Source organism: Aulonocara stuartgranti, assembly GCF_965226115.1.
Source record: "Aulonocara stuartgranti genome assembly, chromosome: 3".
Lineage (NCBI taxonomy): Eukaryota > Metazoa > Chordata > Actinopteri > Cichliformes > Cichlidae > Aulonocara > Aulonocara stuartgranti.
Window position 1 is genome coordinate 17,566,037 of NC_138941.1, and position 58,601 is coordinate 17,624,637.

General features: G+C 42.6%; 2 protein-coding genes across 10 annotated transcripts; both read right to left on the bottom strand.

The window, feature by feature from the left end:
• Positions 1-9,464: 9,464 nt before the first annotated feature.
• On the bottom strand, positions 9,465-22,290 carry LOC309702585 (phosphatidylinositol-3-phosphate phosphatase MTMR1-like). Of its 5 annotated transcripts, XM_082527204.1 has the most exons (20): positions 21,864-22,290; positions 20,452-20,557; positions 20,351-20,374; positions 19,254-19,277; positions 17,310-17,378; positions 15,998-16,085; positions 15,819-15,913; positions 15,637-15,744; positions 15,361-15,459; positions 14,996-15,079; positions 14,642-14,791; positions 14,087-14,275; positions 13,768-13,953; positions 13,511-13,669; positions 13,382-13,429; positions 11,629-11,721; positions 11,407-11,520; positions 11,291-11,334; positions 11,071-11,203; positions 9,465-10,368 (listed from the first exon to the last, which is right to left on the bottom strand). In XM_082527204.1, the coding sequence occupies exons 1-20, from the start codon at positions 21,968-21,970 to the stop codon at positions 10,207-10,209; spliced, it is 2,082 nt and encodes a 693-aa protein (XP_082383330.1). In that variant the 5' UTR covers positions 21,971-22,290; the 3' UTR covers positions 9,465-10,206. The 5 variants fall into 5 exon arrangements, with proteins under 5 accessions (XP_082383330.1, XP_082383327.1, XP_082383326.1 ...); XM_082527201.1 differs by lacking the exon at positions 17,310-17,378; XM_082527200.1 differs by lacking the exons at positions 19,254-19,277; positions 20,351-20,374.
• Positions 22,291-26,083: 3,793 nt separating this feature from the next.
• Positions 26,084-53,604, bottom strand: mtm1 (myotubularin 1). 5 transcript variants are annotated; one of them, XM_082527206.1, is made up of 16 exons: positions 53,405-53,604; positions 45,463-45,538; positions 44,654-44,726; positions 44,480-44,574; positions 41,469-41,579; positions 41,161-41,262; positions 40,283-40,366; positions 39,894-40,043; positions 36,548-36,733; positions 34,054-34,236; positions 33,796-33,951; positions 33,613-33,660; positions 33,389-33,481; positions 31,653-31,766; positions 30,409-30,585; positions 26,084-29,858 (listed from the first exon to the last, which is right to left on the bottom strand). In XM_082527206.1, exons 2-16 carry the CDS (start codon positions 45,511-45,513, stop codon positions 29,664-29,666), a joined length of 1,818 nt encoding a protein of 605 aa, XP_082383332.1. In that variant the 5' UTR covers positions 45,514-45,538; positions 53,405-53,604; the 3' UTR covers positions 26,084-29,663. The 5 variants fall into 5 exon arrangements, with proteins under 5 accessions (XP_082383332.1, XP_082383333.1, XP_082383331.1 ...); XM_082527207.1 differs by lacking the exon at positions 53,405-53,604 and adding an exon at positions 52,842-52,947 and having other exon boundaries at positions 26,084-29,855; XM_082527205.1 differs by lacking the exon at positions 53,405-53,604 and adding an exon at positions 52,842-52,947.
• Positions 53,605-58,601: the final 4,997 nt, after the last annotated feature.

Sequence of the window (58,601 nt, forward strand, 5' to 3'; positions counted from 1 at the left end):
TTCGAAGTGGACTCCGTTGTTAACCCCGTTTCTGTGCGTCTCAAGCTTCCCAGGCCCATGCGTATCCACAATGTGTTTCATGTTTCCCCACTCAAACCCCACTGTTCCAGTCCTCTGTGCCCTCCTTCCGGACCCCTTCCACCCGCCCGGGTCATCGCTGGCCGTCCGGCCTTCTCCGTGACTCGGATTATGGACGTCAGGCGCCGGGGCCGTGGCCTGCAGTATCTTGTGAACTGGGAGGGCTATGGCATCGAGGAGCGTTCCTGGGTCCCGCGGGCGGCTCTGCTGGACCGGGCCACGGTTCGGCGGTTCCATGAGGTTCACCCTGAGAAGCCTGGGGGTCGCCGGGAGGCTCCTGTTGGGGGGGGGGGTTACTGTCACGACCTGCGGGATCTGCAAGGCGCAGATCAGCATCTCTCCACTCCTAGCCCCCCTTCTCTTCTCTTTTTCCTCTCTCTCTCCCTCTCCCCTGTTTTGCCGTTTTGCCGTGTTTCCCCGTGTGGAGTGTGGAAGGAGTGACAGGTCGCTAGCGGAGTGGAGAGAGGCTGTTCTGAGCGCATGTGTGATTTCCCCGTTTTCCCTGGAGCCCTGGACCCCTGCCCCTCACGTCTTGTATATAGCACTAACCTCGCACTGTCTGTACATACACTTGGTGAAGATCTGTAATAAACTATCTCTGTTTGAACGCTACCCAGGAGTCCTGCGAGTGGATCCTCTAAGCAACTCATGACAGGCTGTTCCCGTATGGGATTAGAACGATGCCACCTTATCCCATAGTCCACCCAATAATGCGATTCACATTCGTATATACGCAGCTAATCAACGTGGTTGACAGGCTATGACAGCGTCTTTATGTGCCGACACCGATGTTTTGGCTAGCAAAGCGGCGTGGCTGCTGTGGAGTGAAGCCACGTTAATGACAACATGTACAACCATTGGTAAATGGTAAATGGCCTGCATTTGTATAGCGCTTTTCTAGTCATTAAGGACCCCAAAGCGCTTTACACTACATTCAGTCATTCACCCATTCACACACACATTCACACACTGGCAATAGCAAGCTACATTGTAGCCACAGCTGCCCTGGGGCGCACTGACAGAGGCGAGGCTGCCGGACACTGGCGCCACCGGGCCCTCTGACCACCTCCTTTATACCAGTTTTTAAATTGTGTTGATAGGCCACGTAAAACCAGAGTTATGATAAAAATATCTGCAATGTTTGGTTTTCTTCCTGAATACTGTTGTTGTTTATATTTACTGCGGGAAGAAACGGTAAAAACTGCATTTTATAAGGAAAGCGCTCAAAAGCACTCTCCGCCTGTGAGCAAAAACAAAACCAAAAAACCCCCAGCCTTTCCTATTGGTGGAAAAATGTACCGTGTCGACCAATCAAAAAATGATATGGCAACGTGGCATTTACTGGTTTAGGAAGGGGGAAGTTTTAGGAGTGACTGCGGTGTTTTGAGATGTGAGAGATTTGTGTAGTTAGTGTGTAGTGTAGTCAATAGTTTTGTTGTGTGTGTCAGAACAATGAGGCGACTGCTGAATGTTTCAGGAGTGATACATGTCCTGTTGTCAGGCCTGCAGGTATCAGGCTGTTGTTCTCCTTTATCTCATAGTGGACAGAAATTATTTTTTGCAGTGGCACAAATAATTTGTGTGGCATCAGATTTGATGCAGAACATCTGATTGTTCTGTAAATAGTTTGAAATGCTTCTTTTTAAAAAAAAAAAAAAAAAAAAACGCCTTGGCTGCATTTTTAGGTAAACAGCTGCAACTTTGTTTGCATAACTTGGTTACTTTTTTGAAGAAGTAACTATATAATTCAATTGCCCAACATTGGTCATTATATACTGTATTTTGCAGACAGAGTTACATTTATTTATTTTATTTTTATTTATTTTACTTCCAATAGTGTTAACATACTACACAGGTCATGAACAAGATTTTTTACAATTTTCATTCTAAATACATGCACTGAAATACACAAATGAAATTGCCATAACTTGACCTCATGTTGCCTGCTTCTTGTGTGTCTGTGGATGTAAAACAGTAACACACTTTCTGCTCTGTGTGTAAATAAATGCAATATGTTTTCATTTGAAAATGCAGTGCAAAAAATTTCTGCTCTAAATCTTTTTTTTTTTTTTGCAAAAAGCTTTTTTTTTTTGCCTGTTGTGGAAGTTTTCCATTTAAATAAAGCCTGCAGACGAGCGGTGAGCGGTAGCTAACATTCTTTAATCAAAACACACAAAGAACAGACAAGCAAGCTTGATGAAGTCCCTGCATGACCGCGGTCACAGACGGTCAGCAGAGTCTCCCTGAGCCCAGCATGGCTCTCAGTTAAATACCTTCTCCAGGAACAAAAGGCAGTACACAGCTGTTTCACACCTTAAGGTTCACACTCCCTTGCTACCTACCAGAGTCCTCGAAGAGACAAAAGACTCTTCCTGTGGAGTTGTCTGCTTCCCCCAACTTCCTTACTACACCCCCACCATTTGTCTTACTGTATGAGTGTGAGAAATGTTAAAATCCAGTGGCACCAAGGTGTCATACAATAAAATAATGTGATTAATGCATAAGTAAAAGAAATTCCTATACATGCCCCTTCCTGTTTTCTTATGTTTTAACATGTTTGTTACACTTACATGTTTCCAATTTCAAATGTTAACACAGATGTTCAGAGTAAATACAGATTGTAGTTTTTTAAATGATGATTTCATTTAGTTTGGGGAAACAGCTCTCCAACTTTATCTCATGTAGAAAAAGTAATTTCCTTCTAAACCTAATAAGTGGTTTTGTCATCTAGCAAGAACTGCAATCAAGCATTTGCAATAACTGGTGATGAGTGTGTTACAGCGCTGTGGAGGAAATTTGGTCCACTCTTCTTTGCAGAATTGTTTTCATTCGGCCACTTTGGAGGGTTTTCCAGCATAGGCTGAGTTTTTAAGGTCATGCTAAACCATCTCAATCTGATTGCAGTCTGCACTTTGACCAGGTCCATGTTGTTTTTTGAGCCATTCAGAGATGATCTTGCTGCTGTGTTTTGCATTACTGTCCTGGTGCACTTGAGCTTCAGGGCACATTAAATGAGACAAGTGAGGTCTTCAGGTTTTCCACATTTTCTGGATTAAGGCCCTCATCGTGGTTCGATTCCCAAAGCGCTTGAAATGCCTTTGTAACCCTTTCCAGACTGATAGAGTTCAGTGTTTCTTAGCTGTTTCTTTAGACGTCCACGATGTTGCTTTCTGAGATCATTTAGTCAACTTCACATTTTTTATTTTTTATTTTTGCCTGTCCCATTTGGTTCTTCAGCCCTCAGAATTGTTGTCTGAAGACCAACAAGGAGACCCAATGGATTTACTTTCCCAAATGGATCATCACGGCCTTGCCGTATTGGTCCATTTGATCAACCTTTGTTGTTATTATTTATTTTATTTTATTTTCAGTTGTTACAGACAGGACAGACATGACTGAGGGATAGGAAAGGGAGAGCGAAAGATGAAGGAAAAGAAAAACAGAAGGGAAGAGGGACAGTGAGAAAGGGCACTTAAAAAGAGAAAGAAGAGGAAAAAAAATCTCCTGGATCACCTGTTGAGAGAAAAAGAAGAGAGCAACATATTAAACACAACTCCATCACCAGTAGCGGTTTTTGATACGGGCGTCACGGGCGGTTGCCCGGGGCGGCATCATGGGCATCGGCAAAAAAAAAAAAAAAAAATGCTTGTACTCAGGGGCGGAGCGTGGGGGTGGCTTACTGGGCTTAAGCCCGGGTTGTTTTGTCAGAAGCCCGGGGTCTTTTGGAGTGTAATTTTTTCATAGTTAGATGCCTGGCTGACAACTGTATAAAACAAAAAGTACACATAATATTCGAAGCACATAGTGCACATTGTGGGAATTTACGACTGTGCGTGAATCCCCCCTGATATTGGTATGATCCGAGCTCAGGCACTAAGCGACTGAGCGAGGGGGCGGGGCAGCTGCTACCTGTCAGTGCGCTGTTGGAGAAACAGAGCCAGCCATACTAAGGAGAGCTTAAGTTTGACCAGGTACCAAAGAAAATCATTCGTACCGTACAAATAATGTAAATATGACGGTGCATCACGAAAGATTGATATCAAACTGATCACTTGACCAATATTACGTTACTCGCTCTTCAAGTGAATCAACAAATGGCAAAATGAAAAGCCGAACAAATGCTATTTTTTTTAGAGTCTTAGCTTACGTGTGTTTATTTCATATTTTCAGTTCTTACCCTCCCCGACTAATTCGGTTTCAGTTATGTACTGAAATATAAGAATGGATGTCAGAAGTAAACAGTTATCAAACACTCAGGTGAAGAAATGACACTCAGACACTTAGAGCAGTTTTAACGTGCACGGGTGAGAGCTCAAGAGAGACTCACACCCCCTGCAGCAGTTCTCTGCTTTGTGTTCCCATACAAGGTCGTTTCTTGGGTGGCGATTTCCTGTAGCTTGACAGATAATATGAAGGCAAACAGTTTCCGTTGTAGAGCAGAGAGCCAGCAATTAAAAAGTGCAGCTGGTTGAGTACAAGTTGAGTACAAACAGAAATATAAACACTCTTAGCTGATTATTATATAAAAGTAAAAGTAAAAATCCTCTGACAATGGACATTAGAGGGTTCTTTCAAAGAGAAAACTCTGGTAGATGTTATTTTATATATTATGCTTTGTATGTTGTTCAGTATATTTCTATGCAAAACAAGAGGGATTTCAGTACACAGCAGGATATTCACATTTGTAACCAGATATTTACACTTTAGGGAGAAAACATAAAACATTTTTACTGTACAACAACAATTTAGAGTAAACTGTTTGTTTTAGATAAATATTGAAATATATTTTTGAATTAGTTAAATGTCAGAATAAAGAGAGACAGAGCTTCTATTTTTTATCACTTTCATTAAATTTAGGAGTACATATACACTAAGTTTGTTAATTAATAAGAAACTCCAGACGATTCCATTCTGAGCTGAAGAAGCTTCTGATAGGTTAGTAGAGTCCATGTGAGTAAATTGGTGGCACAGCTGTGGATGCATATAAGGCAAAATACAGAGCCTGTTTCTGTGACATGGGAACATCAAAAGATGTCAACCAAAACACCAGGAAAAGAACTGTGGAGCTCCATGAGTGTGGCTCAGTTTGAATACAATTTGGTGCCATTTACAATTAAGAAATACAGATAGTTTCTCTCTTTACTCTTAAAGTTAACAAATATGTTTTTTATATTTATCAATCTAAAAAAAATAAACATTTAGTCTGATTTGATGTTACAATTAAAAAAGTGTTTGTGTTTTGATCTGAAGAGTTTGTAAATATCTGGTTTCAACTGTATATTTGATGATTGTCAGCACAAAGAGGGAGAGAGAGGAACAGAGAGGGAGGGAGAGAGAGGGAGATGCAGAATGAGGACAGAACAGAGATGGAACAAGAGCAGGTGAGACACACATGTTAGTCAAATGGTCGTTTGCCAAAAGTATCACCGTATCATAGGTACTCATGTATCTCGTACCTAGTGTTTCTTTTTAGGTTTGCTATTTTTCAAATTCTATATTTATTAAGTTATGCAGGCTTGTTTGCACAACAAGGCTAAATAATTATATAAACCTTTCTCAATCTAAATAGTGGACTTTGGTAGAATTAAAAAATAAGTGTAGTGCAGGTCTATGATGATTTTTAGTGCTACTATCATCTAGTTCTGATTGTGGTTATGTCTTGGTTAAGTCCTCAGTAATCCTGCTTTTGAACTGTTGTAGTCCTGTTTTAATTCTGGATCAGTTCTGGGTCTGGTTGAATTGGGGTTTAGTCCGCGTGTCTTGATACAGCCCCGACTTTGTTCTGCCTTGCTGCTTAATTAAAAAACTAGTTTAAGGTGTCCTGCATGTGTGATATATATTTTTCCCTATATGAAGTCATTCTTTTTTGAACAAAACTCAAAACAGAGCCAATTAATCTTTCAGTCATTTCTAAGCCCCCCCCCCCCAAAAAAAAAAAATCCCACATGCATACTACCCTTTAGGGCTAAGCCCCGGGTGTTTCAAATGTCTGGCTCCGCCTCTGCTTGTACTCATGCTGCCCCGACGTCAGCCAGCGCATATTGGGAATGGTACAGGCACCGATCGGTTTTCTATAAAATAAAATATAAAATAAAAAATAAAACAAACTAACAAACACGAAAACACCAGACATTATAATAAGACTTATCATTTGCACCTGGTGAATTTCGACAACAGTTTTATGTTAACGCACAATCCTTAATATGTTTTATGTGTGTGTGTGTGTGTGTGTGTGTGTGTGTGTGTGCGGGGGGGCAGAGAGAGTGTTCGCCCGGGGCACCAAACAGGCTAGGACCGCCACGTTAATCTAGCTAAGTGTAAACAGCAGTAAATACTGAATATTGAATGTTGTTGTGTAGCAAGCAGGACCGACAGCGCACAATGTGCTTGGAAATAGCACTGTTAAGAGATATATTCTAAAACACTTCTTCAGCAGAGAATCAGAGAGGAGAAACACACAGATTTTCTTGCTAGCAAGGGCACCAAGAGTGAAGCTCCAAGATTCACAAATGAGAGACTGCCCCGGTCTTTATTTATACTTCAGTGGGTGCTTGTTCCTTACATTGGAATGTGGAGGTGTGTGTGTGTGTGTGTGTGTGTGTGTGTGCGTGTGTGCGTGCGTGCGTGCATGCGTGTGTGTGTGTGTGTGTGTGTCAGAGTGTGACCCCATAAACGACTTCCCTTAACCTGCTGGTCTGGAAAATCCAACACTTCATCTATATGTAAAAAAGGCACTTAGACTAAAACTGACATAGCTACGTTAATCTTACCGTAAAACAATAACACAAGGAACAACCTTTCCCATGCTCCTAGGATGTGGGGGTGAACGCCAGAACACCCTGGAATGTTACAGACCTCCTAGGATGAGACATTCTTTCAATATGCCACCAGTTATATACTTCTAACACAAATGATTACATGCAGTATTCTACCATATGCAAACTTATATCATTAAAAGACTATACTGACTACTAAGTACAATTTTCCATTGACATGGTCTTAAACCTTTGATCAGCTGTAAAACAGCCGTTTTCAGTTTAAGCGTTGTTTTCAATAAATTGCATGCTCAACAAAATGTTTTGTCTCACTCTCATTTCTTCTTGTTGCATGTTAAAGCTCTACGTGGAACCTTATTGAGATCCAACCATCTTTTGCCATTTTTCAAGTGGTTTAAACTTTTATCGGGACTGTAGTGATGGAAAAAAATCAAATGTGGTTTGTTTGTTTTCTTAAGGATTTTTAACAGCAGTCTCAGTTCAGGTGTCGCACAGCCTCTACTTAAAAAACCTAATCTTGGTTCCTCTGTCCTCTCAAAGTTCAGGACTATTTTAAGCTTTCTTTCTGTCGAAAATCTTGGAAGATATTGTATTTGCTCAGCTGCAATCTTTTGTAAATGGACACAATGTTCTTGAGAGGTTTCAGTCTGGTTTTAAAGCACTTTTAAAAGTTTTTAACGATCTTTTATTAGCCACTGACTCAGAAGACTCGGCTGTGCTTTTGCTTTTGGACCTGACCGCTGCCTTTGATACTGTTGGCCAAAGCATCTTGATCTCGCGATTGGAGCATTAGATTGGTTCAGGTCATTCCTGCTTGACAGGACTTTCTCTGTGAGCTTCTGAGATTTTATGTTTCCCTTTAGCTCCCCTTACTTGTGGTGTTCCTCGGGGATCTATGCTGGGGCCAATTTTATTCTCTATTTATATGCTGCCTCTAGGTCTAATGTTTAGGAAATATAACATTTGTTTCCATTCATACACCGATTACACTCAGATCTACTGTCAAGTGAAGCGAGGCTGTCCTGCTCCACTAGAACCCTCACTTCAATGTCTCCGTGAAGTTAACGCCTGGATGTCTTGATGCGTTCTCAATCATCCAGGTAAGTAAATCTCCAAAAGTTGATTCTGTTCATCTGGACGTTTTCAGTGGGAGAAACGTTTCCCCAACTCTCTGTCAATGGTACTCATGGCCATTGATCAGGGGTCTTTGATCAGTGGTTGTTGATCAATGGTCATGAGAATTTGCATAATTATGATGAAGGTGACCTCCCAGCCCATTGTTCCTTCAGTGGGCTGGTTTCAGTCATTATGCAAATGTCCTGTTTATAAGATTTGGGGAAACCTGCAGACAGCTGAGACTGAAGAAGTCACCTGGATGATGAGGAAACGTTTCTGAAAACGTCCAGATGAACAGAATCAACTTTTGGAGACTAACATCTGGATTTCCTCTAACTTCCTCAACTTTAATGAGAACAAAACTGAAATGTTTGGACCAAGTGGCAGCACTTATCATTTTAACCTGCACAGTCTTGAACCTTTTATGAAGTCGAACGTTAAATATTTGGGGGTTATAGTTGACAAAAATTGAAAAACAGATTAGCTCAGTTGTACAGCGGGTTTTTTTTTTTTTCAAACTGAGGCTTATATCTAAGGCGAGTTCATTTTTGTCTTTTAAAGTCTTTGAACGGGCAATCCAAGCTTTTATTACATCCCAGCTGAACTATTATAACTCCTTATATGTTGGAGTTAGTCGGACCTGCCTCGCAGGACTCCAATTGGTCGAAAATGCTGCAGCTCGTCTTCTGACACGAACTAAAAGACGTGAACATATTTCCCCGATGCTCGCCGTTCACTTCAGAATTGATTTTAAAATACTATTGTTGACTTACAAAGCACTGAATGGACACGCTCCTGGGTATTTGTCTGACCTCTTGCAGCCTTATGCGCCCTCTAGATCTCTTAGATCAAATGATTTGTTGCTTTTAGCCGCACCAAGGTCGAGGCTGGTTCACAGAGGCCATCAAGGGTTCGTAGCCCCTAAATGTACCCCTACACATCAGACAGGCTCCTACTGTCAGTCTTCAAATCTCATCTAAACACACATTTGTATTCACTGGCTTTTCATACAGTACGAGTTATTTGATACTATTTTGTATTTCTGTACAGGACTTTGGTCAGCGTTGCTGTTGTATTTAAATGTGTAAATAAGAACGATAATGATACAAAAGCAATCAATTATGATCCAATTAACAGCTGCTGTCTGTCGTGTTTTGTTTTATTCTTAAGCTGCTGTGTGTAATGTTTCTGCAACATCAGTTTGTCAGGAGTGTGTGAAGCTACACAGGGTGGCAGACCCACTGCACCCTGTGCATTTAAGGCCTTCATAATGACACATATTGTGTTCCATATAAGAATGAAATATGAATAAAAATTCTTATTTGCCAGGTTCTAACACTGATTCTGAAGCAAACTGAGAAAACAGAGCAGCATGAACATGCATACAGTCGTACATGAGGGGCATGCATTGCAAACAGTTTTATACAGTGGAAAAAAAACACGTTTTGAAGGATGTGACCAGGGACGTGTTGTTTCACAGAGACGCAACAGAAACACAGAAGTCAAAAATAGTTTATTTAAGACAAAGAAGAAGTTGGTGTTTGTAAAAAATAAAAAGGAAACACACAGCAGTCTCTGCATGCAGACGTTGGTCCCTGTGTTTGTAAGCAGAGAATAGTTGGTTGTGCCATGAACTGTGTGGTAGAGCTGGAAAATAAAACAGCTGTAGCTGTTGTCTTCTTTAGAGTTCAATAATTTTACAGTTTCCGTTCATAACTGTCTTCATTACAAATCAATAAACATTACCAGCTGGAGCGTGTTCAGCAGTGCATGTGACTCGTCAGAGCAGCAGAGCCATAAAACAACAACACATCATATAAAAATCTGCACATAGAGCCTTAAACCACAAACTCTGAATAAGAATAACTTTTTATTTTTCATGCTTTGCATTCACATAATTAGTTTTAAGGTTGAACTGGTGCAACATCCACAGAGTGCAACAAGAAAATGAACCCAAATCACTTTATATTAACATGTTTTCTAACATGCTTTGGTTGAACAGTAGAAAAAATCCATGCTCTTGTGAAGTGCAATAAAAATAATATAAATATAGTTAACAGGACGCTTCAGTTAGGTCTAGTTTAAAACATTTTCTAAATGCTTTTTAATTTTACAAATATCTCGAGGAGTTATTTTATTTTTCTCAAATGGAAATGTTGATAAAAATATCAGTCAATTAGTATTTTGGTGTAACTTTGTTAAAACACATAAAAGCAGTCATGTGTGGCCGTCCCTGTCAGACAGCCGTGTGCAGCGGGGTTCCTGTGGTGTGTGTCGGGGAGTGGTCCGAGGAGGACGACAGGGAGTGGGATGAAGCCTCTCTTTGCAGCTCCTCCACCCTCCTCTGGAGCTCTGCTCTCAGGATCAGCAGATCCTTCAGAGTCTGGTGCACTGGTACCTGAAACACAATCACAGCGTGAGGAGCTACAGTCTTTCTCCAGCAGTCCTCAGTAGACTCAGCTCGGCACAGCTGAGACTCTTACTGTGAGCTCTGTCTGAGTGTCTGCTGTTTGTGAGTGAACTCCAACACCATCAGGAGATAAGCAGCCAGAACTGAATAGAAAAGAAGATGTTTTCTTCTCTGTATTATAAAAAATAAGCTCCTTCGTCTGGGATTATTTGATCAAAATTTTATCTTCCCTTCTCTCATCAGGTCCCGTGTCCCGGCATGACCAGGTGACTGAGAGCAGCTGTGTGGCTCAGCGTCCCGTGAACCCACTGCTCCACCCTCCCCTGCAGCTGAGCCACAAAAATAACATCCACAACTGCACCAAAGAGTAAAACAGTGAAATATAGAACTTAGACATTAGTTCTCTATCATCTCGAGACTCCACTCTCCAGAGATTCTTACTCAGAGAACCAAGGTCACAATGTAACCGTACGGTCTCTGTTGCTCGGTTCCTGTTAGTACATGAATCAATAATTGATCAGCCCGCGACCCTGACAAGGAGAAGCAGAAGCGGGTGGATGGATGACTAAATCCATCACGAGAGCTTTCTTGTAGATCTTGTTTCTGTTACCTGTTGTTTTCTGGTAACATTTATCTGTGGTGAACATCTCAGCCCTAACCAGACTCCTTCACCAGCTACCACCAGCGTACCTGTGGCCTCATGCGTGGGTTCCAGCGGGCATAGTAACTGGTCCAAAGCTCCAGGTGTCTGGGCGAAACCATCGGGTAGAGAACGTGGTTCTCATAGTCCACATAGAAGGGGTTGGTGAAGTCCTCGGGCTGGCTGTCAGGTAACAGCATCAACCAGTCAAAACCTTTCAGTAATCTTGTCCACTCACGCTTAACATAACCAGCGAGGTCATTAACGTACCTGTTGATGTACGACCAGAGAGACACAGTCTTGGCTGGAACCTCCTGCACAAAACAAAGTTAGACTTTCAGCTGAAACAGCTTCTATGACCCTGTTGCATCAGGACACGAACATACCTGGTTGGCCCGCTCCTGTTCACTGCTGTAGAGGAATGTACCAAACAGACAGCTGTACAGATGGTCCAGCACGGTGATCAGGAAGAGCTCATTGAACTCAAAGGCTGCTGGGAACTGCGTTCAGAACGAGTCAGAGAAATGATGTAAATACGTACACACAAAGACATACTGGAATCAAGAAATGAACACGATGTGCTGTTGAAGCTGGAGTCCAGGACCGACCTGTCGAGTCATCTGCCAGACGCAGTCGATAAACTGGACGAACAGAGGCGAGCGCTCTGAGTTAGCATGGTTCTCATCACCGTGGCCCACGCGCTTTAACACAGGGGGGAAAAGTAGTTATAAGCATTTGTTGAGCCTGCCTGACGTCGTTTCAAATCTTCATATTTCTTACATCTGATATGTTTAATATGAAACTAGACTCCTGCATCATTTCTGAGCTTTTACACAGAAATATACAACCAGTCAAAAGTATGGATGTTGTTCCTTTATTTTCACGAGTGTTTACACTGTAGATTCTCACTGAAGGCATCAGAACTATGAATGAACACATGAAATTCTGTAATAACAAAAAAGTGTGAAATAACTCAGAACATGTTTGATATTTCAGATTCTTCCAACATGTTTGATATTTCAGATTCTTCCAAACAGCCTTTGCTTTGAGTCCTGCTTTGCTCCCTCTTGGCGTTCTCTCCATGAGCTTCATGAGGTCGTCTCCTGAAACGGTTTCCAACAGTCTTGAAGGAGTTCCCAGAGATGCTGAGCACTTGTTGGTCCTTTTGCCTTCACTTCTCCGTCACACAAAGACATGGCAGGTGGAACCAAAGATCTCAAATGTGGACAGACCAAAGCACAGATGTCCTCTGGTCTAATGTCCACTCCTTGTGTTTCTCAGCAGCTGTTTGACCATAAAGGCCTGATTCACACAGTCTCCTCTGAACATGTAGAGATGTGTCTGCTACTGGAGCTCTGTGTGCATCTATCTGGGCTCTGATCTGAGCTGCTGTTAACTTGTGATTTCTGAGGCTGGTGACTCGGATGAATGTCTCCTCAGCAGCAGAGGGGACTCCTGCTCTTCCTTTCCTGGGGCGTCCTCATGTCAGACAGTTCCATCGTGGTCTTGATGGTTTTTGTGACAGCACTTGGGGACACATTCAAAGTTTTAGCAGTTTTACAGCCTGACTGAGCTTCAGTTCTTAAAGTAATGATGGGCTGTTGTTTCTCTCAGCTGATTGGTTCTTGCCATAATATGAATTATAATAGTTCTCTAATATGGCTGTCAGCTGTGCACCAACCTGACTGCTGCACAACACACCTGATGGTCCCAACCTCATTAAGAAGGCAAGAAATTCAGCAAATGAGCCCTGACAGGCTCACCTGTGAGGGGAAACACGTCAGGTGACGACAGCATGAAGCTCACTGAGAGAAGGCCGAGGGTTTGCAGCGCTGCCAACAAAGCAAAGGATGGAATCTAAAATATAAAACATATCAATTTTTCCTTTGCTCTGCATTTGCCGTTCAGTTTCCTGCCCTATTTTCAAATTATTAATTAGTATTATTAATTAATTTTGCAAACTATCTGGCAGACTTCTAACTGTGGAGCTGGCGAGGTAAAGAATGCCTGATGTTGAGTCGTATCATTTGCTTTCTCATATACAACTAAAAGCTTCTTCTGGCTGCTTCCTTAATAACAAGGCATGCATATTTAATATGGTGCAGATTTTTATGACAGATCTTCTCGTAAGTATTTCTCCTCCTGGACTCGGAATCTCTGCATGTGAAGCAAATGCATTACAGCACCTCTAACTTGTTTACATATGCAGCGACACTGGAGTGTGTACATGAAAAGCAAAGGCCCGTGAATGTACTTCATTCCAGGTAACTATGTAAATGACTGCATGTTGATGCCAGATTGTTATGTAAAAAATAGGGATATAAAGCAAACCAACAAATATTATATGTAGCAGACTCTTACAGCAGCAAACTTGTGTCCAAAACTAATCCACTCCTTCTCCACTAAAACCTGCAAACACAAGCATATATATGTTTAGTACGTTACTACATGCAAAGATGAGGTCTGGAGTGTGTACTTGGTGTGTGTAACCTGGAAGCCTCTCAGTGTGCGATAGTAACTGTCCAGCATCAGCATGGCCAGAGAGGTAAGCTGGGCTGTCCTGTCCCAGCCGTCGCTGCAGTGAACCACCACCGACGTCTTCCCAGACTCCAGCTTATCAGCTACCTTTGCTGCTCCTGCTAATAACAGCTAAACACAGCAGGGCCGTGTGGTTAAGATCTATTCTTTGCATAAGGAAACAGCTTGTTCCTTCTTTTATGTGGCTGGCGTGCGTTTGTGTAGTTTACCCGTATGTACTCCAGCCAGTGCGTCTGGTCGATAAAGGAGTGCCAGTGGGCTTCGTCTATGGTAGGATAAACGACATCCTTCATCTTCCTGAGAGACTCCCTCATCACATGAATGTTTGGAATTTCCAGGAAGTTTAGCTCTACGTTGGGGTAGAAACTCTCGCTTTCATACCCTCCATCCTTTCCCTGCATGTGATGGAGGCAGCGGAGGAGTCCAAAAGAAAAAGAGAGATTTCCGTGTTAATAAGTGATGTAAGGGTGAGCAGTGATGAAGAAGCATGTCTCTATAGCAGCGTGGTTAAAACGCTCTGTGTTGCACCTTGTTGGTGATGGCCACGCTGCTCTGTCGGGCATCAAAGATGGTGAGCTTGTGGGACTGAGCGTTGGCGTCCATGATGATTTGGAGAAAGCGTTCGTCTTCTTTACAGCGACGGTCTGACGGCCCAACTAGCGGCTGGCTACAGCGCACGATGGTGGCCTGAGACTCCGGGTGGATCCAGGACAAGACCTGCAAGCAGGAAGAGCAAGACCAGTTCAAGCGAGCCAAACACACTGAGCACAGCATGAGGAAACAGCTCGGACACAATCTAAACTAACATTCATTTTGTGTGTTCCCATAAATACTAAAGTTACAAAGCAAGATGTATGGCTAACTGACAAGTCATCAGCCAATGAACCTGCAAACATCGCGGGAAGCTTGCAGCAGCCTATTGCAGCGTAACATCAGGGAGGTTTAGGGTCAGCTAATCCAGCCCTAGCTATATCTTTAATCTTAAAAGTAGAGACGCTGTCTGTCCCTCGAATCCAAACTGGGAGCTGCTCCCGTTCTACTCTGAGATAAAGAGCAAAGCCTCAGATCTGTGCTCAGACTGACCGGTATACGGTGCTTGGCTCTGAACACAGCCACTCGTTTGATGTCTTCATCTGTGATGTTGGTGGGGATGACCAGGACGGAAGGATACGTGTCACATAGCTCATAGGTGCTGTTTATCTTACTGATGGTCCAGCTCTCATTAGGAAGCCCCTGACAAAAGACATGCAAGCAGAGAAAAGAAACAAAGTCTGGATAATGTAGAAAACAAATCTGATACACACGTAACTTGTTCACACATAAAATGTTCAGGATGCTGGAAAAGTGCTATTAAAAAAGAAACAGAGAAACATTTTGCAACAAATGAGGTTAACTGGCAACATGTCAGTCGTAGAGTAACGGCGCCCGTGGAGTTACCTGACGTCTGTATTCTGCTGCTGGGTCATACACCTTCCAGCCGTCCACAGGAAACTGCTCTTTGTACAGGAAGGCAAACAAGGGCTGCCAGAGGAAGTCACAGTTACAGAATTAGTCATGCAGATGTAACAAACAGTAGTTTTTACTATAACCGCCCTCACTCACGACCAGTTTGCCTTATGGGACTAACCAAAAGCCTTCTACAGCTAACTGTCAAACTCCTCACTATCCTCCAACCTTTGCTCCTCTTTATCATTTTGTATGTTGGTGCTTGCGTCTGCTATCTGTCACTGTATGTTGTGAGGCAGATCTGAGTGACACGTCAGTTAAAAGCAGTAAATACAGGACAAGAGAATTAAACTGACCAGACTGTGGGACAGAGGAAAGGCATGTTTGGTCAGCACCTCCACCACGTCTGGCTGGCTCTCCTCCATCTTATAGGCAAACCTGGGACTCCTCATGTCCTGAAGCATGAAGCAGGAAACTGCTCAATCAGCAGACTCGCCAAAATAAGACATTTGCACATTTTCTGGGTTTTTCTTTTATTGCTGTTAACTAAAAATGCCTATAAGATGTTAGATGACGTGTTTTAACACATGTAATCATGCATTTGTGTGACTGCTTGTGTATTAAAGCGGTACCTTGCAGACCAGCTCCAGTCCCTTGTTGTTCTCTCCTTGGTTGGGAACACTGATAGATTCGATCCTGCTGATGACTCCCAGGTTCACATCCAGAATGAAGGGAGAGTCCTGAATGGACACACTAACATGAACACACTGGTACAGATGGAGCGCGCTACAGCACTTCTAATAATCTAGCAGACCTTTTCCACACTGATGAAGTACAGCTTGTAGTCTGTGACGGTCAAAGTCCCAGTAACCAGACCGCTGAATGGACAAATGTACATCACATCCTTGACTGTAGGAAAAGAAAAGCGCTGATTACACAGGTGTATTTGTATGACTGGACAATACACATAGAGACTAGGAAGAATGAAGGTACCTGTAGTTTGGATGGTCTCTCCAGGGAGCAGAGGAACCTGGTTCTGGAACATTTTGACCTGTGCTCCGTATCTCAGACCTGGGAGGGTCTGCAAAGATCACAGATCACTCAGTGGGACCACTACACACCTGTTTTATGCTAGCTAGTACTTGCAGACACATCATTATCAAGCCTGTAATGGAGAGGTATTTTGCTACTGTTGCAAAATAAACTCATCAGTGTTAGAACAATAATCCTTTTTGCTAAAGCATATAGTTAGAGCTGGATCCTCCCTTAGTTATGCTGCAATAGGTGTAGGCTGACGGGGGATTCCCATGATGCACTGGGTGTTCCTTCTTCACTCACTAAAGCTGTGTCCCAAAGTGCTCCAACGTTTTCGGAGACATCTGTTACCCACCAGCTCGATAGCTAGCCGGGGTTCAATGGTCACTCGAGCCAGCGAGAACTGCAAAATCCCCGCACGCTGTTTTCAGACTCCTGCCGTGTTTCGCTACTGAGGTTAAACATGATATATCAGTCACTTAGATAACTTAAAAATGTTAATGTTTGGCTTTTTTCAGTATTTTATTTGTTCGTGAGTAAATCGGTTTGGCTGAGATTAAAGTTATAGTTTTTATACAGCTGGATAAACGTCAAAAGAGACCGTCGAGAGTTTGCTCCAGCGTCCTGTTATATTTTAGATGGCAAGGAGCAGACGGCCGAGTTTATTAAACTCCACCGAGACAGCTAGTGTTGCAAAACTGAAGGCTGGATCGTCCAATTTCAAAGCTCTGCACTTCCGGCCTCCTCGGTCTACTTGGGCCGAGAAGGCCTCCAAAGGAGGCCGGGTCCTCCTTACTGCAAAGGATGCATCCTAGGTTTTGGGACACAGCTTATGTATTAACAGACCTCTCTGCACTGAATCATACTTGTTATTAATCTCTGTCTCTCTTCCACAGCATGTCTTTATCCTGTCTTCCTTCTCTCAACCCAACCGGTCGCAGCAGATGGCCCCGCCCCTCCCTGAGCCTGGTTCTGCCGGAGGTTTTTCCTTCCCACTGTCACCAAAGCGCGTCATATGATTGTTCAACAATACTGGTTTTAATGTTTTGTCTGATTCTTAATCAGGACCTGGCTACCACACACATTCTACATTTCCAAGAATACGAATCAGTAACATCTTTTATAAGACCCTCCCTGACTGTTGTACATATCATTTTGCCAGGATAGCGCAGCAGCACTAAGGGAAAGAAGAGTGAACGGAAAGGATGAAGCAGGCAGACCAACAGAGCGAGGAGCAAGAAAACTGAAGAAAAGTAAGAGACAGACTTGCCAAAGCATTGGAAGGATGCTCAGAGTCAATGTCTCCATGGTAACAAAGCCCTTCATCCTGTGAATCCTGCTGCAGGGAAAAGCCAGCATGAAGACAGTGAGACAAAGAGACAGAGAGAGATTATATAGTAAAAGGACACGCTTATAGACTGAAAGATGTTATGTGTTTGAAGATGTGACGACACAAGTGCATCACTCCCTTTGAGAGGGCAGTACAAAACAAAGTCTAGCTCGTGTGAAACAGATGAGCACAGAATTATTGGGCCGTCTATGAAAAATGTTTAAAGTAGGTTTGTCAAGTTTCCCAAGTGTTGTTAAACAGCAGGGAGTTTTTAACAGGGTTCCCAAACATCTGAGGTTTATATGATGGATGTGCACACTATGTCCCCTTTCACACAGAAACAAATTAATTTCACAAAACCTACCAGAGTCAAAAATATTAGCTCCCCTGATGCTAATGTGGACTCGTTCGTTAGTGCTTTTCTAGTCTACGTGAGCACTCAAAGCATCCCTCGTTCACCAATCACGTTTTACCTCTGACAGATGCAATAAAGAGCAAGTTGGGGTTTAATAACATCGATCATGTTAAGCCGGCCGCCTGGAATCATTTTGCTGTTTCAGCTGTAAAAGTGTCATAAAATCATCTGAGAGTTTTTGTCCCCTTTGTCAGGACGACTATTTCTTTCAACATCTGGTAGTTGTGTTGCTCTACTGTAAACTATAAGAGTGTTATCAGGGATAATAAGAGAAAAACACAAATATTTGACAATTTATATTGAATGAGGCACTCAGAATGTACATGAATAAAAGATTTAGAACAGCCAAAAAGTATGAACTGCTAAACACTGAAAAACAACAAGTATGTGACCTTTGAACCTGTGGTGTGTATTGGGGCATCTCTTTTTTTCTAAATAATTCCAGGCATTTTGGGCCCTGGTAGAGCTCCAGGAAGCACTTCCTGTCAAGCTTGAACCCCAGGCCTAACGACCCCACTCTGCTCCGCCTGTGTGGTGGATGCACTTGGATGCACTTCCACCAGAACTTCCTGACCACAAACCACTTTTAAATCACACCTCAAAACTCATCTATTCAGAATTGCATACACCTGCTCTGTCTTAGTCCATTTTTACTTGCTCAGCTTTTATACTGTCATGCTTGGTTTTTCTTATTTACCTTATGTCTAAATGTTATTTTGCCATGTTTTTTATATTGTATTGTTGCGATTGTTCTTGTGCTATTGTAAGGTGACCTTGAGCCTCTTAAAGGCACCTATAGATAAAATGTATTATTATTGTTATTATAACAATCCAAACCTAGGTTTGCTCAGAAGCTTCACAGATCCATTCAGGATTCCTTCCACCCACTGGCATGATTCCCAGTTCTAGAAACACTGAATTATTCCCACAGCTTGATGCTCCCACCACTGTGATGGCCTTCACATGCAAACACTGTTTGGTAACTTTAATGTCCCCAATGGGAAATTGATTTGCAGCCAGTCCACTCATCAAACAACATCGAGTTACAAAAACCCCACTTTAATTAGATTTTCTTATTGAGGCGCTACAGTTTGTCTGGTTGGTTTCTTTCTCTGTTGCAGTGGAGTCAGTTTCATACTTAATTAAGAATGAAAAAAGAAAGATGAAGAAAAGCAGAGAGGGATAAACAGGAAGTAGAGTGAGCAGAGAGGAGCAGCAGCTCTGGTCTGTCTGCAGCAGGAGGCTGATTTGGTTACACACAGTAACAAACTGCTCAAATTTGCATCACATGCAATATTTATTCAGAGCACGTCCTAAAGCCGTTACAGGTATTCGTCTAATTTGAACATTTGCTGTATCACAAGAATCACAGTCAAGAGGCAGCTGTTGCTTTATCCCAGGCTACAAAACTCCTGTGTGTGTGCAGTACACTTGTGTTGTAAATGTGTTGAAAGGACAACAACTCTTACCCTGCGATTCAGCCTCTTGGACACCTGGAGGTTAAACACACCACATGGACATGAAATGGAAAGCACTAAGGTGACACTCTGGTTCAACCCAAAGGTTATCTTTAATGTGTGGCACATCAGTCTGTGTTTATAACAGAAGGATGCAAATAGACAAGCGCGCAGAAGCAACCTCCAAACAATGAGCCTCAAAATTCAAGCAAAGACAACAAGTGACAAACAGCCGATACAAGTTCAGACAAGCTGCAGGAAAGCTGCGCTTCTAACTTTGTTCTAATGAAGTGAGCCTTAAATCGGAGGGTTTGATCTGACACAGTGGAGGTGAATTCACTACACACATTTCATTAGATGTGCACAGAGTGGTGTCTTTTTACATTCAGGAGCTATTTGTCATTTCACAGACAGTGTACATACCACAGTGGTGACAGTGAAGTCTGTGCTACTCTGGTTACATTTCTCAAGACTGTGATAAGTTCCTGGAAATGCAACTTTTCAAAGAAATAACACAACTAACACTGTTCAGCTCACAGTTCTCAGCAGCTATAAGCACAGAGTTTGGTTCCGATCTGGATTTCGGGAAGGAAAACTCCAGTTCTCTGAATATTGGTCAGCCTTATTGCTCAGGTGCAACGTAATAGCTGTAGAAGATGTAGTGAGGTGTTATCATATTTTATTGTCAGCGTTTGCAAAGATCTAATGTTATACAACCAGGGGCCACAGTTTGGTCTCTCTCTGCAGGTCTAGTGTGATGTGTTAGACTTGCAAACAATACAGCTAAACCCTGCTAAATAACAGATCTATATGAGCAGCATCGTCTAGTTAATAAAGCACATTGCATATAATGTGCAATACATAGAACATTACACCTCTGCCTGATCTGAGGTCTAACAGACAAAACTCAATATGAATGAGCCAAAATGCGCCTCGCTACAGAGCGGTGGTTGCAGAGAGCAGGCCGCTGACAGACAGAAGCAGTCGATAACTTGCTCAGTAGTGTCCCTAAACAATGACAGCAGACTTTATCATTCATATGGACTTAACAGACAAAACTAGGCGCCCACACTCAAAGCAGCTCACATGGAGACGTCTCCGAGACTTACCATGAAGTCTGGTCTTCTCCCAGCCTATTAGTTACAGAATACACACGGATGAGAATCACTGCCAGCAGTGTGTGTGTCTGTGTGTGCTGTGTGTTATCTACCTTGATGTCCCTGCTCCCAATGTCTGGTTGGACTGATCCTGAGATCTGACTGGAGATTGTGGCTGCTATTAGCTGTTTACACCATTCTACGTGAGAACCTGTTGGACTGAACACAGAGTGAAACAGTGAACTGACGTATATTCGGCTATATTCACGTTTAACATCATCACTGTAAGATGCATGTGTTAAACAGATAAACATCCTCTGTCAGTGAGGACAATGTTCAGCTGACCACATGTTACAGATGAGAACGTTCCCCCAGCTCAAAGAGCAGAATCCCTGTGTAGTAACAATGTTATTAATGCATAACTAATATTATTTCAACTGCAAACGATGATTGCTAAGAAAACCAACACTGCCACTAAAAGCTGCCAGAAATGTTGCTGGACTGAGTCTGCCATCAGACTGACACCAGCCTGCAACTACACGGGGTGAAGTTGCCAATTATATGCAATCTGTCTCTGATATAAACTGCATTGTGACTTCAGTCAGTCCAAGTCAGACTTTTGTAGTATTCACAGAGTATTTTCATTTATTTAATAAAATGTTGATTTTTGGATGCAAAATTTGATGATACTTTGCTGTATGGATTTTTCTCCCACTCCTGAGCCAGACAGTACAACATCCTGTCCCTGAGCTTTGACAGCGGTTGTCTGAGTGATGGAGACATACGGTCGGTCTCCATGACAGTCCTGAATATCAAGCCGAGAACAATATATCAGCTCATATGAAGCTTGTCGGTGACAGAAGATAAGCCAGTGCCTCTGACAGACTCAGTCTGGATTGGAGCAGCTTTGTGGTGTGAATGTCTTGGAATGTTGAGGGGGAGGAGTTACGACTGTGTGACGCTTCCTCCAGTTTTAGTACTATAATGGGGGGATGATAAGCAGGCATCAGCATAAAGACTACATAAAGAACATGGTTCCTACCCAGCACAACACAACCCCACGTTTCAGTGTCGGCATTGTTTTAACAGGAGCAACATTGTAACATTTCTGTCACCACGTCATCTCTCCCTCAGGTGGCTGCGCTGCACGTCGCTTCCTCTGAGCGGCAGATACGGATGCGTAACTCGGCGTCTGCAGGCTGGGTGGCCATATTCCGCCTCATTCCTGTGCATTTCCTATATGCTGTGTTAATCACGTGACCGTATTATTTTGTCAGCTACTGTGTTGTATGTTGTGGTTCCAAATAACACTGAGATGAAATGCTAACACACTACATCCGTGATGAGTGTTTTGTCACGTTGGAAAGTTTGACCCAAGCACTGGTCTGTGGATCGATGCCGAGATGAAGGTGTGAAGAAATACTACTAATATTTCATGTTGCTGGTGTTCGGTGGGAAAGCGAGACGAGCATAAGTAACAAGCTGGGCATCGACGTCACGTTTTCTCGTTAGCGAGCCTGCTTACCTGTCCAGGGTATCACCGGCTGCCGCGCCGCAAGTCGGCGAGCCCCACGGCTTTCTGTTCGCCCCTGCACCGTCCCCAGCGCCGGCACCTCCGGCCTGTTTCTCCATCTGTCACACGACTGCTTCGTTTCTGGGTCACCGGGGGGCGCAGATGATGGTTTCCTCTGATACAGACAAGGGATGCGGATGAAACTAAAGCTCGGTGTAATTCCAGTGTCCGCTCCCAGCGGCTGTAATGGATCTTTAAGGACTCCGAACGGTGTAAAGAAACTAATCAGAGGCTCGACAGCGGATCTCACATGCAGTGGTTTCCTCTGCTTTGGTTGTTTGCACTTCCTCTTAGTCGCATCTATACCCGCAGCATTGTTGTTCGCAAACAGTGACGTCGCCACGGCTTCTACCAGTGCTAAGGATGCTGTTGCACGGTCTGGCCGACAGGCGTCGCCATTTAGACAAAACTGCCACATCAGCGCAAGAAGAAGAAGAAGTCAACACGGAACGAAGAAAAATGCCACGAGAGGATGTGGGTGTCAAACATGTTCATCAAATAATAACACAATACAAAAAACACACGAATAATTAAATAACCACATATTCTATCTTAAATTAACCTGTCTGAATTCACCACATTTAGGACTGCTGGTAGAAACGGGGGTAACTGCTTAAAGGATGTTTCATATAATCTTTAAATGCAGAAAAGTTGGAGCAACCGCAAAAAATCTACATCATTAATTAAAATATTACAACAAAATTCTGTCACAGGTATTCTTCAAGACCAATAATAAACATAGGATGCACTGATATAGCATGTATACAGCATACATATATAAAGAAAATATCTTCGAGTTAATTTTTTTTTTTTTTTTTTTTTTTTAACAAAAACTCCAAGCTTTCCTAACATCAACCTGAAAAATTCATCACCCTGATAATTATCAGTAAATGTCTTAAATTAACTTTCTTTATGGGTAATAAATTAAATGACAATTAATTGGTTTTCACTTTTTCTCCACACTTGAAAAATCTATGAAATGATATTTTTTCCTTTTTTTACAGGAAGAGGAAAACATGCTTTTGTAACTGGTAAACTCGCGATTTTTTTTTCTTTTTTTTTTTTTCTTTTTTTTAAAAAAACACCTGTGCAGAGGAACAGGAACATAAGCAATCATAAATCAAAATCAATCATCAGCCTGGGCTGTCCTGGTGCCACGTGCACTTATGGACACCTCTATGTTCAAACATGGTGGTTGTTGCGTTTTACACAGAAGTCTGCTCAACAGAACACTGCTCCGGTTCACATCTGGCAGGCTGTTCACATCACTTCCCTCCAGGTGTCATTGCTGTTGTCCACATGAGTGTTGAAGTCTTCCATTAGGATGAAAGAGTCCCCAGGTGGAGCACTTTCCAGCACCCCACTCAGTGACTCCAAGAAGGCCGGGTACTCTGAACTGTTGTTCGGCACATAGGCGCAGACGACAGTTAGGACCTGTTTCCCGACCCGGAGGCGCAGGGAACAAACAGTTTTGTCCACCAGGAAAAACTCCAATGTACAGGCAGCAAGTCGAGGGGATACTAAACTATCCAGCTGAGCCCGCCACCTCTTACCAAGAGCAAGTCCAGCCCCTCTCCAGGAGACTGGTTCTGGAGCCCAAGGTATACGTTGAGGTAGACCGACTATATATAACCAGTACCTCTCAACCTCACGCACTAACTCAGGCTCCTTTCTCACCAGAGAGGTGACACTCCAATGTTTTACAGAGTATCTGTAGACAATGTAGAGTCTTTATAGACTCCTACAAAGACTTTTTTTTTTTTTTTTTTTTTTTTAAATCCATCAGCCATCATCAAGCTGCTAAATACATTATATTTGGAGTGGCTGTAGAGCAGTAGATAGAGCTAGTAGGTGACCTGCTGCTCTACAGCCACTCCAAATATAATGTATTTAGCAGCTTGATGATGGCTGATGGATTTAAAAAAAAAAAAAAAAAAATCAGAGTGAAGGTTGGTGGTTCAATCTCTGGCAGATTTAATATGCATGCCAAAATCTCCTTGAGCGAGACACTAAGCCCAAGTTGCTCTCTGATGCATCCATCAAAGTGTGAACATTAGATGAAGTTGTGTTTGAGTGCTCAGGTTAGAGAAGCGCTATAAAACAGACCACTGACCTTCCCTCAGTACGCAGTTAGTCAGAGCCTGCTGTGTTGTTGTTCTGACTGACGGTCGTGCAGGGGGCAGTGTTTCCTCCAGTAGGCAACATTCTTTTTGAAATATTCAAGTTACATTAACATTGTGTGACGCTTTGCTGAATTGTTATTTCTTTTTGACACCAATTTGTACAGTCAAGCACATAATTATTCATAGCCCTGGTAAATTTTGACTTAAAGTTATTTTAATTCAACCAGCAAAATGTTGTTTTGTTTTTTGACTGGAAATGACACAGGTGTCTCCCAAAAGATAAGACTATGTACAAGAGGCATCATTGTGGAAAAAAATCTCAGCTTTTACTTACATTTGAACAAAAAGTATCAAGTCCAGAATTATTCATACCCTTCTCAATAATCAATAGAAAAGCCTTTATTGGGTATTACTGCAATCAAGCACTTCCTATAAGTACAGAGCAGTGTTTTGCACGTCTCCACAGCTATTTTTGCTCATGCACCTTTAGCAACGAGCTCCACATCTTTCAGATTGGAGGGTCTTTTTACCATCACCCTGATCTTTCGCTCCCTCCACAGATTCTCAGTTGGATTGAAGTCAGGACTCTGGCTGGGTCACTGCAAAACATTAATGTTGTCTGCTAATCGTTTCTCAAGGCTGTCTGCCTTGAGTAATTGCCACTAGCAGAGCCCAGATTCACCAGAATGGCCTCGGTGGTGATCCTTGGATTCTTTTCACCTCTCTCACTGTCCTCCTGGCCAGCACAGGTGTCACTTTGGGCTTCCGACCTCGTCCTCTGAGATTTTCCAGTGCGGAACATTTTGTACTTTTTAATAATACTTTGCACTAGTGATGTGGCGTTCTGTATCGAGGATTCGGAGCGTGTGTCGAGTAATGGAGGGGGCGTTTCCGCGAAGCGCGTATCGAGGCTTGCTTCATTTATGGGAGGAGCTGAAAATGATGACGTCCGAAGCCTCGCTGCCCGGCTGTACCACGTGACTGGTTCAGGAAGCGGTTTGAACTTTGCCGCAAATAATCATTTTCCATACTGCCAGCATAAATATACACAGTATACTGCCATCACTACAATATACATGTTTTACACACTCCTTTTGTTGTTGATATTTACAGGCTGTGTGCAAAATGCCACACTCTTCAAATTCATGCCAACTAATATTTTTACGTCCAGTAGGTGTCCTAATAGAGCAAATGAAGCTTCAAGAAGCTTCGCGTTGGGGTGAACCAATTGGATGAAAAGCTTCAGTGCTTCATGAGGCTTCATCTGCCCATCACTACTTTGCACTGTAGCCGCTGGTCCTTTAAAACATTGAGATATAATGCTTTGTAGCCCTTTCCTGACTTGTGAGCAGCCACAATGTGCAGCCGCAGGTCCTCACTGAGCTCCTTCTCTTAACCATGACTGTCCACAAACCCACTGCAGAGAGCTGATGTTTTTCACCTGGTGAGTCAAAACAGCTGTTCCCAGTTAATCAGGGTAATTAGGATACTTTAGAACAGCTTGGACTATTTGGACTGGTCCACAACTTTGCATTTTCCCAGAGACTGACAGTTTAATAATTCTGGACGTGACACTTTTTGCTCAAATGTCAATAAAAGCGGAGAAATGTTTTTTTTTTTCCCACAATAATGCCTTTTGTACATCATCTTATTATCTTTTGGGAGACACCTGTGTCATTTCCAGTCAAAGAAGAACTTGCTGGTTAAATAATAGTAACTTTAAGTCAAAATTTGAATAATTATGGGCTTGACTGTGCATCCAAACTTAGCACAGCAAGCTGGAAGAACTTCACAGCATGTCTTTGGTTCAAACTGTAGAAAAAGCCCGTCTGTGATTGTCCAGCTCAGCTGAAACAAACAACCCTACATTTCTTTATTTCTACTCGTAATGCTTTTCTATGCTAGACTGTCACTGACTGTAAACACTGCAGAACAGCCTGAAGGATCTGGATGGCTACAAATCTTTTTCTGTTATAGATAATATTTAGTATTTGTTGATGTAAACTGAACACACTGCAGTCACTGAATGAACACACAGCACTCAGCCAGAACACTTTAAATTAATTTAATCAGAATTATTTACAGAAAATGAGCCTTTCAACAAACCAATTAAAAGAAACACGTGAAATGTTTTCAGATTTCACCTTTTGTTTAGTACACATTTTGTGTGTATTCATTACAAAGCTGGCTATAATATGACACAAGCCCCTCAAACTACAATCCCCTACATAAATGAAAGCGTCTAACTGAAATGAACAATGGCAGAGGACGTCTCACAGACCAGAGTCAAGGATCCACACGGAGCTGGTGGCCTGATGCCGCTCCTCCTCCTCCTCCTCCTCCTGGGTTCGCACGTACAAAGCAAAAAATGCCCTCAGAGATAAAACCAAACACTTTGAACCGATGGAGCAGAAATCCAAAATTTATACCAACAATTTCTGAACCAATATTACTTTCCTTTTTATAAAACTGTAAGGTTTTACACTACATAAAATATTTGTATTTTACAACAATAGAACTTTAGACAGTAAAATAGGTTTTGATTGAGGTAATTACATTACATCATGGTGCTTATACAAAGTAAAAAAAAAAATAGATTCTCATTTGTTTTTCCCAAAATACAACCAAGAGCCCAACACACACACTTCTGTCTCTTTCTGCCTCCGCGGTCAGACCAAATACTTCGGGTCACGTTGCACCTCTCTTTGCACACAGCAATCAGCTTGCACTGCCTCGCTTTTCCAGAAAAGGTTCAACTTTGGAATTTGTCACACATGCAGGTAGTTTATTCTCTTTTATCCTGACAGTTGCTGTATGTTCTCCCTTCTTACGTTAGAGCTACTTTTAGAAAAACAGTAAAACCACAAGACAAGTTCTCCAAGCTTATTACAGGAAACTGATGTGAGAACTCGCCGTGTCCTACAGCTGTTACACAATGTGCATTTACAGGCTGGACACTCTAAAGGTTTATCACCGATTCGCTCCAGGTGCTTTCAGTAACTCTGATTTTTTTGCCATATTTTGGACACGCTGGGGAAACAGAGGGGCTAAATAAAGCTGATGCAGGAAAGTGTTTTGCACTGACAAGCTAAAGGTTGGCTATGAAGTCAAAGCACAAAAGCAGCAGGGTTAGCTGAACACAAAGAGAGTCAGTGAGGTTTGCAGACTTTAGAATAAAACTGTGTGAGTCTTTGTTGGACTGATGATCAGCCTGTTTTGTAGTAAACTGGCATAAACATGTTGTTGTATAAAGCTCAGGTAGAATAAAACAGCATCAGCCCATTTACCTTTTACATGGCTGAAAGATTCCTTAAAATCAAACAAGGAAAACATTTTACACGCTGCAACATGAGCTGGTTAAGCATGAGGGGAAGTTAACTTGGTCAGTTGAGGAAGGGTTGGGGTTAACTAGCAGAGACCCTGTTTGCCTCTAAAAGCATCTCAAATAAGATACAGCGCAGCTAAAGTCTCTCTGTAGAGGTGAAGGTGATCCAAGGCAGAATCTGGACATGAATCGACGCGCGTTAAAAATTACGATCGTAATAGAAATCTGCAGAATGGGCTCAAACTCCAGTTTTGAAGACATCAGACAATCGACTTTAGAGCGTAAAGAAACAAAAAGGAGAACATGACCTGTGCAGGGTTTGTGGGTCTGTGTGACGTGGAAGAAAACAGAGTCAGTTTTTCCATGAATCCATAATTTCATCGATGATGGATGAGCACTGTAGTGAGAATCCTGATAACAGTAACATTTATATGTTTGTGATTGTTAAATGTAACTGTTTGTAGGAAAGAACTTATAGGACTATGTTGCTAAAGGTATCGTCGCGAGGCGTCATCTACTTCTGTTTCCTGCATCCCTCTCAAAGACTTCCACCAGTTTCCCCTCCCACAATGCAACACTGCCAGGCTGAGATCTGCATCCAGTGCTGAGTGAAGTGACTGGTTTCAAACCCCACAGCTGGCACTGCCAAAGTAACACAACGTGATTGACGTGTTACGTTTTCCTGGCAACAAGAATGACAGCGCTCCAGAATCGACGCGTCACCGCGGTTGGATGATTGGAATAAAGTGGAGGAGTCACTGCGATTGTAACAAACTACCATTCATCACAGTTTGTGTTAACTGTGATAAAGACGTCATATCAAATAGTTAGAATCAGTTGGTGCGAATAAGAAAAACATTGCCAACATTCCCACACGTCCGAGTTGGACGCTGACAGCACCTGAACATGCTGCTTGGACAGTTTTCATACGTATCCCAGGTAGAAATTTTAAACCCGCCTGAAACAACGAAAAACGATCATGATGAGCAAAGTAACCTTTTTTTAATCATTCGATGTAATTGGAATGAGTTGATCTTTGTTGGAGAAAAGAAACCAAAACAAAAAATTACAAAGCGGTGAAACAGGCGTCCAAAGGGACAGGTGATCACTCACCCTGCTCTCGAGTTGGTGACCAGCATGTTAGCACGCTGAGACCACGATGGGCCAGGACTGTACTCTGTGTGTGTTTAGTGAAAACGTTTAAATACAGGAAGTGATCCGGATCAGAGGCCAGCACCACGTGACTTTCCTTTACTCTCTCGAGCACCTGAAATATATCCTGTATCAAAGTTGCATTCATACGTGTTGAATGCTAATTAATTCCAACCAAAGTCATTGGCTAGAACTGCATTTGCTTTCAGTGATGTAGCATATAGCAGTGGCAAACATACGTGGCTCCAGATTTCCTCCTTAGCTATTAAAAAACCCCAAATGCCCCAAAACGAGACGCAATATTTACATGTAGCTGGAAATTAAACCGCCGTCCACTTGAGAACTCTAGGTCTGCTGCGCTTCGGATCACCGTACGCCTTCAGGATAGAGAACTCAGCAGCAGGAAGTGTAAAAAGTGTTGTTGTTTGTTGGTACAGGACACAAACAGCTGTGACGCAGGCAGGAGCCAGCTGACAGACAGCAGCTTTCTCACGTCTCTCTGTCAAATGCACATCAGTTTATTTCTGACGCTAAACCCGAATCGAACAAACAGGAAGTCTCCTGATTTTGCTCAACCGACCTTGACTCGTGACAGCTTAGTCTTTGGCTACGCCTGCAACCTGCAACCTGTCTTTACCTTGATTCATTTATTTTGCCCTGCATGCTGACCTCTGTAAACTGGGTGTGGCTGGAGCTCATTAAACTCTCCTAAGAAGACCTGAGGTAAAATTTCTTGTGTAATCACGACAGGATAAAACTGAACTTCAGCTCTGCTCATCTGCCTGAATGAACACAACGGTGTGTGTCCTGTGTGTGTGTGTGTGTGTGTGTGTGTGTGTTCGAGCCCTTGGACTGAAAGCTGCTCAGTGTGTTTAAGGCTTCACTGTCTGAAAAGTGTGTTTAGAAAAGTCTCGAGACAAGGCTGTACTGTGACATATTGCATAAATCACCATCACGTGGTATTAGAGTTAGACAACACTAGCGCCATCAAATCTAAAACCTATTCGCAATTTTCTGTTGTTCAACAGTTAGGGCTGCACAAAACTAATTAATTCCCTGCATGTGCAAGACACAAATCAAACTGAAGAAGGTGTAAGTGCAAGTTAGCAAGTATTTCTGATATCTGTGCATGCGCGAGTGCGTCACCAGCCCTCAGAGAGGAGTCTGTAGGTGTGTGTATTGCTGTGATGGGGTGGAGGTGGAGGAGGAGGTGGTGTTGGGGGTGGGGCTGTTAGCCAGATGAGAGGAAGTGGACGAGTCGGACAGCTGCAGCTGCTCCAGCTTCTTCAAGTATTCGTCTCTGAGGGCCAGCAGCTCCTTGTAGCGCTGCTCCACTGGACTCTGCTGCTGGAACACACACACAGACACACACATGCACGCACACGCACAAACGCACGCACACGCATGCAAAGTCACAGGTTGTACACGGGAAACTCCATATTGCAGCATTTGCTTTGAATATTGATTCTCAGAACAGGAGAGTTTCTATAAAGTCAGTTACAGAGTTACTATAATGAACCACATTTATAAAAGAATCATTCGTCAGGTCTTTCTGTCTGTAAATGTAAACGATGCCTTCTGATGATGCTGTAAACAGAAGTGGTCCTAGCACTGAACCCTGTGGAACTCCATAATTAACCTCAGTGTGTGAAGGAGACTGCGCTGAGGTCTAACACAGAGAGGAGTCCACCGTCAGAGGCCATAAGACAATCATTTGTAACTAAAGCTGTTTCTGTGCTGTGATCTCAGAGTTCTGAGATTGAGATATCCAGATATCCATTATCTGGCAAGTGAATCCAGATAACAGATATACGGCATTTGGAGTCCTGTGCAGCCGGCCACACGTTTATCCAGGCAAGCTTGCAGCATATTATAGCAAACACAAGAGCAGTCCTACCTGCTGTCGTATGCGTGGGTTCCAGCGGATGTAGTACGCTACCCAGAGCTCTAGGTGGCGCATGCTGGCAACAGGGTAGAGAACCCTGCCAGATTCTGGGGTGTAGAAGGGGTTTAAATACATATCCACCTTGCTGTTGACCAGAGACCACAGAGACACCGTCTTGGACCTCACCTCCTGCACCACAGAAGAGTTTCAGTGTCAAACACTTGCAGCTGAAGCACACGACATAAGTATGTGGACAGTGACACAGTTTTGATCATTTTGTCTGTGTAATTTTAACTTTCTTAGGGATTTTGTTTTGTAACACTGTATTTATTTTGTTGCATTGATTTCCATGCTTTGTAGTACACTAACTTCCCAACTTTGAGTATAAATAAAGTATTTCTTATCACATTAACTGCAGGAACTGCAGACATTTTTATACGTAGTTCCTTGATTTCAACTTAACCTTCCAGACAGACAGCAAAACCTCGAGGAGTTGCCAAATCCATGACCTGGACATGGACTACTACTAAATGAACAGCACTGTATATCCTGGAAGACCATGGATGACAGTGAAAGACTGCAGGACCTCTCTATTTCACAACATCTAGCCAGGTCAAGAACACTTCTGAGCTGACACGTGTATCACTGACAGTGTCTACAGTTAAGAGGCACCTTTATAAATATAAACACAGTACAATGTAACAAGAAGACCGGATTAGGCCAGAAAACAACTAAAAGAGTCAGTTGTGGGAAAACATCTTTGAATGAAATGAAACCAAAATAAAGTTGCAGTAGGACGAATGAAAGAGGAAAACAGGAAAAGGAAAGTTCTTGATTTTAAATGCAAACATGGTGATGGCTGGGAAGGTACGGCTGCCAGGAGAACCAAGTCACTGCTGTTAACGGCTGACATGGATGCTGACAGAAGCAACGATGGATTCAGCCAAATACTGAAAACCTGATTGGTGATGCTTCACCATGGAAACGGATAATGAGCCAAAGCATTCTTCAAAGGACACCCGAGAGTTTCACAAGGCAAAGAAATTCTGTATTTTACAACAGCCAAGTCAGTCACCTGACCCGAACACAACGAAACATGTGATTCAGCTGCTGAAGACAAAACTGACGGCAGCATCCAGTCAGCCTTAAAGTCTGAGAGGCAGTAAAAACTCTCATTGGACCAAACTCTGTATTACAAGGACACAATTTTCGCATTTTTGCATGCATGTACATGTTATATGTGCAGGTGTTCTTACATGCTGGTCTCGTACGCTCTCGCAGTTGTACAGGAAGGTCCCGAAGCGACAGCTGTAGAGGTGATCCAGGATCGTCAGCAGGAGATGCTCGTTAAACTCGAAGGCCGTAGGGAACTAAGAGGTGAGAGTGACAATTCAAAGACTGAGTCAGTAATCTGAGACTGTGTCATCCTAACGTTAGTGAACATACAAACATTTAGCAGTGTTCCTGTCTTTTTGTTGGGATGTTTCCTTCTCTCTTTTGTCAAATGCATGAAGTCAAACAGCATTTTGAGTATTTTTGAGCCTAACCAGAGCAGCTCAGAGTGGGGGAGTGTGTGCCTGAACCAGCAGGCGGCTGGTTGGTCTGTGCAGCTGGACTTAGAAGAGTTCACAGTGTGCTGAAATAAAGTGAAATCCAGAGCGTAGCAGCCAAACAGCCGAGGAGGTGAACGTGGGGTTTCACAGTGCTGTTTACCACCTTTGTTGGTTTGATCTATACAGACAGTCCCACTGAGACGTGAGAGGCAGACAAACATTCAACTTACAACAGGAACGAGCTCTCAGTGACGATCGATGATGATTTTAGCTCAACGAAGCCAAAATTCATTTTGAATCTTCTTCTTCTGTAACGAGCTGTTATGTTGTTTGTTGCACTCTTTGTTTATTCTCATTCATATTTGAACTATACAACAATCTGTAATGAAATTCATCCGAAATATTTGTTTTGTCCAAACGTCTTCAAGAAATGCTGCCTCTGCTGCTGATGCAGACGAGCCTCCTGGGGCTCCGGTTTCAAACTAAGCATGAACAGAGTTAACTGACACGCTCTGTTCTCAAGTTATCGGCCCTTCACGAGGTGTCGGGTTCAGGGGTCTGCTCTATATTATTGGAAATATGGTGCCGCTAGCTTCATCGGGTGACAGCTCCAGCTCCAGTATGCAGACTGGGAGTTGGAAATGAGTGGCGTGCCCACGTGAGGAAGGGAATGCATGCCGGCCTAAATGGACGCATTAAAGTATTTGTGGGTCTTGTTCATTAGTGACAAAAGTAGATGAGTGATAGAAGTAGGGAGTGGTAGCTTAACAAAGTGTCTGCTGGGTCTGCAGTAATGGTGATACTCGATACCAGTCTGCAGTGGTGGAAAGAGAAGAGGTCCGTTTAGTGAATTTACTGTCCCGTTCTTGTCAGTGGCCACAGACGATGGGTAGGGGCTGAGATGAGAAGGAGAATGATGAATGAGGCAGATAAGAGTGCCTGAAATGCCCGTCGGAGGGCATCTGGGATCTCTCTCAGCGATATGTTTAGGAGCTCAGTCGGGCTCTGGGTAGAGCCAGGATTCTAAATAAAAAGGCAGAAGATTAGACCGACTCCTGGCTCCTCCTAACTGAGCTATTTTTGGCATGTCCAACTGGGAGGAGGCCCCAAGTTAAACCCCGGTCACACTTGATTATTGACTAGCTTGGAAGACCTGTTATGCCAAAAGAAGAGCTGGAAGAGGAAGCTGTGGCATCTCTGTTCAAGCCCTTCTGCTTTTCCATGAGTACCTACCTACTTTAGTCTATGTTGATTCAGGAGCCTGCTCCTGTGCACGTGTTGACAAACTCAGTGTTGCTACGACTGTCACAGGAAACCAGCCACGGAGGGTGTCAGGTCGAGGGGTTATCTACAAACTGCTAGCTGCTGTTTAACTACAAAGTGCAACATTGTTACGTTCCTACATTCACGCAGTGAGACGACTGAAGCGCTGCACGTACCTGTTTAGTCATCTGCCACACACAGTCGATGAACTGAACAAAGATGGGTGATCGGTCCTGATCGGCATGGTTTTTGTCACCATGTCCTATCCTCTGAACACACACACACACACACACACACACACACACACACACACACACAGATCAGAAACGTTTCCTCCTGATCAGTCGTCTTAACTCATGCGATTGAATATATTTCAGAAACTAGATGGTGAAAAACTTACTGAGGCAAATTTGTGGCCGAAGCTGATCCATTCCTTTTCAATCAAAACCTAAAAAAGACACAGATGAAAAAAATCACAACTTTTAAATATCAAACAGACATCGTGATGAAATTAAAGCCCGCTGTGCTCCTCATATCCTCTGTGAATGTCTAAGCTCATGTTCACGAGGGTGAAACGACTGACCTGGAATCCTCTGAGAGTGCGATAGTGGCTGTCCAGCATCAGCATAGCCAGAGAGGTGAGCTGTGCAGTTCGGTCCCAGCCGTCACTACAGTGAACTACTACTGAGTTCCCACTGGACACTTTGTCTGCAACTTGGATGGCTCCTGACAACACCAGCTGAGTACAAGGATTGGCACAATGCAATAAAAATACATTATTATAACAAGGTAATGTAAATGGACTGAGCGCAGTTATCAAATGCATGTAGAAACCTCTCACCTTGACATGTTCCAACCAGTGTGTAGACTCTAGGCTGGACAGCCAGTGGGATTCCTCCACGTTGGGGTAGACGATATCTTTGAGTTTCTTCTGGGATTCCCTCATGACGTGGATATTCTGGATGTCCAAGAAGATGAGCTCTGCGTTTTGGTACTCATCACCCTCGTAGCCTCCTCCGGTGGCCTGAGGAGGAGGCACAAACAGTGGGCATGCATCTCTACACAGATGTGTATAACAGTATCAGTGGAATTAACTGGGTAAGAGACTTTTGTTAATGTTTGGGACTAATGATGACAGAGCTCTAACTCTTTTAGGGATCATCCTCCAACATAATAAATATTTATTATCCCAATAACCTGTCGCTGGTTATATTAGACTCATTAGCATTGTGTCGCAGCAGGTTCAGGTAGACAAAGGTTAAGAGAGAGTGTGATGGAAGTATCCACAAAAATGGCGTTTTATAGGACGTTTGGTTGTTTTTTAAATGTTTTATTGTTGTTTCATTTTGGCTGAGTGTTTTTTTTGCCCCACTCACAGATCACCCAGCATCATACATACAGTGGCTAATCCCTCTTCTAATACCTGAGCAGGTGGGACTCACAGATATGAGCAGAGCGGAGCTGGTGTGCCATAACAGCATAAAAGTGAGCGTGTCAGCAGTGCAGTGTAGGCCTTCGCTACAACCTCCTCTGTGCAGATCCAGCTGCAGGTTCAAGAGTATTTGAGAGTTTTCTGACTGAATGGCTTACTGGTGTTGGGGCCCTTGGACCTAGGACGCTGGGAGGCAGACACACCCAGGACCAGAAGGCTGGACTAGAGGTGAGGTGGTGGTGTGGGGTCCTCCTCCCTGCAGCTCTGCACTGGCCCAGGTCTCCTGGGTCCACCTGTGGCAGTCTGTTGTTGCAGACCTCTGTTTAATCTTGTAACTGATGTTTGTTTTGTGAGTCTTTTGTTACAGATGCAGCAGATGGAGATTTCTCCACTTTTATCCCCCCAGCCCACCTTTCTCTATTCCTCCACCACTGCTCCACCTTCACAGCGTCTGCTCCAGCATCCACAATAACGGGAATAATAACAGTCTACAGTGCTCAAAGCAAGTATCTTTGGCACAACAAAGCATCCGCCCATCATCACCACCAGACCCTGATTCTGTTGCTAAAACTGTCAGAAAGAACAAGTTAGAAAATCCTACATGTGACTGTGATGACTCAACGAGGAAAACCTGAGTGTCGGCGCCTGCAGCCAGGCTAACGACACCATTAGTAGTTGTCTGTTTTATGTTGTGGTTTGAATCTTATTTGTACTGTGTCACTTTTTAAATATATCACCTTACTGCCATAGACAACCAGTCAAACTGTATGACACACATTTAATGGTTCCTCTTTATTTTCACGAGTGTTTACACTGTAGATTCTCACTGAAGGCATCAGAACTATGAATGAACACATGAAATTATGTAGTAAACAACTCAGAACATGTTTGATATTTCAGGTTCTTCCAAACAGCCTTTGCTTTGAGTCCTGCTTTGCTCCCTCTTGGCGTTCTCTCCATGAGCTTCATGAGGTCGTCTCCTGAAACGGTTTCCAACAGTCTTGAAGGAGTTCCCAGAGATGCTGAGCACTTGTTGGTCCTTTGCCTTCACTCTGAGCTCCATCTCATCCCAAACCATCCACACTGGGTTTAGGTCAGGTGACTGTGGAGGCCAGGACCCATCAGACCAAAGCACAGATGTCCTCTGGTCTAATGTCCACTCCTTGTGTTTCTCAGCAGCTGTTTGACCATAAAGGCCTGATTCACACAGTCTCCTCTGAACATGTAGAGATGTGTCTGCTACTGGAGCTCTGTGTGCATCTATCTGGGCTCTGATCTGAGCTGCTGTTAACTTGTGATTTCTGAGGCTGGTGACTCGGATGAATCCTCAGCAGCAGAGGGGACTCCTGCTCTTCCTTTCCTGGGGCGTCCTCATGTCAGACAGTTTCATCATGGTCTTGATGGTTTTTGTGACAGCACTTGGGGACACATTCAAAGCACAACACACCTGATGGTCCCAACCTCATTAAGAAGGCAAGAAATTCCACAAATGAGCCCTGACAGGCTCACCTGTGAGGGGAAACACGTCAGGTGACGACAGCATGAAGCTCACTGAGAGAAGGCCGAGGGTTTGCAGCGCTGCCAACAAAGCAAAGGCTGGAATCTAAATTATAAGACATATTTATCACTTTTGTCTTTACTACATAATCCCATATATCTTGCTTCATATAGGTGATGTCTTCAGTTTGTATCTACAATGTAGAAAGTAGTAAAAAATAAAGAAAAACCATTAAATGAGAAGGTGTGTCCAAACCTTTGACTGGCAGTGTATATATGGTGTACACAGGTGAAGTGCTATGAATAGTTTTTGGATGTACCGTCTTAAATTTGATTAAATTAGTAGTTCACAGATAAATGTTGCAAATGATGCCCGTGGATTGTGCTGTTTCCTTTTTCTTCTGACCTTGTTGGCAACTGCGTTGACATTGGGACGAGCGTCGTATATGGTGAGCTTGGTGGTATCATTTGCCTCCCTAATCAGCTCCAGGTAGCGTTCATCGTCCTTGTTCCTTTTACCAGACATGCCAACGAGAGGCTGACTGCAGCGGACGATCACTGCTTGGTTCTCTCTGTGGATCCATGACAGGACCTAAGACAGAACAACAGTAACAAGGATTTACACAACACTTTATGATACAGCGTCAATGTTAAGAACATCTGTCTGTGAAGGTTCTCAGTCATCCAGGTCATTGAAGTCTAAGGAGCTTGGGAAGAAAAGCATCTGGACTGTCTGCCATCTATAATCCAGTTCTGAGACGCCTTAACGTCCACTCACATCCTGGGCCCTTTGACCTCAATAAGTCACATGATAGGGTGGGGCCAGGTTTCACGATGGGTTCACCTGAAACCTTGGCTGACTGTGACCTACACCTTGGCTCGTTTGATTAGGCAGAGGATCAATAGGGGGTCCATGACCCTCTTGGGGACACACCCACAGGGCTTAAAATCTGGGACTCTCCACCATTTGACCCTAGAACTGAAGAAGCTTCTCAGATGAAACGTCTTCAAGAAACTTCAAGAAATCCAGAAGCTTTTCTCCTCAAACATCTGAATATCCACAAACTATGTCAACAAGTCAAACCCATTATGTTCAGTCTGAAACAATCCCTTTGTTTTTTCAAGCTCTAGTTGTGTTTAGAATCTGCAGCATGTCACAAAATACCCGTCTGGACTTCCACTGCACATCTGGATGTTTTTAGCCTGCAAGCTTCCAGTACAAAAACACACAAACAGGTCGTTTCTGTATTGGCTGTCTTGGGTTCTGCTTCCTGCATCAAACTGTAACTGAACCAAATCTGGAGCTAACGTGTGGAAACCAGGGGAAACCTTTAAATGTTATTGGATGGTCAGTCAATGGAAGTTCTCAAACAGGTCAGTAATGACAACCAAGAAAATGCAGAAATTACAGTACAGCGGTCCCTCGTTTATCGCGGGAGTTAGGTTCTAGAAACAACCCGCGATAGGTGAAATCTGCAAAGTAGTGAACTTTATTTTTTACAATTATTATAGATGTTTTAGGCTGTAAAACCCCATTTTACACACTTTATAGACTTTTCTCAGACAGGCATGAACATTTGTTTAAACACTCTCAAAGTTCAAACCTTGGTAGAAACATAAGTCCAGTATTAAAGAATGAAACCAAAGATCAAACCCTGTTTTCAGGTCCAGAACAAGTGAATAGAGCAGCTGCCAGAGAACTCAACATTAATGAATCATTAATGAATCACTGGTACGGAAGCAGAGGAAGCAAGACGAATGAGTTGAGTAAAGTTTGACTGTTTTGTTTCGCTTAATGCGCCTTACAATCCGGGAAATACAGTAAGCATGTCCAGAAGTCCAACTTTCTGTGTGATGGTTAGCATCGTTCTCTGCCTTCTGGATGCTACATGATGGTCTACAGCCAATCAGGATGCAGAACACAGTACGCAGTAAAAAAAAAAAAAAGTATGCAAAACTGCCCCAAAAAAATCTGCAAAAAGTAAACCGTGTTATAGCCAGGGCCCACTGAATATAGTCAGGCCCATCAGCTAACACGCATCACTTAAGCAATGCTGTGGTGGGTATCTATAGCTGCCAGTGTAATCTGGCCACCAGTGATTACTGATAATGTGACTGCTAACAAGAGTAGCAGGATGAATTCTGGGATGTACACAGCTATACTTTCTGCTCAGATTGAGCCAAATGCTGCAAAAATGATAGGAAAGTACTTCACGGTGCAAATTTATAATGAGTAAAAGCAGACTGCTAAAGCCAGAGAAGTGGGTTATTCTTCAGTGACATGATACGCCCCTTAATCTCAACCCAGTAGAGCAGCAGCTGCAGGAGGCTACAGTAACAGCCAAGCTGGAAACACAGCATCAGGGTCTGCAAAGTATTTTTGCAAAGTATTGAACAACAATAGTGATGTGCAGAGCTTTGGTAATAGACGGGGTGACAGATGAGGCGGGAGGTTCCACACACTGTGATATTTACAGACCACAGTGTGACTTGTAGTGGGAGCAGGGAGGTGTGACAGTGAAGCTGCAAGAAAAAGAGGTAGTGAAGGTCGACAAGTTTAAATACCAGAGGTCAACCATCAATGAACTGTGCAGGCAAATTCAATTTACTGTATATAGCACCAACTACAGCAGCTGTTGTTGGGATTTTCTTGCACCTCAAGGTCAAAAAAGCTTTTAGCATGCAGTCAGAGTGAAGTGAAAGATGGCAGCGTAACTGAAAGTGAAGATTTAAGATGGTAGTGAGACCTGCTGTGACATAAAAGAGAAAAAAGACAGGAGGACAAGCTGGAGTTACAGATGCCTTTGGAGTGACCACAATGGACAGGATTAGGAATGAGTATATTAGAAGGACAGCTCAGGTTGAGGTTCGGTGGTCTGGAAACAAAGTTCAAGAGGGAAGATTAAGAAGCTTCAGACACTGCAGAAAAGAAGTAAAACAGAAGGACCACAAAAAAGGAGGACGTGGACAGGACAGACTGTGAAAGCATAGGAATAACTAATAATTAAATGCAGAGTGAGGGAAAAAGAAACACTGCATGCATCATGGGAGTCCCCGGCAGCCTACACCTACTGCAGCATAACTAAGGGAGGATTCAGGGTCACCTGGTCCAGCCCTAACTATATGCTTTAGTAAAAAGGAAGGTTTGAAGCCTAATCTTGAAAGTAGAGATAGTGTCTGTCTCCTGATTCCAAACTGGAAGCTGGTTCCACAGAAGAGGGGCCTGAAAACTGAAGGCTCTGCCTCCCATTCTACTTTTAAATACTCTAGGAACAACAAGTAGGCCTGCAGAGCGAGAGCGAAGTGCTCTAATAGGGTGATATGGTACTACAAGGTCATTAAGATAAGATGGGGCCTGATTATTTAAGACCTTGTATGTGAGGAGCAGGATTTTGAATTCTGGATTTAACAGGAAGCCAATGAAGGGAAGCCAAAACAGGAGAAACACACATGAATACATGTCTTTTGCCTGCTTCATTATTACTGAATGTCAGATAGCAGCCCTGTCACGGTGAAGAACCAAGTCCAGTTTGACTCCTAACACTAGCTTTGGTAATTTTACACACCAACTGACAATGCAAATGTTTTTAAAATGCAAACTTAAACTAATCAGCTCATCCTGTTCAGAAACACAGTACAAGTGTGTAACAGTATCTACAGCACCATGAGGAAGTACAGCACGGTATGCGTTCAAAGATCTGGTCTAACTCAAAAAGTCTTTCCTATATTTGACAGCTTAGTCTTGCCCTCACCGGTATTCGTCCTCTTGACCGGAAGGCAGCCACTTTTCGGAGGTCCTCCTCTTTACTCTTGTAGGGTACGGCCAGCACAGTGGGGTAGGTGTCACACAGATCATAGCTCTTATTGATGAATGATATACGCCACTTGTTGTTGGGTAAACCCTGGAAGAGATAATGATCATTACTGACTCATTTCTTTGAAACTCAAACTCAGCTCTGACTGTTCAGAAGCATCAGACCTCACAGGTCATCAGGTTTTTAACATCAAGGCTTCTGAGGGTGCGTTCGCTTACTGTGGTTCAATAAAAACAGATTATCAGCCCTTATAGAAAACACTGCCATTCCTATTGTCCTGAGCATTTGTCCTGGGACCCCGATACTGCGCACGTTGTCTTTCTTACCTGCCGTCTGAACTCCTCTACAGGTTTGTAGATGGTCCAGCCAGTCTCAGCATACTTCTCTTGACTCAAATACGCAAAAAGAGGCTGGACAGAAGCAAAAGAGAGAAACATGTCAGACGTTACTGTATACAGCGGTCTTATAGAAACAGCAGCACATCCATTAGAACAGCCATTGTAACAGTAAAGCACACGAGCAGGGAGCGTTTTTCAATATTAAGCCCCATCGATGTTATAATACTCTTGGTTTGGACAGCAGGCAGTTAGCAGAACGAATGAAGGGGCTTTATTGGTCTAGTTTTTACCAGAAACATGAAAGGTCAGTTCAAAGTTGAATGAAAATTCTGCTTTCTTTTTCACGTTCAAGCTTTAATATCCGTGAAAATAAATATTACAGGCTTGTATAAAAGCTATCAGACGCCTAACAAACTGTGGTTTCCAACGGCCTCCAAATCAGCTCAGACCTAAAGCCGTCATCACTGTAAGTGTTTGTGCCAAAGAAGAACCTGCTGTAGTTTTACTAGATGATGCAATTTGAAAATAGAGCCTCAGAAATGCTGGAACAACATTTTTAAAAACAGCACCAAATCACAACAACAGTCACCTCAAGGTGCTTTATACTGTAAGGTAGACCAACAATCACATGACCCCCTATGAGCAAGACTTTGGTGACAGTGGGAAGGAAAAACTCCCTTTTAACAGGAAGAAACCTCCGACAGGCTCAGGGAGGGGCGGGGCCATCTGCTGTGATTGGTTGGGGTGAGCAGAAGCCATATGCTCTATTTAAAACCCATAATGTTTATTAGGCTCTGTCAAAATAAGGTGTTCTTCTTTTTCCACATACCAAGTAAAGCAGCAGCAGACGTTAGAAGGTTTCTTACCAGACCGTGTGACAGAGGAAAGGCATATCTGAAGAGAACCTCAAAAATATCTCTTCTGCTGTGGCCTTCCTGCTTCAGGGCAAACCTCAAATTCCTCATGTCCTGGTGACAGAACAGATCAAACACTTCACTGTCAACACACAACATGTAAGACCTGCAAAACAGACACAACTAAAAGAAAGTGTTGCTGTGACACTTTAAGCTACCAGCACATGTATGCGATGGCAGAGATGAGACTTTGTGTTCTTTTTAAATAAAAATCCAGTAACTGTAAAAAAGCAAATGACTTCTGAACATTAAACACACACCTTGCAAGTAATATCCAGGCCGTAGGAGTTTTCTCCTCTGCTTGACGCCCCACCCATCTTCTCCACTCGACTGATGGCACCCAATGGAACGTCCAGCGTCACCGTCACATCCTGCAACACAAAGTATGACAAATATAGTCATGTGACCTCAGCAACAGGAAGCTGTTCTGTTACGCGAGGTCCAGCGTGTATTAAAAACAATGCACGATACACACACAGCTCTTATTTAAGAGCATGCAGTGGAATAAACTTTATGCCAAACTTTAGGACCCTCCCAGCTCGTCCCTGTGACCTGACAGGCAGAGAAACACTGGCACCCACTCAAACTGATGAACATTTTAGGATCCTGAAAACAAGCTCCAGGTACGAGCCTTTAGCAGAGGTAAAAAAATGCTCCGCCTCAGGTATGACCACGGAAATGCAAATGTAACGATCCCACTTGTCCCGTACACGTCACCCACTCGGCTGATTTATTGTATCAAGTACTTTGATCTTATTCATGCCTCGCAGTTTTTCCCAGTCTTACCATAAAAGACAAAACGACAGCAGAAACGTTAATGAAAATTTGAGTGATCGTGTCACCAAACATGATACCTGCCCTGACGGCCTGCTCTGCTAAATTAATGGTGAATAATGCATGCTGTGCCAACAGCTCATTTATTATAAATGACTTGTTCTGTAAAACTGGACTTTATAATAATCTGAGATGTGACGGCGTGAGCAGGAAGTCATACATCGTTTAACGGTGTCGTAGGAATTGTTCAGTTTTCTGTCCACCACAGAACGGTTCCTGGTACTAATGCTGTGAGTTTCATATGATCTCTGTAAGCGTAAAGACTTTATCTTCTCCAAGGATAAAGTAGTTTTTCACAGTGTTGATTACTAACATTCATGCTGATGATTAGCAGACAGTGTTGCTGCCTCACCACCTCCCCCTGCCACACTCTCACCCATCTACTCTAAGGACACTCTCAGATCATGGGCCAGTCTTCACACTGATCTTCAACATTGGCTCCTTCCTGTTTCAAACATTCAACAATCACTCCAGTAACCAAGAAGCCCTCTGTGATACCTGCAGGACACCACCTGTAGGCTGTGTACAGACAGGTCGGGGACAATGCTGTCGACACAGAACTGCGCTTCATCCCTAAAGTACTCCGCTCCCTGTTTCAGCTTCATCTGTTATATCCTCACAAACTTTTGACGGACAGAAAGTTGAAGTCTGGGGAGAATCACATCTAAATCACTAGCACCCCTCAGTCCTCGATCGTGTGCCCTTCTACACAAATAACTTCACTGTTAAAACGTAAAGTTTGCAGACGACATAACGGTCACTGGACTCACCGAGGACAGTGATGAGTCCAGTGACTCTTATTGTAAAGCTATTAACTCTCTCTCATCTTTAATATCACTCAGTTTCAATTTGGTGTTTTACTCAACAGCTGGGAGAGGCTCCAGCGTGACGCTAAACTGGCTCAGCAGGAGAAACAACGATAACTGGAAAATAAACACATTTACTGTAAACACACAATTACAAAATTAGCAACGGATACTCGTGTTATAAATATAGACTCAATAACAACACACAATAATGCCTATATTTACCTGGTAACATGTCACACATTCAAATTCACCATGTAAAACTAGCAAAACGACTCACAGCGTCCACAAAAAGCATCCACACTGGTCCCAAAATCAAAACTCGTATCACGGATCACGGTTTAAGTCACGGATCAATTTTCAGATCAGCAAAAAATGAAAAAAGACAATAAAAATTTAATTTGCCATTTTTTTTATTTAAGTATTTTTGCCCATTAAATAACATTCAACTCAAGACTCATTCCAAGCATTTATATAAAAACAAATTAAGGTGCGACGTCGGGCGTATCTCACGTATCTCACGCTGTGATGTAACGAGCGGTCGCGGTCACATGGCTTCCCGTTGCCCTGGAGGTCCGCCCTCCTGTAGTCAGGGCTACAGAAGCACCCGGGACAGCTCAGCCATAACTTTAGACTTTGCTGCTCATACATGCTTGGACGATATTGTCACTGAAGTGTGCGCACGCCAGGATATCCAATCGTGGCCTCACGTCTGCATCTTTAGCCCGGTCAGACTGGGCAGCAAAGGCTGCTTAAACGCCGCAGATATCAGCGGTTGTTGTGCAGCCTTCATCTTAGCTCCTGTCACATCAGGGTGACGTCATGAGCCGCCCGGCGTGTTGCCAGGCTCATGAGGCTTCCTCGTGCCGCACCGTCGACAGACTGTGGCGCTTTTATCCAGCCTTTATATTTTGAACGTTTTACATTTTAATAAGACAAACACAGAAGTGATGGGTTTGGTGGCATTTCTGAGTATGATGTTGGTTCCCTATCACAGTATGTCATCACAGTTAAAACGGATGCAGACGTTAAACTTGAAAGCAACGTCACAGCTGCTGCTTTTTTTTCCATTTAAGGCGGTCCGCCAAAATAAAGCCTTTTATCAAGGCAGCTTTTTCAGGTAGTAACCCACAGCTTTGTTGCATCCAGGCTGGATTACAGTCACACACTTTATGATGGAGTTAGTGGCACGTCTGCAGGTAGTTTCCAAAAGCTGCAGCGCATCTTTTAACTGGAACAAAAAAGTCTGAGCTCATCAGCCCATTTTCATTTCACTCCACCTTTGATCCTTTTTAAACTTCTTTTATGTGTTTTTAAACCTCCTGCTGGCCCGTGACCGTGCTTCGCTGTAGCTGCTCCAAAGCTGCCTCTTCTCTTTTTGTCTTTATGCTCTTTGTATATGTGCAGCACTTTGTGAACCCTGGTTTTTTTAAGGTGCTTATAAATAAAGGTGGTAAATGCTAAACTTAGTCTGTAACAGCTGAACAAAGCAAAAGTGCAATAACAAGAAAACTCAGAAAAAACTCAGCGATGCTTCACAGCGATGGTGTTAGATACGGTGTCTAATCTAATCGAGTTGTCACACACACACACACACACACACACACACACACACACACACACACACTTACAGCATCTGAGCTCTTGAAGTAAAGTCTGAAGTTGGTGATCAACACTTTGCCTTTCACGGCTCCACTGAACGGACAGATGTAGATTATGTCTTTATCTGGAAAGACAGGAGAAGAGTCAGAATATGAGAAACTTGTGGAGCAAACAGTCTTATTCATCAGCTGCACAGGACTCACCAGTAATCCTTTCCTCTCCAGGCAGCAGGGACACGTCAGATAACAATTCCATCTTCAGAGACTCTTTGCGGGTCTGCAAACACCAATATCAACATACATGACTGGTTTGAACTTGCAACGATGTCAAATCGGCCAAAAGCAATGTTTAAAATAACAAAAGATTTTTAGCTTTTATTGCAATTTAGCCCCGCCCTCATTTATTAACATTCAGTCAGTCACCTGATGAGTTTGTAAGTTTGCTCATTGTTTATATACAAACACTGTTTGACAATATTGTGAAACGTTTTTGATCATTTCAGATTTTTCACAGATTTTCTCGCCATGTTTGCACCATCACTCTACTTTCTGCAGTACAGCACTGTTCAGCTGATGCTGACGAGGCTTTGGTACCACAGTGTGTCCAGCACTGCTTACTGCAGACAGAGGGGGCTGGAGCTGTAGGAGCAGCAGCTTCTGCACTGCTGCAGAGCAGCTTTAAACTGTTAGCCCATGTTGTCCCTGAGAAAGACCTTTTGTATCAGTCTGTTTGTGTAAACTTACCTTTTTCTAACCTTTGTACCATCTTAAACTGTTCATGTGACTCGACTGACTTCAATGGAATAATTGTTCTAAAACTTTTCAGCGGTAGTTACAGTTAAATGTGTTATTCATCTAACTGGCAGTTAGTTATCACAGTAATAGAAGATCAGAAAAAAAGAACACAGGAACAGAGATTTGGCTTCTTCTGTGTCACACTGAACTCTACATCTTTTAAGAAGCGCCTTTGACACAATCAAATGCACAACACAGACACACAAACGCATACTTACAGGGGGCGTGTGTGACTCTAAGATGTTGTACACTGAAACAGGTGAAGCCATTGCTGAGGGAGGGAGTTTCCACAGGCTGAGGAAGAGAGACAGGACTGTGAGGGCTCTCTGTTCATGATGCCAAAAATGAGATGCTAGCAACCTTGATCGCAGCTCCAGGACCTGAACAGGACTTTCACAAATACTGCTCCTGCAGTAAAATTGATATATCCTAATAACTGTTCAATAAAATGAAATGTTGTTTTTCTAACACCAATTTACAACAACGATCGTCTCAAGACTTGTAATTGGACGGTAAAGACTCGACTTGGTGACAGTGGAAAGGACGAACGCTCCAAACACAAAGACATCTGCAGCAGAGGGTCAGCAGTCTGCCACGACCGGGCAGCAGCTGAAGTGAAGGACAAACCAAACACTGAAGGGCTGAGATGGTTCAACACAGATTCTTTGCTTTCACACAAGGCTCTGTGGCGCCACTGTTACCATGGAAACGCCAATGCGAGCGACTAGAAACAGACCGTCCAAGAAGACAGAGCACCTGTCTTTTATTTGGCTTTGAATCTACTTGAGATTATTTCTATATTTTTGCATTTATAAAAAAAATAAAATGTTTGATGAAACAAACGTTGCAATTTCTAAAATAGAAGCCAATCCCAGTTTGTTTTTAAACACCAGCCTTTACTTTGAGTATTTATTATTGCTCATTAATAAGGAAAATTTAAATAACTCATTAAAACAGTCGATAGCTGCAGCTCTACTTAGCATAATCCAAAATCTTAGCCTAACTGTATGAGGAGAGCATTCTAGATTACAGTGAACCTATTGGGTAAACACTGACTACTAAAATGTTAATGTTCAGGTGATATCCTGTATAATATGTTGTTTAAGAGACAGGCCTGTAGCTTAGGATGGAGAGCAGGTCACCTATGAACTGGAAGGTTGGTGGTTCAACCCCTATCTGCTCCATTTCCTCGGGCGAGTTTCTAACCCCCAGGTGCTCTCGGATGCATCCATCAGAGTAGGAATGTGTGAACGTTAGATGGAAAGATAGAGAGCACAGAAAACATGGTTGTGTAAAGCGCTTTGAGTGCTCAGAGTAAGAAAGCACCATATAAGAACCAGTCCATGTACCATTTACAAAGCAGTGAGCTAATGTGCATTAGCTGTATTGCTGGGTCTTGTCACTCAGCAGCACTTCCTGTTATCAGGTCACTCACTGATGCAATCTAAATGTTAGAAAAAACATTTTGTTAAACTCTTTGCACTGCAGAGCTACGTCACTTACCTCCAACAAACAATCAGCCTGCGTCAAAAACATGTTTCCACAAAGGCAGGAAGACATGACGCCAGAAAGCACAGTAAAAATGTCAGATTTAAGCAGCTGATTAAAGTAACTGAGCCTCTCTACCAACATTTCTCTCAGTGCCGTGTTCAGTCGCATTGGACTGGTAGCTACACAAGTTGCACATTTCTGGGACGCCAAACAAAAGCGTGAGCAAAGATACCATCTATCCACTGCACTGCATGACAACACACAAGGGAAGATTTTATTATTTTACTTGAAATGTAACAATAGTATGAAATTAATTAAACACAAGTAAAATACTTGTAATTACATAAGTATAAATTACTTATAGGCTGGTTCACAGGTTTGAAGTCTGTCAGTTTCCCAAATCAGAACTAGAATCATATAAATGCATCACATGCAGCATTTAAAATGTGAGCATTATTTATCACCTCTGTTAAAGAAATCTATTTCAAGTTTCCCCTAAAGTAAAACTTCAGTTGTTAAATGAGTCAAATCCGACTGATCGTCTGCAAACACAGAAACAAAGAAAGTCAACTCTAAAGTCGCTGCTTCTACATCCTCCTCTGACACTGTGGACCACCGGGTCCTTCTACCTCAGCTCTACATGAAACTGGATTAGAGGCACAGTTCTGACCTGGTTTGAATCAGACCTGACAAACACAAGTTGTTTTGTACAGGTGGGAGCATCGCTCACTTGTGGAGTACCTCAAGGGTCCATTCTGGGCCCACTTCTCTTTTCATTGTACGTGTTGCCTCTAATTTCTATCTTTAGAAAAGATCGGCTTTCTTTGCCGTGACATCCAGGTGTTTATGCCCATTCAGCTGAAATTGTCTTAGTAACTTTAAGTCCTGGATGAGGATAAATTTCCTACATTTTAATGAAAGAAGGACCGATTTCATACGCTTTGGTAAATATGACTCTTGTGAGTCTTTTGGCTCCTTACAGTCATGTTGCTGTAAAAAAATTTGGGCATGACTTTTAACAGGTTTCTTAAAATGGACCAACAAATAACAGTCATCACGACAGTTTGTTTTTATCAACTCAGAGTCACTGAAGAAGTAAAGCTTCACCTCTTACAGAAGGAACTGAAAATAAAGTTCTTCATGCTTCTAGCACTTGCCGCCTGGGCTACTTTAACTTTGGTGTTGAACAGTTATCTTTATCTTTAGTCCAGAATGTGGCAGCTCGCCTCTTAACAGGCGTTAGAAAGCATGCACACATCACCGCGGTCTGAGGTCATCTAACCAGATGCTCTTAAGTAATCCTGAAACCAGATTAAAACAGAGAGGTGATCGAGCTCCTGCATCTACAGCACCAGAGCTACAGAATCAATACCACGCCACAACTGCACAGCTCAGACACTGCACACATGTAAATCTTTATTAAAACACTTATTCTCTCGCTGTGACATCATCATAGACGGTTGCATTTTGTCCAAAAATAAATTTTTAAATTGTTTTTTTCTACTTTTTTATGTTAATGTTAAGTATTGTGTTACATTTTTCTGAAATTTTTTGTGCAGACTTTTTAGAACTACATCATTTCAGTGTACAGCAACTTTGTTGTTTTAAATGTGCTACATATATAAATTTGACCTCGAGTACATCAAAACCACCTTTTTGCTGTCAGGCGTCATCGAATGGTTTCAAGCGGCAGACCTGCAAGACTCAAGGATGCTGCATCCAAGGATGCAACAACGTGCATTAATGGAGGTGGAAACAGTGACATCGCACCGCTGTGAGGCTTAGTTTAACACCCAGACTGATAATATGCAGTACAGCCATTAAAACTATGTGCAAGACTTATGATATAAATAACGATTACAGCAAACTAGCATAAGATATAAATAACTGGTGTCGTCTAGTTGAGGAGCTCAGGTCTTAGCATGATTACGACCTCACAGACTGTTTCCTCTTGTACACGCTGCCTCCTCTGGCTCTTTCCTTTATCTTGAGTCTGACATATGTGTTTTATGTGTTTGAGTCACATACAAATGATGTAATGGCACCTTAACAGCAGGTATAAATACAACTGACTGTGAGTCTGCATCTGCAGGCAAAGAGACTGATGCAGTGGGCATACTGGGACCATAAGTGTCTCTTTTGTCCCAGCTCCCTGCCCTCAACCCTCACTGGTTGCAGACTGGTCCTGCTGGAGGTTCCTTCCTGTGCTCACAGGGGGTCATTTAATTGTTGGAATTGTCTCTATTATTGTCTTTACTCTACAATATAAAGTGCCTTGAGCACATTGTTGTTGTGATTTGGCGCCAGATAATTACAACTGAACTGAATTAAACTGAGTGGCGAACAGTCTTAATTTGATAACGAGCGTGTGTCGTGAGCAGGGTTATTATCCTTACTACAACTGAAACTAAAGAAAAAACTCAAACTAGATACAATCATGCCCGAAAGACTAAAACTAGCACTGAGACTTCTTTCTTTTCTTTTTTTAGATAAAAACTGAACTGAAAATCGACTCAGGAAACCAACTGAGACCAAATTCAACTCAAAACCAAAAGTCAAAATGAAAAATGTAATAACACTGATTGTGAATCAAGATAGTAAAGAAACTCTCCCTTCTTAATCCTGCGACTTCAAAAATCAATCATGTGAATAAGTTTCAACAAATGCGTTCAAAGAAAACAACAAGACTTGAAGTTAAAATCTTAAACCCCACTATTAGAGACATGCCACCTTCTCTGTTACACTGAGTCACTGACAGCTGTGTTACAGAGACAGAATGTAACTAAACTCTACTGAAAATCATCACATTACATCTGACATATGACATGAGAAAACACAACAAATGAAGAACGTCTTCAACTAACACTTCAGAGCAGAGTGTCACAAAGATTGAGTTTGCTTCTTGGTATAAAATACTGAATTACGTGTCGTCTCTATCTCCTGTAAGGGGGATTGAGATGACATCATCTGTGTGTCCAGGGTTGTTTGTTTGTTTTGTAAAACTATCAGTTTGGGGCACTTTAGCACAGACAGAGACTTGTCCTCAGGACTCAGTGTCGCTGTTTTATTTGATGAAATGAAATCGTGCCGCGGACTCGAGTCTCAGCACCGCTGAGCTATTCTTCCTCTCTGTGTGTTTGTGGATGCTCTTCCTCCTTTCTGCGGTGTGCAGCCTCACAGCGTGATGATGCCACCACCAAGCCCAGCTTTGCCTGGTATTAACGAGCAGTGAGCAGGCCCAGCTCATCAAAACAATGAACAGTTTCCCTCTTGCTCTCAGACTGTGAAATGGAGTTTGATGAAAGGGCTAAACAAGGTCCTTCACTGTGCACTGCCTAAGTGCAGCAACAATACAGGAATGTCTGTGATCTCTGCCACGGCGCTCCTGGACATACCAGAACCTTTAGGACTTTTTCAGGACGTTTCACAGACGCAGCAACTGAAAAGTCATGTTTCACTTACACTTAATCTTCACTAAATAAACCACAAAGTGTTCAAACCATTCTAAACCAGGTTTTAAAGCAAAACAGTAAGTGGACTCGAAAACATTCTGACTCAAATGTACATGAAACCAGCAGCAGTGAATGCTTCCTCATTTTGTGAAATGCCAGGACAGCAGGGTGGAGTAACAAGTAAAAACCTATGAAAAAATATAGTGTGTCATCAGTAGGTTTGAGAAAATGAGAATAGCTGCTGTGGTACGATATGTTTCAAGTGTTTTATAGCAATACATGTGAAATACTCTGCATAGGACTGAAAGTGTTAACACTACTCATTCATTTCATATTAGGTTAGTCCGTCTTTGATTCGACGGCCCCTGATTTAAGTCGGTATTTTGGGTGTGAATCTTCCCAGTCACACACTAAACAGCACCATATTTAAGGTGTTAATGATTCTAATATTAAGACAATGAACAATATTTAAAGTTGTAACCACAAACACAATCCCTTTAGTTCCTAAATCACTGTGTACTGAGAGTTTTTGCAGTGTAATAATAAACTCTGCAGCGTCCTTTAGGATCAACACCTGTGTAATTGAAACACTTGTAAAGGAGACATTAAACACTAAATGCAGAGGCTAATTGACACAATGGAGCCCTGCTCTCACAGCCTGATGCAGGTATAGCACTGTTTGTTAGCTGGATTTAACAAATAACAGCTTAAAGTCTGTTTTAGAAACATGTGGAGCTCCGTCTTCACTGGGATGATTTGTTATAACCACATATATGCTGTTCACGTTCACTCTGTGTCTCTTTAGCAGTGATTCGCTTGTCGTTGTTCGGCTGGCTGCACTGACAGGAGGAAATCCACCTGTTGGCTGTTTGGTTGAATAAATGAGAACAGAGAGGAGCCTGTTTGACTCAGGTGACAGGTGGATGACCGCTGCATCCGGCCTATCATGGAAAAACCCGAGTGTCAGACTGCAGCTTGTTGGTCTGGTGACTCAGACAGCATCTTCTCCTCCACACTGTCCTCATTTATAAACCTGAACATTACGGCTAACAGCGTGTCAGTGCAGCTAGCCAAACAACGAGGAACCCCTACTCAAGAGACAGAGAGTAAAAGTGGACAGTGTAGCCTTGGTTTTAACATAAAACTCATTGTTGCAGCCCGGGGAAGAACAAAAGCTCTCCTTGAACTGATTTTTAGTTTCAGGCTTCTTAAATCCCCTGAGCTATTGGGTCTATTACAAGTTAGCTAACATAAGCTAATGTAAGTCTAGGTCTAAGTGCACGCTCAGTCACCAAGGTAAGTAAATCTGTTCATCTGGACGTTAGCACTGGGAGAAATGTTTGATCAGTGGTTGTTGATCAATGGTTGTGACAATTTGCATATTCAATGAACAGCCCATTGTTCCTTCAGTGGGCTGGTTTCAGTCATTGTGCAAATGTCCTGTTTATAAGGTTGGAAACCTGCAGTCAGCTGAGACTGAAGAAGGACGAGTGACGAAACGTTTCTCCCGCTGAAAACATCCAGATGAACAGATGCAACCTTTTGGTCTGCTGATGGAAACCAACCAACCGGTGACTTAAGGGTCCGCACTGACAGAAGATGGCGCTAAATATGCTTTTAAAACTTGAAGCACTTATTTCTTAAATCCAGCTACACTGATGGTTATATCTGTGTCAGTTTTTGAGAGCAGAGCTCAAGGGTGTAAACTTATGCATTTAGTGTTTCATATCCCTTTAAAGAACAAAAGAAATGACACTTTATAAAACAAAACATGACGATATTGTTGTTTTTAAGATTTTAATAACCTAAACCACTCGCTGATGTGGGCAGTGATCCCTCTAAACAGAGGCCGGCGCAGTAGGTCGAGCCCACAGCCATAACAGCAAAGTTTCTATGTCTAAATATGGCTGCTCGTTTAGATCTACAGCCATGTTTCTCCTCCAATGATTTCTGTGCACAAAGCTGTTAATTCCACGCGTGACGTGCCTGAACGTGGTCAACACTGAAGCTGCTTCTGACTTTTAAGAAACTCGGCAACTAGAATAGAATAGCCTTTATTGTCATTGTACAGAGTACAACGAAATTGGAGTGCCACTCGGCAACTAATGATGATTAACATAACCAACAGAAACATTTTACTTAGTAAAAGCAGTCTGCATCTGCAAGTGTTTTGTTTTATGTGGGAGCAGGGCGACATGAAGCAGCATTGTCGCGTAATAACGGGTTAATAAACCTGCTTTCACTCCTGCCTTGGTCAGCTGCTGTGAAACAGAACAACACACAAGGAGCCGCTTTCGGTGCCCGAAACCAGCTCAAATATTCCCAGCACAGGCAAAGTGTGGCTTCCAGTCTTTTTACAATTCAGCGTCAAAGCTGGGAAGCGTCCATGGAAAAATCTGAGCACTGCAGGAAGCGGAGTGAGAAACAGACAAAGCTACGCCGAAACGCCTTAAATGAACTTTTTTAACTCAGCCATTCCAACAGACACAGATGTGCACCAGGAAATAGAGCAGGCCTACACGGGAAGACAGCTCGTTCCCCCCGAGATTCACGCGTTCCTGATTAACAGAGCGCGGAAACCTGCGACAACGCCCTCCGAATAACACTTCATATATACTCAGGTGACCTCGTTCCGGCCAGATGTCTCAACTTACCCGCAAATTGCGATTCTCCCGTGGCTGAAAGTCGGCCTGTTTCCCTCAAGCTACAACAGGAACTCACTCTAGGTCACGTGCCGGCCTGTCATGGCACGGATTGGCTGGTTGTCAAAGGCTCGCAAAGTCTCGAGGGAAATGTAGTTTTCGGACGGCTTGGCCTACACGCCTCATTCGGAGCAGGTGTGCCTGTTTTTTATGTTGACATGTACATACATGTTTTATACTAACGTAGATATGGTTCCTCCAGCTGAAATCAGTTAGTTTTAAACGTTATAAGCTAAATATTGTGCTGATGTCTAATTCTTTGCTTTGTTTTCTTGGACTCTACTAGATTAGCTCTATTTCACATTATCGCTTATTTATTTTACCAATTTTTCCGGTATGAATCAGCCATTTCAGCTCCCATCTCCTCCCTTTAATAGAGACATAGTGGTTCTTAACGTTGAGCAATTGTCCCTGAGTTAAATAAGCTGTTAAGAAAATGGTTCAGTTCTTGTAAATTATCACAGTGTATATACAATTAATTAGATGTGTTAATTCATTTTGGCAATAGTACGCACGTGATTAGCAGTCTCCTTGTATATGCCAGTTTAGTAAAACATGTATTAATTACTCCTGTCTCAGAGAAGCCACACACCGGACTTGGATCCTGCAAGGTGAGTACTAGTCATGAGCAGCAACGGTCACATTGCTGCTTCAGTCGGGCTGGGCACGCCTCCAACCTGCTTCTCCAGCTTAGCCAGCCAATCCTGTATATGCAGAAAAAGAAACGACAGGATTCCCTGTTTACTTTCAAAAACTCAAACACTCCACAGTCCATGGTAACTGCCACACGGGATCTTATCTTAAGCTTTTAAATCATCCCTGAAATTTTAGCTATGACTTAAAAAGAGCTAAAAGTTCTATTGACTATAATTAAAGTTAAAGAAAAGTTACTTTTATTTACTGGGATTTAAGAAAATGTGAGGCAAACTTGCACACTATGAGTGAATATAAATGATGGAAAACCATCTTGGTCCTGGGTTTTTGGCCCAGTTTTTGAGGTTATTGTGGTTTTGTGGTTCAGTCTTTTGGAATTCAGGTCTCAGTGTGTGTTGTTTCCTGTTTTATTTTGATAGTCTCCTCTCTCCTGTGTATCATGCTGAGTTTGATTCCTTTGTCTCACTAGTTTGGATTAGTGTCAGGAGTGTGTGGTGCGAACTTTAGAAGTATTTGGAATTGGAGTATTTGATTAACTATAGCAAGTGGACTTGATCTGCATAACAGATACTGTATTTGATAAACTGTGTAGAAGGATAAGAGGAGTGGTGTGCAGGTTTCAGCCTGTACAGGCCCAGTAAGTTGAAAACTTGCAGACTACCTCTGGGCTTCTGTATTCCCCAAGAGAAAAACCATAAAAAGCAGCCACTGCCAGCATCATGTTAGGCTGGTTAATCACAAACTTCTGGGTGTACTATTGGAGCCAGACCCATCCGTGCAGGTGGAGAGTGTGATGGGGGAGGGTGGAATACAGCAGCGATGGGAATAATGGCGTTACTAACGGTGTCACGTAAAACCAGAGTCATGATAAATAATATATACGCGTGTTTTTCCTCAATCGTTTCGTCACGTTTACTGTCTAAGGACAGCGCAGTGAGCACTCTCTGCTTACAAGCAAACAAAATTCAGCCCTTTCGTGTTGGTGGAAAAATGCACCGTGTCGACCAATAAAAAATGATATGGCAACATGACATTTGGTTCTTTAGGAAGAGGGGGAAGTTTTAGGAGTGACGGTGAGTGACGGCGAGAGAGAGAGAGAGAGAGAGAGAGAGAGTTTTGAGATGTGAGAGATTTGTGACGTTTAGCGTGTTTGGAGTGTGTAGTTATTGTGTTGTCTTGTGTAGTTAGTGTGTAGTGTTGTGGATAGTTTTGTGTTGTGTGTCAGAACAATGAGGCGACTGCTGTCTCCAGGTAGAAACAGCAGTGACACACCTGCTGCTGTCAGACCTGCAGGTATCAGGCTGTGATGTTTCCTATATAGTGGACAGAAATATTTGTGTGGCATCGTATTGAAGAACAGCTGATTGTTCTGTAAATAGTTTGAAATGGTTATTTAAAAAATCAAGGTAAAAGGTAAATGGATGCAAATAACTTTGTTGTTTGCAAAACTTGTGCATAGGATTTTAAAATTGACAATTTATTTTTGCATTTAAAGTTCTGAAATATGATCATTAAACATGTTTGTGGTTACAATAAAAAATGTAACTTTTTCTACTTGGATTTTATGTTTTCTGCCTGATTTTAGATCAATTGTGTTAATACAGTCTGTCAAAATGAAAACATGACTGTAAATTCAGACACGTGAGGTTGTGCTGAAAAGGATGAGACCAAACAAGACAAAGGAAATCATTTTTAACGGCGAAATGTGGAGGAAAATCAGAAGTAGTCAAAAATGGCCAATTATACCCTGGACCCCAGAGGGTTAAACGTTTTCTTCAAAGTAACACAATAGTTACTTTTCAAGTAATTAATTACTTTTAGAGTCTTGTAACTTAGTTACTAACTCAGTTACTTTTTTGAAGAACTAACTAGTAACTATAATTAATTACGTTTTCAAAGTAACTTGCCCAACACTGGAATACAGCCGGCAAAAGTAAAAGCAAAAGGAAAACTCATCCATGTCCTGAGATGGTGACATGGATGAGCTTTCCTTTTGGGACAGGACCAAAATAGAGAGGAGGGGTTTAACATGTTTGTTAAAGCACTGAAGATTAATAATTTGTTGGGTAAGAGTGTAAAAGTGTCCACACCAGTTAGTGGTTAAAGGAGTAAATTAAAAGGAGTAATATATAATGCATCACTTCCCGTGATGCATTGAGTTTTTCCTTTCCAGTCACCTTTCTCACTCACTATGTGTTAACAGACCTCTCTGCATTGAATCATATCTGTTATTAACCTCTGTCTCTCTTCCACAGCATGTCTTTATCCTGTCTTCCTTCTCTCACCCCAACCGGTCGCAGCAGATGGCCCCGCCCCTCCCTGAGCCTGGTTCTGCCGGAGGTTTCTTCCTGTTAAAAGGGAGTTTTTCCTTCCCACTGTCGCCAAAGTGCTTGCTCATAGGGGGTCATATGATTGTTGGGTTTTTCTCTGTAGCGCCTTGAGGCGACTTATGTTGTGATTTGGTGCTATATAAATAAAATTGAATTGAATTGAATTGAATCGAGTTATCAGAGTTATCAAACCCGTGGACAATGTGAATGGAGCCAGACAAGTTTATGCTGAACATATAAACATATAAACTGCTAGTGATGATTCAGTGGTGGTAAGTGGAAAGTAACTAATGGTGTTTATGGTTGAAGCAATGTGGAAATCAAAAATGGCCGCAAAAAATCAAATACCGGTAATAATAATTCAGATGTGGCAGGAAATCGCTTCTGCTGCAGAAAGGCTGCAAGGATGCAAGGAGATCAATCACAAAGGTTTGAATGAAAGTCACCATTTAGAATGAGACGACACAGACACAGAGGACTCGTTCTACAGAGGTTCTAATGATGACAACTAGCACTGTTTGCATAATGCTGTTTGTCAGAAATGGCCCTAACCAATCTGGCGCCCTAGGCAAGATTTTAGGTGGCGCCCCCCTACATCAGCAGTGTAGTGTAATGTTGTAACAAATAATATTTCTATTAAATAAGCTTTACTTTGCATTTTAATTAACGTGGGATTATTTTTTGTATTTAGAAATAATAGTACCAACTTTTTTTTTTTTCAACATTTGTGGCACTGGCGTGGCGCCCCCCGATGGACGGCACCCTTAGCATTTGCCTATATGGCCTATGGCACGGGCCGGCCCTGCTGTTTGTTATGCAATGAATGCAGTAGCTGAGTGCCAGAAGGAGGACAGAAACAGTAGAGTTCTAGAGGAATCTATAGACTAACACAACTTGGTTGTTTTAAATGATGACCCATGCCCTCATGGTTCTGGACAAATCAAACAGTCTCATCATCTACTGACGTGACATTTGCATCAGCAGAACTGCTGATAAATGGGATGTACTGCATCAAAATACAAGATTCTGTTAAAAAATGTCAGCATGGTCAGCTGCAGCTCAGGTTATACCACAGAAGAAACCCGTCCAAACAACTATTACGATCCCGCAGTAGGATCTGAAATGTAATCTCGCTGTGAAAGCACGAAACATGGAACCTGGTGCCTTAGTTTAGCAGTTTCACAAGGTACACAGTAAAGAAAGGTAAGTGCAGAGAAAAGGAGGAGAGACTAGAGCAACAACAAGGAAACTCAGGTGCTATCAATGTGATCTTAATGTTAGATAAATAGAGCCATAACGAAAGGAAAAGACACATCTCCAGGCAGGGGTGGAAAAGGATTCCAGCTATTTAAACAGTCAGGAAAGCTACTCTTTAAAAAGCTGTTAGCTGTTTTTAATAATGTGTGGGGGAATGGGGGTCTTCCAAAAGAATGGAAACGTGCAATGATTATTCCTGTTGTAAAACCTGGAAAGGAGCCTAAGTCTAGCTTGTACAGGCCTATGGCCCTCACCTCTTTAATATGCAAGACAATAGAGTGAATGTTAACGGATTAGTAAAGAATTTGGAAAAGTGGGTTTTTGTACTGCACCAGAGCGGTTTGAGGTGGGGTCACTCAGCTATGGGTGCAAGTAGAAGTCTTCTTAGATACTGAAAAAGCAAATGACCGGCTGTGGAAGGAGGGCTTGCTAACAACATGTCATGATGCTGGAGGAGAAAGAATGCTACATGGGATCCAGAATTTCTTATGTAACCGGGCAACACAAATGAGAGCTGGCAGTGAACTGTGTGAGGAGCTGGAGGTGGAAAATGGTACTGCTCAAGGAAGTGCCATTAGTCCTTCTCTGTTCAACGTTCTGCTGAATGACATGTTGAATCGGCTGGGAAAAGAGTTTGGTGTCTCTCTGCTTGCAGATGATGGTGCCGTCTGGAAACAGGGAAGAAACCTTCCGTTTATTCTCTCTCAGATTCAGAGCATCCGAGCTTTGGAGGATGTGGTTACACGGGCTAATGATTCAGGCTTTAAAATATCTGTTGATAAAACTAAGTATGTGATATTTGGACATAAAAGGAAAGTAGCAACTAAATATCTGCAAGTATCAGGAAAGTACCTTGAGAGTCAAGCAGTTAAATTTTTGGAACGTGGTTGGATGAGAGAATGACTCGGAAAATATCTGCATAAGGTGTGAAAAGATCATTAATGTGTTTAAAGATAAAAAGTTTACTTTTCAATAAAGTACTGTTACATTACTCACGCAGTACTAACCTGTGTAAGAGAGCATAGAGGCCTGAGACTGACAGTGCTTGTGTCTGGCCTGTTTATTCTGAAGAAGACTTGTAAGTAACAAACAGCAGATGGCAGCATAGAGCATCGTTGCATCTAGCCTCCCAAACCCGAAGAAGAAGCTGTGTCCCACCTGTGGCCTGTGCCTTCACTTTCCCCTGTGTGTGTACACATGTCGCCAGAGTCTTGCTCTGTTCCTTATCAGGTTAGCCCTCCTTGTGCTTCCATCTAACTTACTGCACTTTTCTGCTCAACTTGAGAACTCAGAGCACTTTATACAACATGCCTCATTCACCCATTCATAAAATCCTTTTTTTCAATGCTTTTTCTACCTAAGTGCTTTCTCGGTTAATCTCACTCTCTTATGAACACTTCAGAGAGTAACTTGAAGTTCACTCTGTTGCCTAAAGATACTCTGGCAGACTGGAGCAGCCAAGGATTGAAAC

Bases quoted from the DNA above. Each gene is read 5' to 3' on its own strand.
- mtm1 (XM_082527206.1), bottom strand. From the start codon at position 45,513: ATGGCTTCACCTGTTTCAGTGTACAACATCTTAGAGTCACACACGCCC. The intron at 41,263-41,468 runs GTGTGTGTTTAA...TTCTGTCACCAG, and splicing joins GCCTGGATATTACTTGCAAG to GACATGAGGAATTTGAGGTT. The intron at 34,237-36,547 runs GTCAGAAGAAAA...CCTCCTCCTCAG, and splicing joins TCAACGCAGTTGCCAACAAG to GCCACCGGAGGAGGCTACGA.
- LOC309702585 (XM_082527204.1), bottom strand. From the start codon at position 21,970: ATGGAGAAACAGGCCGGAGGTGCCGGCGCTGGGGACGGTGCAGGGGCG. The intron at 17,379-19,253 runs GTAAGAGTTGTT...TTTTCCCTGCAG, and splicing joins CCAAGAGGCTGAATCGCAGG to CAGGATTCACAGGATGAAGG. The intron at 15,080-15,360 runs GTCAGTTTAATT...TTCCTCTGGCAG, and splicing joins TTCCTCTGTCCCACAGTCTG to CCCTTGTTTGCCTTCCTGTA.